This window comes from Pseudophryne corroboree, chromosome 6, assembly GCF_028390025.1.
Source record: "Pseudophryne corroboree isolate aPseCor3 chromosome 6, aPseCor3.hap2, whole genome shotgun sequence".
NCBI lineage: Eukaryota > Metazoa > Chordata > Amphibia > Anura > Myobatrachidae > Pseudophryne > Pseudophryne corroboree.
In genome coordinates this window covers 91,265,707-91,337,795 of record NC_086449.1, presented here as the reverse complement: position 1 = coordinate 91,337,795, position 72,089 = coordinate 91,265,707, and the positions used below count along the sequence as shown (strand labels likewise).

The 72,089-nt window shown below is 46.7% G+C and overlaps 1 protein-coding gene and 1 pseudogene across 2 annotated transcripts; both read left to right on the top strand.

Annotated features, from left to right (window-relative positions):
* The first annotated feature begins 40,844 nt into the window (after positions 1-40,844).
* LOC134937622 (5S ribosomal RNA) lies at positions 40,845-40,962 on the top strand (annotated as a pseudogene).
* An 11,431-nt stretch (positions 40,963-52,393) lies between these two features.
* On the top strand, positions 52,394-65,252 carry P2RY11 (purinergic receptor P2Y11). 2 transcript variants are annotated; one of them, XM_063931485.1, is made up of 2 exons: positions 52,394-52,600; positions 63,214-65,252. In XM_063931485.1, the coding sequence occupies exon 2, from the start codon at positions 63,252-63,254 to the stop codon at positions 64,197-64,199; it is 948 nt and encodes a 315-aa protein (XP_063787555.1). In that variant the 5' UTR covers positions 52,394-52,600; positions 63,214-63,251; the 3' UTR covers positions 64,200-65,252. The 2 variants fall into 2 exon arrangements, with proteins under 2 accessions (XP_063787555.1, XP_063787554.1); XM_063931484.1 differs by having other exon boundaries at positions 52,395-52,591.
* Positions 65,253-72,089: the final 6,837 nt, after the last annotated feature.

Below are 72,089 nucleotides of genomic sequence, written 5' to 3'. Positions count from 1 at the left end.
TGCGGCATATGTGTAAGGGACATTACGTGTAAAAGGGCATTAATAAAGGTTGTCATAATGTGTAAGGCGCATTATGTTTATAAGGACATTAATAATGTGTCTCATATGTGTAAAGGGCATTACTGTGTGGCATTATGTGTATAAGGTGCTCTACTATGTGGCGTTGCATTTAGAAAGGGCACTACTGTCTCGTCTAATGTGAATAAAGAGCAATAGGGTGTGGTGTAATGTGAATAAGGAGCAATTCAGTGTGATGTAATGTGAATAAGGGGCTCTACTGTGAGGAGTAACGTTTATAAGGTAAAGTGATACTACTGTGGGCTGTAATATGAATTATGGACACTATCGCATGATCAAATGTTAATAAGGTTGCAGTACTGTGTAGCGTAATTGGAATTGGGGTTACTATTGTGTGGCCATGCCCCTTACCAGCAAAAACACACCCCTTTTTGGGCTGTGCGCCAAATGTGCGAACTGTTCCTATTTAAAGTATAGGGGGTACAAACCCCAAAATAAGGACTGCTATGGATGAGGGGTTACGGTGCTGGGAAAGAGGTGCAAGGTCAGAGGCGGAACCAGCGGTGGTGCTAGGGGGCACCAGCCAAAATCTTGCCTAGGGCATCATATTGGCTAGGGCCGGCTCTGAGTATATGGATGTGTTACTGCTAGATCAGTCTTGTGCCTTGAAAAAGACTACTATTTACATGTGTCGAATACTGAGATTATTGTTAGGGCAAACAGTTGTGGGTGGAATCCACCACAGAATGAATTGATACAAGGTATAATTACAGTGTATATACAAAATGTTTTACCTGTTGCAAAAACACGCTAGAAATAGTGCTTTGACAGAGTATACATGAGAACACAGAAGAAGCCTTATTAAAGCAGCATTTGTGTGCTATGAACAGGATAGATGTATCACAAATGGTTCAGTATAGTCCCAAAATAAATCTGTGTTTTAAACAGTTAAATGGTTCTTGTAGGCAGGTGTGTAGTATCTTGTAATACCTGGGAAAGTAAAACTTACTATGGTGGCATGGAATATAGTCACAGTGCTTACACAGAGTAAATCCTCTAAACTAAATGAGCATTGGCAAATTCAGAGCGATATTAAGGTAGCCACCAGCAAATAGATTAATAACAAGTGTAGTTTCACTATATGCACAAAATGTTTTCCCTATTGCAAAAACCACACTGCTGCAATGCCTGGGATTGTTGCTGCTGGGTTGGAGGGCATGGGAAAAGGGCTTTTGGTGCGGTGACTTGCTGGGTCACCGTCCCTGTGTGTGCCGTGATGAGGGATACGCTGCGTTGTGTCCGTGATCTCCACCGATGTGATTGTGGTGGGATTGGCAGCGGAGAGTGGCCGCGTATGGACTCACCCTTCCTGTATGTTGCTGCTGTACGGAGTGCGCTGGGGGACCCACCGCCACTGCCGCCTGTGCTCCGGAGGCTGTGGCTGGGGTGGAAAGGAGTGTGTCCCGCTATGTAGGTGGCGATAGAAGCCGCATGCGGACTCCCCCTTCATGTGATGGTACTGCTCTGCACGGTGCACTGGTGGGGACCCGCCGCCTGCTGCCATCTGTGCTCCGGACTGTGCTGGGAATACGCGTTTCCCCCTAAGAAGGGCTTGCTCACTTCCTGTGATGAGTAGAGATGGCTACTGACTCTCTGTCTCAACACAGTGACTCAAATCATCAGGAAGTGTGAATGATTCGAGTCACTCACTGTTTAATGAGTGGAGACAGCTGCAGCAGCCTCTCTCAGCCAGAGGGAGGAAGCTCAGTGTGTCCTTCAGTCAGTGTCTTCTGCTGAGTGTCTTTAGCTGTGATTGGCTAGCGGCTATACTAGGTGACACCCAGTGGGAGGGGGGAGGGAGCAGTCACGACTCACCAGTCAGTGAGTGCTGTGCCTGATCCATGTCGTGAATCATGATTCATCCTGAGTCTGCCAGTGAGTTGAGACAGTTGTACACTGTGTAGACTCAGTGGATGGATCTGATTCATGCAGCATAAGCCTGCAGGAGGTGTAGCCCCTGTGGTACAGGGCTCTCTGCTCAGTGCTCACTGATCCTGCTCAGTGTGATTGTGGGTGACAAACTCCCTGGAGGCTAGATAGTGGATAATATAATAAATCCAAGCCCACCTAAAAAAAAAGCCCACCTAAAATCATCCAATTAGCAAAATATGCAAATTAAAAAAAAATGTTTTATTTGGTTTAGTTACAGACTGAATGATGTGTTTCATGGCTGTTAAGCTTTCTCTCCTCAGCCAGAAGTAATGTGCATATTTTGTAACTAGTATGCAATAAGTGCTTATTAATAATATATCAACATAACACTGAATCTATGTTAATATATTATTAACAATCAGTGCATAAGCAGCTGCCTCCCCCAGATACACTGCACAATCACTGCAGCTGAATAACTCCCTCCATGAGTCCAGCACTGATCTGCCAGCACTGGCAACTCACTGATTCATGTGCAGTCTCTGTAATATATTAAAATAAAAATGAGTCATGACTCATGTGCCGAGACACTGACTCGAGACACTTCACTGAACTGAGTCATGTGTCTCAACTCAGTTCAGTGAATCACTTTGCCCATGACTAGTGATGAGTTACCCGGGCTTGCTATTTATTCATTACATCCGGGGGCAGAGAGCTCATAAGAGATTGGTCCAACAGGGGAATGTGGTCACATGGCCTGCCCCTGGGACCTTTTGTAAACAAACTGGATTGTAAGATAAGATAGGAACAATACTGAGAGTAGAAATCTAAGATATTATTTAAAAAAAAAAAAATTAAAAATTGAATTTTTTTAGAGGCAATATTAGATAGATTATGAGATATGATATATACCTTGTAAACATGCGTGCCCAAATTGTTGTGTATATAAACAAAAGTATGAAGTTTAAGTGGACGAGACAAGGGACAGTAAGGTAGCTAGATGCCTATGAAAAGGGAAATTGGGAACTGATTGAGAAACCGGGGAGTAAAATATAGCTGTCTATGTGGGCACCCATAGTGTGGGTGATGAGTGTAAAGTGTGCCAAGGTAGTGTAAGTGTTGGTAAATGGCATATGTCAAAGTGTGCATAATGAACGTGTTATGGAAGGATTGTGATATTATATTGAGATCTGTCTGATAAAGAAAAGGATAGAATAGTATTGAAAATCTCATGTGCTCGTTTGCAAATATTGACGACAGGGGATAATAATTGAATGTGAGATTATTTATTTTAGGACAGAAAATGTGGGTAGTGAAATAGATGAATTGGGCGTGAATTGAGTGGTTGTAATTGATAGTATGTTGCTCTAACAAAAGGGGGGGGTTTATTATATAAAATGAGGGGATGAGTGTTAGATAGTGTGGGATACGGAAAAAAGTGTGAATGCAGATAGACATATAGTTGGGACCCATTTAGTTGGGTCTCTGTGGCAAAATAGAGAGGTGTCACATAGATATACACTGAGGCATATTTGAAACAGAAGGAAAGAAGAAATTCTCAGACATAGACATTGAAATTAATCGTCTTGTTGAGGCCTGTTGGTTTAAGTCCTCGCAATAGGAAGGTCCAATTGCTTTCTTTGCGGAGTACATGTTCAAGGCCAAAGATCTTCATATCATTAGTGGAGTTTTGGTGATGTAAATTAAAATGTCGGGCCACCGTAGTGAGTTTTCTCATCCTGATAATATCTGAAGGTGCGTACCGGATGTTCCCAGCATGTTCCAAAATCCTCTGTTTAAATGCCTGAGTTGTCATCCTGATGTACTTTAGTCCACATGGGTATGTCAGGCAATAGATGACACCACTGGTGTTACAATTGAAATATTGTTTAACTTTGATTTTCTGTCCATACTTGTCTTCTACTGTATTGTTTTAAGAATGTAAGTACAGGCTCTACATGAGCCACATGGATATGTACCGGTGTCTCTGTCTTGTCTTCTCGGATGTTCAATGAAAAGACTGCGCACTAAATGGTCTCTAAGATATTTGGACCTACACCAGCTCATTTGGACCCTTGGTTCTAGATGTTTGGCTAGGTCTGGGTCAGACTGAAGAATAGGATAGTGTTTGTCTATGATGTCCTTCACCTCCCGCCATTCTTTACAGAAAGTACAGACGAACCTGAGTTTAGTGTCAGTTTTTGCTGGAAGTTCTTTGTTGGGGAAGATTAAGGTGTTTCTCTCCATTTAGCTGACTACTCTGCGTGTTTGAGTGATCTTTTGCTATAACCACGTTCAATCGACTAGTCAGTTCTTTGCTTTGAGATTTGAAAGTGTGCTCTTCCATGCAGTTTTTGCGGAGGTGGAGGAATTCGCCTTTCGGTATATTTTCAACCGTATGTGGAAAATGCGAACTGGTTTGTAGTAAAATGCTATTAGTAGCAGTTTCTTTACGAAATTGCTCTGTTGCTAGCATGCCATCTCCCTCCTTATAAATGCTCAAGTCCAAGAATGATACTTGTTCCGAGCTGATAGTGTGAGTCAGTCTGATGTTGAGGTTGTTATTGTTCAATGCTCCAATGAATTCTTCCAGCAGTGATCTGCTGCCATCCCAGAGAAGAATGATGTCATCTATATAATGAAACCAACTGAGTACCTGTGTGGTATACTGTTCATGTGAATCTTGAAAAACATATTCGGCCTCCCACCACCCCAGGAAGAGGGGGGCACAAGCCGCCCCCCCCACCCCAGTATGTGGGGGCACAAGCCGCCCCCATTGCAGCCCCTCTAACCTGGAGGAATAATTGGTCCCCGAATGTGAAATAATTTCTTCTGAGAACATATTCAAGGAGCTCGAGTAGGAATTAATTGAACTGAGGGTCTTCATTCATTTTAAGAAATTATTTAGTGGCTTCAATACCTGTTGCATGGTCTATACTTGTATATAAGGCTTCCACGTCCAAAGTTACAAGTAGATAGGATTCTTCCATCCGGACTTCCTGAGATTTTCTAAGGACGTCAGCCATATCTTTCAGGTATGAAGGAAGCATCAATACAAATTCCCTCAGGTGGAGGTCTAAAAATCAACTTGGTGGTTCTAGGAGGCCCCCTATCCCTGAGACAATGGGTCTACCTGGGGGTCTGTCAAGCTTTTTATGCACCTTTGGTAATAAGTAAAAGGTTGGCACCTTGGGTTTTGTTACTGTTAGGTATTTTAATTCTTGTTTTGAGATAATGCCCTGTGCATTAGCATCCTGAATCATTCGGTTATAGGATTGGGTGAATTCCTCAGTTGGATTAGAGAATAACCTACTATAGCACGAAGGGTCATTAAGTTGCCTCATGGCTTCCCTCATGTATTCAGATGTGGGCCAAAGGACGATGTTACCCCCTTTGTCAGGGGGGTTTATTACCACGTCCTTCCATTCCTGGATTTCTTTTATTGCTCTCCTTTCTCTGGGTTTAAGTTTGGAATTAAAATCCCCAGATATCCTTAAATTCTTTCTGTGTATGGTGTCAAATTCCAATGAGACCATTTTGAGAAAGACTTGAACTTCGGGACTCAGGCCATCTGGTGGGAAGAAGGTGGATTTGATTTTGCATTGAGGTCGTTGAAATGTGTTCTGGAGTGGTCTACCATCAGATTCTGCTTGTAGTGCCTCCAATGTCTCCAGAGCTTCTTGTTCCTCCATTTGAGAGTATTGTTGCTTCTGGTTGGGGGATACTTGATGGTGTTACTGAATCCTGCTGTAAAATGGTGGCATTGGTCATGTCCTTATGATGGGAAAATAATTTTTTGAGCAATAATTTACATCCAAAAAGGCATAAGTCTTTCTCCCACATGAATCCATGGAATGTTCCAGTGGGGGAGAAGGACAGATCTTTACTCAGGACATCTTTGGGTATATTTACTAAAATTCGTATTTTTCCGAATGAGGTTAAAGTTCAAACACGAATGACATCGAAAGTGTAAAATTGCAACTTTTTGAATTTTTTACGACTAATTTACTAAGCTGTCGTATTCTGCCTGTTCGTATTTTCCGATGTCGATGTCATTCGTATTTTTTGGCAGTGTTTTACGGGAGTGAATTGTAAAACACTGCCGACATTAACACAATGAATCTCGGCCGAATCAGTGAGATCCGTGCTGGGCTTCATTGTGCACCATTCATAAAAAATAAAACATTGTTAAAAATAAAATAAAAATGCGTGGGGTCCCCCCTCCTAAACAAAACCAGCCTCGGGCTCTTTGAGCCGGTCCTGGTTGTAAAAATATGGGAATAAAAATGACAGGGGTTCCCCCATATTTAATCAACCAGCACCGGGCTCTGTGCCTGGTCCTGGTTCCAAAAATACGGGGGACAAAAAGCATTAGGGGTCCCCCGTATTTTTGAAACCAGCACCGGGCTCCACTAGCCAGGTACATAATACCACAGCCGGTGGACACTTTTATATTGGTCCCTGCGGCCCTGGCATTACATACCCAACTAGTCACCCCTGGCTGGGGTACCCTGGAGGAGTGGGAACCCCTTAAATCAAGAGGTCCCCCCCTCCAGCCACCCAAGGGCCAGGGGTGAAGCCCGAGGCTGTCCCCCCCATCCAAGGGCAGCGGATGGGGGGCTGATAGCCTTTTTGTCAAAATGTGAATATTGTTTTTAGTAGCAGTACTACAAGTCCCAGCAAGCCTCCCCCGCAAGCTGGTACTTGGAGAACCACAAGTACCAGCATGCGGAGGAAAACCGGGCCCGCTGGTACCTCTAGTACTACTACTAAAAAAATACCCCAATAAAAACAGGACACACACACCTTGAAAGTAAAAGTTTATTACAAACATCCACACCTCCAAACATACATACTTACCTATGCACAAAATGGAAAGCTGCTCAATCAGATTGTAATGTCACTCAGGTGCTAAAAGGGAGGGGTAATTCTGTGTAGGAAAAAACTATGTTTTCCCTAATGCACACCGAGTGAAAAATATTACTACATAATAGTCAGATAATACGGAGATCTTAGTTGCGTATATCTGCAGATATAGGGTTAAGCCCCCAGGCCGATCGACAAGGCTTCTCCGTCACTGGGGGTCCCTAATACTAGGTATGGGTCCGGGGTGCAGGACCCCACGATGTCGGCACAGGTCGGCCACCCCAGGTCAGCACACAGGTGAGAATTAATAGGGGTTAATAAGAAGCACAGAAGTGCTATGTAAGTGGTGTGATTAAAATAATATATACAAAGTGATAGGGGAAATCATAAGTGTTAATAAAGTGTTAGGGTGTGCCGACCTGAAGCAGCCCAGCCATACCGACACAGGGGCCACCGCACCCCACACCCACCCCATAAATAATTACAAATATGTCTGGGTTAAATTCCCAGTGTAAGGCCACATGGTAATGGCTCCTACAGCATCTGAGAGCCAGCTTACCTGGGGATACCCCTGGCTTGCCCTATGGCACTCTGGAGTCAGCAATCCCTCCTAATGCTGACCCATCCATGCCTCTCTAAATACAATGCACAAAATGGAAAGCTGCTCAATCAGATTGTAATGTCACTCAGGTGCTAAAAGGGAGGGGTAATTCTGTGTAGGAAAAAACTATGTTTTCCCTAATGCACACCGAGTGAAAAATATTACTACATAATAGTCAGATAATACGGAGATCTTAGTTGCGTATATCTGCAGATATAGGGTTAAGCCCCCAGGCCGATCGACAAGGCTTCTCCGTCACTGGGGGTCCCTAATACTAGGTATGGGTCCGGGGTGCAGGACCCCACGATGTCGGCACAGGTCGGCCACCCCAGGTCAGCACACAGGTGAGAATTAATAGGGGTTAATAAGAAGCACAGAAGTGCTATGTAAGTGGTGTGATTAAAATAATATATACAAAGTGATAGGGGAAATCATAAGTGTTAATAAAGTGTTAGGGTGTGCCGACCTGAAGCAGCCCAGCCATACCGACACAGGGGCCACCGCACCCCACACCCACCCCATAAATAATTACAAATATGTCTGGGTTAAATTCCCAGTGTAAGGCCACATGGTAATGGCTCCTACAGCATCTGAGAGCCAGCTTACCTGGGGATACCCCTGGCTTCCCCTATGGCACTCTGGAGTCAGCAATCCCTCCTAATGCTGACCCATCCATGCCTCTCTAAATACAATGCACAAAATGGAAAGCTGCTCAATCAGATTGTAATGTCACTCAGGTGCTAAAAGGGAGGGGTAATTCTGTGTAGGAAAAAACTATGTTTTCCCTAATGCACACCGAGTGAAAAATATTACTACATAATAGTCAGATAATACGGAGATCTTAGTTGCGTATATCTGCAGATATAGGGTTAAGCCCCCAGGCCGATCGACAAGGCTTCTCCGTCACTGGGGGTCCCTAATACTAGGTATGGGTCCGGGGTGCAGGACCCCACGATGTCGGCACAGGTCGGCCACCCCAGGTCAGCACACAGGTGAGAATTAATAGGGGTTTATAAGAAGCACAGAAGTGCTATGTAAGTGGTGTGATTAAAATAATATATACAAAGTGATAGGGGAAATCATAAGTGTTAATAAAGTGTTAGGGTGTGCCAACCTGAAGCAGCCCAGCCATACCGACACAGGGGCCACCGCACCCCACACCCACCCCATAAATAATTACAAATATGTCTGGGTTAAATTCCCAGTGTAAGGCCACATGGTAATGGCTCCTACAGCATCTGAGAGCCAGCTTACCTGGGGATACCCCTGGCTTCCCCTATGGCACTCTGGAGTCAGCAATCCCTCCTAATTCTGACCCATCCATGCCTCTCTAAATACAATGCACAAAATGGAAAGCTGCTCAATCAGATTGTAATGTCACTCAGGTGCTAAAATGGAGGGGTAATTCTGTGTAGGAAAAAACTATGTTTTCCCTAATGCACACCGAGTGAAAAATATTACTACATAATAGTCAGATAATACGGAGATCTTAGTTGCGTATATCTGCAGATATAGGGTTAAGCCCCCAGGCCGATCGACAAGGCTTCTCCGTCACTGGGGGTCCCTAATACTAGGTATGGGTCCGGGGTGCAGGACCCCACGATGTCGGCACAGGTCGGCCACCCCAGGTCAGCACACAGGTGAGAAATAATAGGGGTTAATAAGAAGCACAGAAGTGCTACGTAAGTGGTGTGATTAAAATAATATATACAAAGTGATAGGGGAAATCATAAGTGTTAATAAAGTGTTAGGGTGTGCCGACCTGAAGCAGCCCAGCCATACCGACACAGGGGCCACCGCACCCCACACCCACCCCATAAATAATTACAAATATGTCTGGGTTAACTTCCCAGTGTAAGGCCACATGGTAATGGCTCCTACAGCATCTGAGAGCCAGCTTACCTGGGGATACCCCTGGCTTCCCCTATGGCTTTCTGGAGTCAGCAATCCCTCCTAATGCTGACCCATCCATGCCTCTCTAAATACAATGCACAAAATGGAAAGCTGCTCAATCAGATTGTAATGTCACTCAGGTGCTAAAAGGGAGGGGTAATTCTGTGTAGGAAAAAACTATGTTTTCCCTAATGCACACCGAGTGAAAAATATTACTACATAATAGTCAGATAATACGGAGATCTTAGTTGCGTATATCTGCAGATATAGGGTTAAGCCCCCAGGCCGATCGACAAGGCTTCTCCGTCACTGGGGGTCCCTAATACTAGGTATGGGTCCGGGGTGCATGACCCCACGATGTCGGCACAGGTCGGCCACCCCAGGTCAGCACACAGGTGAGAATAGGGGTTAATAAGAAGCACAGAAGTGCTATGTAAGTGGTGTGATTAAAATAATATATACAAAGTGATAGGGGAAATCATAAGTGTTAATAAAGTGTTAGGGTGTGCCGACCTGAAGCAGCCCAGCCATACCGACACAGGGGCCACCGCACCCCACACCCACCCCATAAATAATTACAAATATGTCTGGGTTAAATTCCCAGTGTAAGGCCACATGGTAATGGCTCCTACAGCATCTGAGAGCCAGCTTACCTGGGGATACCCCTGGCTTCCCCTATGGCACTCTGGAGTCAGCAATCCCTCCTAATGCTGACCCATCCATGCCTCTCTAAATACAATGCACAAAATGGAAAGCTGCTCAATCAGATTGTAATGTCACTCAGGTGCTAAAAGGGAGGGGTAATTATGTGTAGGAAAAAACTATGTTTTCCCTAATGCACACCGAGTGAAAAATATTACTACATAATAGTCAGATAATACGGAGATCTTAGTTGCGTATATCTGCAGATATAGGGTTAAGCCCCCAGGCCGATCGACAAGGCTTCTCCGTCACTGGGGGTCCCTAATACTAGGTATGGGTCCGGGGTGCAGGACCCCACGATGTCGGCACAGGTCGGCCACCCCAGGTCAGCACACAGGTGAGAATTAATAGGGGTTAATAAGAAGCACAGAAGTGCTATGTAAGTGGTGTGATTAAAATAATATATACAAAGTGATAGGGGAAATCATAAGTGTTAATAAAGTGTTAGGGTGTGCCGACCTGAAGCAGCCCAGCCATACCGACACAGGGGCCACCGCACCCCACACCCACCCCATAAATAATTACAAATATGTCTGGGTTAAATTCCCAGTGTAAGGCCACATGGTAATGGCTCCTACAGCATCTGAGAGCCAGCTTACCTGGGGATACCCCTGGCTAGCCCTATGGCACTCTGGAGTCAGCAATCCCTCCTAATGCTGACCCATCCATGCCTCTCTAAATACAATGCACAAAATGGAAAGCTGCTCAATCAGATTGTAATGTCACTCAGGTGCTAAAAGGGAGGGGTAATTCTGTGTAGGAAAAAACTATGTTTTCCCTAATGCACACCGAGTGAAAAATATTACTACATAATAGTCAGATAATACGGAGATCTTAGTTGCGTATATCTGCAGATATAGGGTTAAGCCCCCAGGCCGATCGACAAGGCTTCTCCGTCACTGGGGGTCCCTAATACTAGGTATGGGTCCGGGGTGCAGGACCCCACGATGTCGGCACAGGTCGGCCACCCCAGGTCAGCACACAGGTGAGAATTAATAGGGGTTAATAAGAAGCACAGAAGTGCTATGTAAGTGGTGTGATTAAAATAATATATACAAAGTGATAGGGGAAATCATAAGTGTTAATAAAGTGTTAGGGTGTGCCGACCTGAAGCAGCCCAGCCATACCGACACAGGGGCCACCGCACCCCACACCCACCCCATAAATAATTACAAATATGTCTGGGTTAAATTCCCAGTGTAAGGCCACATGGTAATGGCTCCTACAGCATCTGAGAGCCAGCTTACCTGGGGATACCCCTGGCTTCCCCTATGGCACTCTGGAGTCAGCAATCCCTCCTAATGCTGACCCATCCATGCCTCTCTAAATACAATGCACAAAATGGAAAGCTGCTCAATCAGATTGTAATGTCACTCAGGTGCTAAAAGGGAGGGGTAATTCTGTGTAGGAAAAAACTATGTTTTCCCTAATGCACACCGAGTGAAAAATATTACTACATAATAGTCAGATAATACGGAGATCTTAGTTGCGTATATCTGCAGATATAGGGTTAAGCCCCCAGGCCGATCGACAAGGCTTCTCCGTCACTGGGGGTCCCTAATACTAGGTATGGGTCCGGGGTGCAGGACCCCACGATGTCGGCACAGGTCGGCCACCCCAGGTCAGCACACAGGTGAGAATTAATAGGGGTTAATAAGCACAGAAGTGCTATGTAAGTGGTGTGATTAAAATAATATATACAAAGTGATAGGGGAAATCATAAGTGTTAATAAAGTGTTAGGGTGTGCCGACCTGAAGCAGCCCAGCCATACCGACACAGGGGCCACCGCACCCCACACCCACCCCATAAATAATTACAAATATGTCTGGGTTAAATTCCCAGTGTAAGGCCACATGGTAATGGCTCCTACAGCATCTGAGAGCCAGCTTACCTGGGGATACCCCTGGCTTCCCCTATGGCACTCTGGAGTCAGCAATCCCTCCTAATGCTGACCCATCCATGCCTCTCTAAATACAATGCACAAAATGGAAAGCTGCTCAATCAGATTGTAATGTCACTCAGGTGCTAAAAGGGAGGGGTAATTCTGTGTAGGAAAAAACTATGTTTTCCCTAATGCACACCGAGTGAAAAATATTACTACATAATAGTCAGATAATACGGAGATCTTAGTTGCGTATATCTGCAGATATAGGGTTAAGCCCCCAGGCCGATCGACAAGGCTTCTCCGTCACTGGGGGTCCCTAATACTAGGTATGGGTCCGGGGTGCAGGACCCCACGATGTCGGCACAGGTCGGCCACCCCAGGTCAGCACACAGGTGAGAATTAATAGGGGTTTATAAGAAGCACAGAAGTGCTATGTAAGTGGTGTGATTAAAATAATATATACAAAGTGATAGGGGAAATCATAAGTGTTAATAAAGTGTTAGGGTGTGCCAACCTGAAGCAGCCCAGCCATACCGACACAGGGGCCACCGCACCCCACACCCACCCCATAAATAATTACAAATATGTCTGGGTTAAATTCCCAGTGTAAGGCCACATGGTAATGGCTCCTACAGCATCTGAGAGCCAGCTTACCTGGGGATACCCCTGGCTTCCCCTATGGCACTCTGGAGTCAGCAATCCCTCCTAATGCTGACCCATCCATGCCTCTCTAAATACAATGCACAAAATGGAAAGCTGCTCAATCAGATTGTAATGTCACTCAGGTGCTAAAAGGGAGGGGTAATTCTGTGTAGGAAAAAACTATGTTTTCCCTAATGCACACCGAGTGAAAAATATTACTACATAATAGTCAGATAATACGGAGATCTTAGTTGCGTATATCTGCAGATATAGGGTTAAGCCCCCAGGCCGATCGACAAGGCTTCTCCGTCACTGGGGGTCCCTAATACTAGGTATGGGTCCGGGGTGCATGACCCCACGATGTCGGCACAGGTCGGCCACCCCAGGTCAGCACACAGGTGAGAATAGGGGTTAATAAGAAGCACAGAAGTGCTATGTAAGTGGTGTGATTAAAATAATATATACAAAGTGATAGGGGAAATCATAAGTGTTAATAAAGTGTTAGGGTGTGCCGACCTGAAGCAGCCCAGCCATACCGACACAGGGGCCACCGCACCCCACACCCACCCCATAAATAATTACAAATATGTCTGGGTTAAATTCCCAGTGTAAGGCCACATGGTAATGGCTCCTACAGCATCTGAGAGCCAGCTTACCTGGGGATACCCCTGGCTTCCCCTATGGCACTCTGGAGTCAGCAATCCCTCCTAATGCTGACCCATCCATGCCTCTCTAAATACAATGCACAAAATGGAAAGCTGCTCAATCAGATTGTAATGTCACTCAGGTGCTAAAAGGGAGGGGTAATTATGTGTAGGAAAAAACTATGTTTTCCCTAATGCACACCGAGTGAAAAATATTACTACATAATAGTCAGATAATACGGAGATCTTAGTTGCGTATATCTGCAGATATAGGGTTAAGCCCCCAGGCCGATCGACAAGGCTTCTCCGTCACTGGGGGTCCCTAATACTAGGTATGGGTCCGGGGTGCAGGACCCCACGATGTCGGCACAGGTCGGCCACCCCAGGTCAGCACACAGGTGAGAATTAATAGGGGTTAATAAGAAGCACAGAAGTGCTATGTAAGTGGTGTGATTAAAATAATATATACAAAGTGATAGGGGAAATCATAAGTGTTAATAAAGTGTTAGGGTGTGCCGACCTGAAGCAGCCCAGCCATACCGACACAGGGGCCACCGCACCCCACACCCACCCCATAAATAATTACAAATATGTCTGGGTTAAATTCCCAGTGTAAGGCCACATGGTAATGGCTCCTACAGCATCTGAGAGCCAGCTTACCTGGGGATACCCCTGGCTAGCCCTATGGCACTCTGGAGTCAGCAATCCCTCCTAATGCTGACCCATCCATGCCTCTCTAAATACAATGCACAAAATGGAAAGCTGCTCAATCAGATTGTAATGTCACTCAGGTGCTAAAAGGGAGGGGTAATTCTGTGTAGGAAAAAACTATGTTTTCCCTAATGCACACCGAGTGAAAAATATTACTACATAATAGTCAGATAATACGGAGATCTTAGTTGCGTATATCTGCAGATATAGGGTTAAGCCCCCAGGCCGATCGACAAGGCTTCTCCGTCACTGGGGGTCCCTAATACTAGGTATGGGTCCGGGGTGCAGGACCCCACGATGTCGGCACAGGTCGGCCACCCCAGGTCAGCACACAGGTGAGAATTAATAGGGGTTAATAAGAAGCACAGAAGTGCTATGTAAGTGGTGTGATTAAAATAATATATACAAAGTGATAGGGGAAATCATAAGTGTTAATAAAGTGATAGGGTGTGCCGACCTGAAGCAGCCCAGCCATACCGACACAGGGGCCACCGCACCCCACACCCACCCCATAAATAATTACAAATATGTCTGGGTTAAATTCCCAGTGTAAGGCCACATGGTAATGGCTCCTACAGCATCTGAGAGCCAGCTTACCTGGGGATACCCCTGGCTAGCCCTATGGCACTCTGGAGTCAGCAATCCCTCCTAATGCTGACCCATCCATGCCTCTCTAAATACAATGCACAAAATGGAAAGCTGCTCAATCAGATTGTAATGTCACTCAGGTGCTAAAAGGGAGGGGTAATTCTGTGTAGGAAAAAACTATGTTTTCCCTAATGCACACCGAGTGAAAAATATTACTACATAATAGTCAGATAATACGGAGATCTTAGTTGCGTATATCTGCAGATATAGGGTTAAGCCCCCAGGCCGATCGACAAGGCTTCTCCGTCACTGGGGGTCCCTAATACTAGGTATGGGTCCGGGGTGCAGGACCCCACGATGTCGGCACAGGTCGGCCACCCCAGGTCAGCACACAGGTGAGAATTAATAGGGGTTAATAAGAAGCACAGAAGTGCTACGTAAGTGGTGTGATTAAAATAATATATACAAAGTGATAGGGGAAATCATAAGTGTTAATAAAGTGTTAGGGTGTGCCGACCTGAAGCAGCCCAGCCATACCGACACAGGGGCCACCGCACCCCACACCCACCCCATAAATAATTACAAATATGTCTGGGTTAACTTCCCAGTGTAAGGCCACATGGTAATGGCTCCTACAGCATCTGAGAGCCAGCTTACCTGGGGATACCCCTGGCTTCCCCTATGGCTTTCTGGAGTCAGCAATCCCTCCTAATGCTGACCCATCCATGCCTCTCTAAATACAATGCACAAAATGGAAAGCTGCTCAATCAGATTGTAATGTCACTCAGGTGCTAAAAGGGAGGGGTAATTCTGTGTAGGAAAAAACTATGTTTTCCCTAATGCACACCGAGTGAAAAATATTACTACATAATAGTCAGATAATACGGAGATCTTAGTTGCGTATATCTGCAGATATAGGGTTAAGCCCCCAGGCCGATCGACAAGGCTTCTCCGTCACTGGGGGTCCCTAATACTAGGTATGGGTCCGGGGTGCAGGACCCCACGATGTCGGCACAGGTCGGCCACCCCAGGTCAGCACACAGGTGAGAATTAATAGGGGTTAATAAGAAGCACAGAAGTGCTATGTAAGTGGTGTGATTAAAATAATATATACAAAGTGATAGGGGAAATCATAAGTGTTAATAAAGTGTTAGGGTGTGCCGACCTGAAGCAGCCCAGCCATACCGACACAGGGGCCACCGCACCCCACACCCACCCCATAAATAATTACAAATATGTCTGGGTTAAATTCCCAGTGTAAGGCCACATGGTAATGGCTCCTACAGCATCTGAGAGCCAGCTTACCTGGGGATACCCCTGGCTTGCCCTATGGCACTCTGGAGTCAGCAATCCCTCCTAATGCTGACCCATCCATGCCTCTCTAAATACAATGCACAAAATGGAAAGCTGCTCAATCAGATTGTAATGTCACTCAGGTGCTAAAAGGGAGGGGTAATTCTGTGTAGGAAAAAACTATGTTTTCCCTAATGCACACCGAGTGAAAAATATTACTACATAATAGTCAGATAATACGGAGATCTTAGTTGCGTATATCTGCAGATATAGGGTTAAGCCCCCAGGCCGATCGACAAGGCTTCTCCGTCACTGGGGGTCCCTAATACTAGGTATGGGTCCGGGGTGCAGAACCCCACGATGTCGGCACAGGTCGGCCATCCCAGGTCAGCACACAGGTGAGAATTAATAGGGGTTAATAAGAAGCACAGAAGTGCTATGTAAGTGGTGTGATTAAAATAATATATACAAAGTGATAGGGGAAATCATAAGTGTTAATAAAGTGTTAGGGTGTGCCGACCTGAAGCAGCCCAGCCATACCGACACAGGGGCCACCGCACCCCACACCCACCCCATAAATAATTACAAATATGTCTGGGTTAAATTCCCAGTGTAAGGCCACATGGTAATGGCTCCTACAGCATCTGAGAGCCAGCTTACCTGGGGATACCCCTGGCTTCCCCTATGGCACTCTGGAGTCAGCAATCCCTCCTAATGCTGACCCATCCATGCCTCTCTAAATACAATGCACAAAATGGAAAGCTGCTCAATCAGATTGTAATGTCACTCAGGTGCTAAAAGGGAGGGGTAATTCTGTGTAGGAAAAAACTATGTTTTCCCTAATGCACACCGAGTGAAAAATATTACTACATAATAGTCAGATAATACGGAGATCTTAGTTGCGTATATCTGCAGATATAGGGTTAAGCCCCCAGGCCGATCGACAAGGCTTCTCCGTCACTGGGGGTCCCTAATACTAGGTATGGGTCCGGGGTGCAGGACCCCACGATGTCGGCACAGGTCGGCCACCCCAGGTCAGCACACAGGTGAGAATTAATAGGGGTTTATAAGAAGCACAGAAGTGCTATGTAAGTGGTGTGATTAAAATAATATATACAAAGTGATAGGGGAAATCATAAGTGTTAATAAAGTGTTAGGGTGTGCCAACCTGAAGCAGCCCAGCCATACCGACACAGGGGCCACCGCACCCCACACCCACCCCATAAATAATTACAAATATGTCTGGGTTAAATTCCCAGTGTAAGGCCACATGGTAATGGCTTCTACAGCATCTGAGAGCCAGCTTACCTGGGGATACCCCTGGCTTCCCCTATGGCACTCTGGAGTCAGCAATCCCTCCTAATGCTGACCCATCCATGCCTCTCTAAATACAATGCACAAAATGGAAAGCTGCTCAATCAGATTGTAATGTCACTCAGGTGCTAAAAGGGAGGGGTAATTCTGTGTAGGAAAAAACTATGTTTTCCCTAATGCACACCGAGTGAAAAATATTACTACATAATAGTCAGATAATACGGAGATCTTAGTTGCGTATATCTGCAGATATAGGGTTAAGCCCCCAGGCCGATCGACAAGGCTTCTCCGTCACTGGGGGTCCCTAATACTAGGTATGGGTCCGGGGTGCAGGACCCCACGATGTCGGCACAGGTCGGCCACCCCAGGTCAGCACACAGGTGAGAATTAATAGGGGTTAATAAGAAGCACAGAAGTGCTACGTAAGTGGTGTGATTAAAATAATATATACAAAGTGATAGGGGAAATCATAAGTGTTAGGGTGTGCCGACCTGAAGCAGCCCAGCCATACCGACACAGGGGCCACCGCACCCCACACCCACCCCATAAATAATTACAAATATGTCTGGGTTAACTTCCCAGTGTAAGGCCACATGGTAATGGCTCCTACAGCATCTGAGAGCCAGCTTACCTGGGGATACCCCTGGCTTCCCCTATGGCTTTCTGGAGTCAGCAATCCCTCCTAATGCTGACCCATCCATGCCTCTCTAAATACAATGCACAAAATGGAAAGCTGCTCAATCAGATTGTAATGTCACTCAGGTGCTAAAAGGGAGGGGTAATTCTGTGTATGAAAAAACTATGTTTTCCCTAATGCACACCGAGTGAAAAATATTACTACATAATAGTCAGATAATACGGAGATCTTAGTTGCGTATATCTGCAGATATAGGGTTAAGCCCCCAGGCCGATCGACAAGGCTTCTCCGTCACTGGGGGTCCCTAATACTAGGTATGGGTCCGGGGTGCATGACCCCACGATGTCGGCACAGGTCGGCCACCCCAGGTCAGCACACAGGTGAGAATAGGGGTTAATAAGAAGCACAGAAGTGCTATGTAAGTGGTGTGATTAAAATAATATATACAAAGTGATAGGGGAAATCATAAGTGTTAATAAAGTGTTAGGGTGTGCCGACCTGAAGCAGCCCAGCCATACCGACACAGGGGCCACCGCACCCCACACCCACCCCATAAATAATTACAAATATGTCTGGGTTAAATTCCCAGTGTAAGGCCACATGGTAATGGCTCCTACAGCATCTGAGAGCCAGCTTACCTGGGGATACCCCTGGCTTCCCCTATGGCACTCTGGAGTCAGCAATCCCTCCTAATGCTGACCCATCCATGCCTCTCTAAATACAATGCACAAAATGGAAAGCTGCTCAATCAGATTGTAATGTCACTCAGGTGCTAAAAGGGAGGGGTAATTATGTGTAGGAAAAAACTATGTTTTCCCTAATGCACACCGAGTGAAAAATATTACTACATAATAGTCAGATAATACGGAGATCTTAGTTGCGTATATCTGCAGATATAGGGTTAAGCCCCCAGGCCGATCGACAAGGCTTCTCCGTCACTGGGGGTCCCTAATACTAGGTATGGGTCCGGGGTGCAGGACCCCACGATGTCGGCACAGGTCGGCCACCCCAGGTCAGCACACAGGTGAGAATTAATAGGGGTTTATAAGAAGCACAGAAGTGCTATGTAAGTGGTGTGATTAAAATAATATATACAAAGTGATAGGGGAAATCATAAGTGTTAATAAAGTGTTAGGGTGTGCCAACCTGAAGCAGCCCAGCCATACCGACACAGGGGCCACCGCACCCCACACCCACCCCATAAATAATTACAAATATGTCTGGGTTAAATTCCCAGTGTAAGGCCACATGGTAATGGCTCCTACAGCATCTGAGAGCCAGCTTACCTGGGGATACCCCTGGCTTCCCCTATGGCACTCTGGAGTCAGCAATCCCTCCTAATGCTGACCCATCCATGCCTCTCTAAATACAATGCACAAAATGGAAAGCTGCTCAATCAGATTGTAATGTCACTCAGGTGCTAAAAGGGAGGGGTAATTCTGTGTAGGAAAAAACTATGTTTTCCCTAATGCACACCGAGTGAAAAATATTACTACATAATAGTCAGATAATACGGAGATCTTAGTTGCGTATATCTGCAGATATAGGGTTAAGCCCCCAGGCCGATCGACAAGGCTTCTCCGTCACTGGGGGTCCCTAATACTAGGTATGGGTCCGGGGTGCAGGACCCCACGATGTCGGCACAGGTCGGCCACCCCAGGTCAGCACACAGGTGAGAATTAATAGGGGTTAATAAGAAGCACAGAAGTGCTACGTAAGTGGTGTGATTAAAATAATATATACAAAGTGATAGGGGAAATCATAAGTGTTAATAAAGTGTTAGGGTGTGCCGACCTGAAGCAGCCCAGCCATACCGACACAGGGGCCACCGCACCCCACACCCACCCCATAAATAATTACAAATATGTCTGGGTTAACTTCCCAGTGTAAGGCCACATGGTAATGGCTCCTACAGCATCTGAGAGCCAGCTTACCTGGGGATACCCCTGGCTTCCCCTATGGCACTCTGGAGTCAGCAATCCCTCCTAATGCTGACCCATCCATGCCTCTCTAAATACAATGCACAAAATGGAAAGCTGCTCAATCAGATTGTAATGTCACTCAGGTGCTAAAAGGGAGGGGTAATTCTGTGTATGAAAAAACTATGTTTTCCCTAATGCACACCGAGTGAAAAATATTACTACATAATAGTCAGATAATACGGAGATCTTAGTTGCGTATATCTGCAGATATAGGGTTAAGCCCCCAGGCCGATCGACAAGGCTTCTCCGTCACTGGGGGTCCCTAATACTAGGTATGGGTCCGGGGTGCATGACCCCACGATGTCGGCACAGGTCGGCCACCCCAGGTCAGCACACAGGTGAGAATAGGGGTTAATAAGAAGCACAGAAGTGCTATGTAAGTGGTGTGATTAAAATAATATATACAAAGTGATAGGGGAAATCATAAGTGTTAATAAAGTGTTAGGGTGTGCCGACCTGAAGCAGCCCAGCCATACTGACACAGGGGCCACCGCACCCCACACCCACCCCATAAATAATTACAAATATGTCTGGGTTAAATTCCCAGTGTAAGGCCACATGGTAATGGCTCCTACAGCATCTGAGAGCCAGCTTACCTGGGGATACCCCTTGCTTCCCCTATGGCACTCTGGAGTCAGCAATCCCTCCTAATGCTGACCCATCCATGCCTCTCTAAATACAATGCACAAAATGGAAAGCTGCTCAATCAGATTGTAATGTCACTCAGGTGCTAAAAGGGAGGGGTAATTATGTGTAGGAAAAAACTATGTTTTCCCTAATGCACACCGAGTGAAAAATATTACTACATAATAGTCAGATAATACGGAGATCTTAGTTGCGTATATCTGCAGATATAGGGTTAAGCCCCCAGGCCGATCGACAAGGCTTCTCCGTCACTGGGGGTCCCTAATACTAGGTATGGGTCCGGGGTGCAGGACCCCACGATGTCGGCACAGGTCGGCCACCCCAGGTCAGCACACAGGTGAGAATTAATAGGGGTTAATAAGAAGCACAGAAGTGCTATGTAAGTGGTGTGATTAAAATAATATATACAAAGTGATAGGGGAAATCATAAGTGTTAATAAAGTGTTAGGGTGTGCCGACCTGAAGCAGCCCAGCCATACCGACACAGGGGCCACTGCACCCCACACCCACCCCATAAATAATTACAAATATGTCTGGGTTAAATTCCCAGTGTAAGGCCACATGGTAATGGCTCCTACAGCATCTGAGAGCCAGCTTACCTGGGGATACCCCTGGCTTGCCCTATGGCACTCTGGAGTCAGCAATCCCTCCTAATGCTGACCCATCCATGCCTCTCTAAATACAATGCACAAAATGGAAAGCTGCTCAATCAGATTGTAATGTCACTCAGGTGCTAAAAGGGAGGGGTAATTCTGTGTAGGAAAAAACTATGTTTTCCCTAATGCACACCGAGTGAAAAATATTACTACATAATAGTCAGATAATACGGAGATCTTAGTTGCGTATATCTGCAGATATAGGGTTAAGCCCCCAGGCCGATCGACAAGGCTTCTCCGTCACTGGGGGTCCCTAATACTAGGTATGGGTCCGGGGTGCAGGACCCCACGATGTCGGCACAGGTCGGCCACCCCAGGTCAGCACACAGGTGAGAATTAATAGGGGTTAATAAGAAGCACAGAAGTGCTATGTAAGTGGTGTGATTAAAATAATATATACAAAGTGATAGGGGAAATCATAAGTGTTAATAAAGTGTTAGGGTGTGCCGACCTGAAGCAGCCCAGCCATACCGACACAGGGGCCACCGCACCCCACACCCACCCCATAAATAATTACAAATATGTCTGGGTTAAATTCCCAGTGTAAGGCCACATGGTAATGGCTCCTACAGCATCTGAGAGCCAGCTTACCTGGGGATACCCCTGGCTTCCCCTATGGCACTCTGGAGTCAGCAATCCCTCCTAATGCTGACCCATCCATGCCTCTCTAAATACAATGCACAAAATGGAAAGCTGCTCAATCAGATTGTAATGTCACTCAGGTGCTAAAAGGGAGGGGTAATTCTGTGTAGGAAAAAACTATGTTTTCCCTAATGCACACCGAGTGAAAAATATTACTACATAATAGTCAGATAATACGGAGATCTTAGTTGCGTATATCTGCAGATATAGGGTTAAGCCCCCAGGCCGATCGACAAGGCTTCTCCGTCACTGGGGGTCCCTAATACTAGGTATGGGTCCGGGGTGCAGGACCCCACGATGTCGGCACAGGTCGGCCACCCCAGGTCAGCACACAGGTGAGAATTAATAGGGGTTTATAAGAAGCACAGAAGTGCTATGTAAGTGGTGTGATTAAAATAATATATACAAAGTGATAGGGGAAATCATAAGTGTTAATAAAGTGTTAGGGTGTGCCAACCTGAAGCAGCCCAGCCATACCGACACAGGGGCCACCGCACCCCACACCCACCCCATAAATAATTACAAATATGTCTGGGTTAAATTCCCAGTGTAAGGCCACATGGTAATGGCTCCTACAGCATCTGAGAGCCAGCTTACCTGGGGATACCCCTGGCTTCCCCTATGGCACTCTGGAGTCAGCAATCCCTCCTAATGCTGACCCATCCATGCCTCTCTAAATACAATGCACAAAATGGAAAGCTGCTCAATCAGATTGTAATGTCACTCAGGTGCTAAAAGGGAGGGGTAATTCTGTGTAGGAAAAAACTATGTTTTCCCTAATGCACACCGAGTGAAAAATATTACTACATAATAGTCAGATAATACGGAGATCTTAGTTGCGTATATCTGCAGATATAGGGTTAAGCCCCCAGGCCGATCGACAAGGCTTCTCCGTCACTGGGGGTCCCTAATACTAGGTATGGGTCCGGGGTGCAGGACCCCACGATGTCGGCACAGGTCGGCCACCCCAGGTCAGCACACAGGTGAGAATTAATAGGGGTTAATAAGAAGCACAGAAGTGCTACGTAAGTGGTGTGATTAAAATAATATATACAAAGTGATAGGGGAAATCATAAGTGTTAATAAAGTGTTAGGGTGTGCCGACCTGAAGCAGCCCAGCCATACCGACACAGGGGCCACCGCACCCCACACCCACCCCATAAATAATTACAAATATGTCTGGGTTAACTTCCCAGTGTAAGGCCACATGGTAATGGCTCCTACAGCATCTGAGAGCCAGCTTACCTGGGGATACCCCTGGCTTCCCCTATGGCTTTCTGGAGTCAGCAATCCCTCCTAATGCTGACCCATCCATGCCTCTCTAAATACAATGCACAAAATGGAAAGCTGCTCAATCAGATTGTAATGTCACTCAGGTGCTAAAAGGGAGGGGTAATTCTGTGTATGAAAAAACTATGTTTTCCCTAATGCACACCGAGTGAAAAATATTACTACATAATAGTCAGATAATACGGAGATCTTAGTTGCGTATATCTGCAGATATAGGGTTAAGCCCCCAGGCCGATCGACAAGGCTTCTCCGTCACTGGGGGTCCCTAATACTAGGTATGGGTCCGGGGTGCATGACCCCACGATGTCGGCACAGGTCGGCCACCCCAGGTCAGCACACAGGTGAGAATAGGGGTTAATAAGAAGCACAGAAGTGCTATGTAAGTGGTGTGATTAAAATAATATATACAAAGTGATAGGGGAAATCATAAGTGTTAATAAAGTGTTAGGGTGTGCCGACCTGAAGCAGCCCAGCCATACCGACACAGGGGCCACCGCACCCCACACCCACCCCATAAATAATTACAAATATGTCTGGGTTAAATTCCCAGTGTAAGGCCACATGGTAATGGCTCCTACAGCATCTGAGAGCCAGCTTACCTGGGGATACCCCTGGCTTCCCCTATGGCACTCTGGAGTCAGCAATCCCTCCTAATGCTGACCCATCCATGCCTCTCTAAATACAATGCACAAAATGGAAAGCTGCTCAATCAGATTGTAATGTCACTCAGGTGCTAAAAGGGAGGGGTAATTATGTGTAGGAAAAAACTATGTTTTCCCTAATGCACACCGAGTGAAAAATATTACTACATAATAGTCAGATAATACGGAGATCTTAGTTGCGTATATCTGCAGATATAGGGTTAAGCCCCCAGGCCGATCGACAAGGCTTCTCCGTCACTGGGGGTCCCTAATACTAGGTATGGGTCCGGGGTGCAGGACCCCACGATGTCGGCACAGGTCGGCCACCCCAGGTCAGCACACAGGTGAGAATTAATAGGGGTTTATAAGAAGCACAGAAGTGCTATGTAAGTGGTGTGATTAAAATAATATATACAAAGTGATAGGGGAAATCATAAGTGTTAATAAAGTGTTAGGGTGTGCCAACCTGAAGCAGCCCAGCCATACCGACACAGGGGCCACCGCACCCCACACCCACCCCATAAATAATTACAAATATGTCTGGGTTAAATTCCCAGTGTAAGGCCACATGGTAATGGCTCCTACAGCATCTGAGAGCCAGCTTACCTGGGGATACCCCTGGCTTCCCCTATGGCACTCTGGAGTCAGCAATCCCTCCTAATGCTGACCCATCCATGCCTCTCTAAATACAATGCACAAAATGGAAAGCTGCTCAATCAGATTGTAATGTCACTCAGGTGCTAAAAGGGAGGGGTAATTATGTGTAGGAAAAAACTATGTTTTCCCTAATGCACACCGAGTGAAAAATATTACTACATAATAGTCAGATAATACGGAGATCTTAGTTGCGTATATCTGCAGATATAGGGTTAAGCCCCCAGGCCGATCGACAAGGCTTCTCCGTCACTGGGGGTCCCTAATACTAGGTATGGGTCCGGGGTGCAGGACCCCACGATGTCGGCACAGGTCGGCCACCCCAGGTCAGCACACAGGTGAGAATAGGGGTTAATAAGAAGCACAGAAGTGCTATGTAAGTGGTGTGATTAAAATAATATATACAAAGTGATAGGGGAAATCATAAGTGTTAATAAAGTGTTAGGGTGTGCCGACCTGAAGCAGCCCAGCCATACCGACACAGGGGCCACCGCACCCCACACCCACCCCATAAATAATTACAAATATGTCTGGGTTAAATTCCCAGTGTAAGGCCACATGGTAATGGCTCCTACAGCATCTGAGAGCCAGCTTACCTGGGGATACCCCTGGCTTCCCCTATGGCACTCTGGAGTCAGCAATCCCTCCTAATGCTGACCCATCCATGCCTCTCTAAATACAATGCACAAAATGGAAAGCTGCTCAATCAGATTGTAATGTCACTCAGGTGCTAAAAGGGAGGGGTAATTATGTGTAGGAAAAAACTATGTTTTCCCTAATGAACACCGAGTGAAAAATATTACTACATAATAGTCAGATAATACGGAGATCTTAGTTGCGTATATCTGCAGATATAGGGTTAAGCCCCCAGGCCGATCGACAAGGCTTCTCCGTCACTGGGGGTCCCTAATACTAGGTATGGGTCCGGGGTGCAGGACCCCACGATGTCGGCACAGGTCGGCCACCCCAGGTCAGCACACAGGTGAGAATTAATAGGGGTTAATAAGAAGCACAGAAGTGCTATGTAAGTGGTGTGATTAAAATAATATATACAAAGTGATAGGGGAAATCATAAGTGTTAATAAAGTGTTAGGGTGTGCCGACCTGAAGCAGCCCAGCCATACCGACACAGGGGCCACCGCACCCCACACCCACCCCATAAATAATTACAAATATGTCTGGGTTAAATTCCCAGTGTAAGGCCACATGGTAATGGCTCCTACAGCATCTGAGAGCCAGCTTACCTGGGGATACCCCTGGCTTGCCCTATGGCACTCTGGAGTCAACAATCCCTCCTAATGCTGACCCATCCATGCCTCTCTAAATACAATGCACAAAATGGAAAGCTGCTCAATCAGATTGTAATGTCACTCAGGTGCTAAAAGGGAGGGGTAATTCTGTGTAGGAAAAAACTATGTTTTCCCTAATGCACACCGAGTGAAAAATATTACTACATAATAGTCAGATAATACGGAGATCTTAGTTGCGTATATCTGCAGATATAGGGTTAAGCCCCCAGGCCGATCGACAAGGCTTCTCCGTCACTGGGGGTCCCTAATACTAGGTATGGGTCCGGGGTGCAGGACCCCACGATGTCGGCACAGGTCGGCCACCCCAGGTCAGCACACAGGTGAGAATTAATAGGGGTTAATAAGAAGCACAGAAGTGCTATGTAAGTGGTGTGATTAAAATAATATATACAAAGTGATAGGGGAAATCATAAGTGTTAATAAAGTGTTAGGGTGTGCCGACCTGAAGCAGCCCAGCCATACCGACACAGGGGCCACCGCACCCCACACCCACCCCATAAATAATTACAAATATGTCTGGGTTAAATTCCCAGTGTAAGGCCACATGGTAATGGCTCCTACAGCATCTGAGAGCCAGCTTACCTGGGGATACCCCTGGCTTCCCCTATGGCACTCTGGAGTCAGCAATCCCTCCTAATGCTGACCCATCCATGCCTCTCTAAATACAATGCACAAAATGGAAAGCTGCTCAATCAGATTGTAATGTCACTCAGGTGCTAAAAGGGAGGGGTAATTCTGTGTAGGAAAAAACTATGTTTTCCCTAATGCACACCGAGTGAAAAATATTACTACATAATAGTCAGATAATACGGAGATCTTAGTTGCGTATATCTGCAGATATAGGGTTAAGCCCCCAGGCCGATCGACAAGGCTTCTCCGTCACTGTGGGTCCCTAATACTAGGTATGGGTCCGGGGTGCAGGACCCCACGATGTCGGCACAGGTCGGCCATCCCAGGTCAGCACACAGGTGAGAATTAATAGGGGTTAATAAGAAGCACAGAAGTGCTATGTAAGTGGTGTGATTAAAATAATATATACAAAGTGATAGGGGAAATCATAAGTGTTAATAAAGTGTTAGGGTGTGCCGACCTGAAGCAGCCCAGCCATACCAACACAGGGGCCACCGCACCCCACACCCACCCCATAAATAATTACAAATATGTCTGGGTTAAATTCCCAGTGTAAGGCCACATGGTAATGGCTCCTACAGCATCTGAGAGCCAGCTTACCTGGGGATACCCCTGGCTTCCCCTATGGCACTCTGGAGTCAGCAATCCCTCCTAATGCTGACCCATCCATGCCTCTCTAAATACAATGCACAAAATGGAAAGCTGCTCAATCAGATTGTAATGTCACTCAGGTGCTAAAAGGGAGGGGTAATTCTGTGTAGGAAAAAACTATGTTTTCCCTAATGCACACCGAGTGAAAAATATTACTACATAATAGTCAGATAATACGGAGATCTTAGTTGCGTATATCTGCAGATATAGGGTTAAGCCCCCAGGCCGATCGACAAGGCTTCTCCGTCACTGGGGGTCTTTAATTCTAGGTATGGGTCCGGGGTGCAGGACCCCACGATGTCGGCACAGGTCGGCCACCCCAGGTCAGCACACAGGTGAGAATTAATAGGGGTTAATAAGAAGCACAGAAGTGCTATGTAAGTGGTGTGATTAAAATAATATATACAAAGTGATAGGGGAAATCATAAGTGTTAATAAAGTGTTAGGGTGTGCCGACCTGAAGCAGCCCAGCCATACCGACACAGGGGCCACCGCACCCCACACCCACCCCATAAATAATTACAAATATGTCTGGGTTAAATTCCCAGTGTAAGGCCACATGGTAATGGCTCCTACAGCATCTGAGAGCCAGCTTACCTGGGGATACCCCTGGCTTCCCCTATGGCACTCTGGAGTCAGCAATCCCTCCTAATGCTGACCCATCCATGCCTCTCTAAATACAATGCACAAAATGGAAAGCTGCTCAATCAGATTGTAATGTCACTCAGGTGCTAAAAGGGAGGGGTAATTCTGTGTAGGAAAAAACTATGTTTTCCCTAATGCACACCGAGTGAAAAATATTACTACATAATAGTCAGATAATACGGAGATCTTAGTTGCGTATATCTGCAGATATAGGGTTAAGCCCCCAGGCCGATCGACAAGGCTTCTCCGTCACTGGGGGTCCCTAATACTAGGTATGGGTCCGGGGTGCAGGACCCCACGATGTCGGCACAGGTCGGCCACCCCAGGTCAGCACACAGGTGAGAATTAATAGGGGTTTATAAGAAGCACAGAAGTGCTACGTAAGTGGTGTGATTAAAATAATATATACAAAGTGATAGGGGAAATCATAAGTGTTAATAAAGTGTTAGGGTGTGCCGACCTGAAGCAGCCCAGCCATACCGACACAGGGGCCACCGCACCCCACACCCACCCCATAAATAATTACAAATATGTCTGGGTTAACTTCCTAGTGTAAGGCCACATGGTAATGGCTCCTACAGCATCTGAGAGCCAGCTTACCTGGGGATACCCCTGGCTTCCCCTATGGCTTTCTGGAGTCAGCAATCCCTCCTAATGCTGACCCATCCATGCCTCTCTAAATACAATGCACAAAATGGAAAGCTGCTCAATCAGATTGTAATGTCACTCAGGTGCTAAAAGGGAGGGGTAATTCTGTGTAGGAAAAAACTATGTTTTCCCTAATGCACACCGAGTGAAAAATATTACTACATAATAGTCAGATAATACGGAGATCTTAGTTGCGTATATCTGCAGATATAGGGTTAAGCCCCCAGGCCGATCGACAAGGCTTCTCCGTCACTGGGGGTCCCTAATACTAGGTATGGGTCCGGGGTGCAGGACCCCACGATGTCGGCACAGGTCGGCCACCCCAGGTCAGCACACAGGTGAGAATTAATAGGGGTTAATAAGAAGCACAGAAGTGCTACGTAAGTGGTGTGATTAAAATAATATATACAAAGTGATAGGGGAAATCATAAGTGTTAATAAAGTGTTAGGGTGTGCCGACCTGAAGCAGCCAAGCCATACCGACACAGGGGCCACCGCACCCCACACCCACCCCATAAATAATTACAAATATGTCTGGGTTAACTTCCCAGTGTAAGGCCACATGGTAATGGCTCCTACAGCATCTGAGAGCCAGCTTACCTGGGGATACCCCTGGCTTCCCCTATGGCTTTCTGGAGTCAGCAATCCCTCCTAATGCTGACCCATCCATGCCTCTCTAAATACAATGCACAAAATGGAAAGCTGCTCAATCAGATTGTAATGTCACTCAGGTGCTAAAAGGGAGGGGTAATTCTGTGTAGGAAAAAACTATGTTTTCCCTAATGCACACCGAGTGAAAAATATTACTACATAATAGTCAGATAATACGGAGATCTTAGTTGCGTATCTCTGCAGATATAGGGTTAAGCCCCCAGGCCGATCGACAAGGCTTCTCCGTCACTGGGGGTCCCTAATACTAGGTATGGGTCCGGGGTGCAGGACCCCACGATGTCGGCACAGGTCGGCCACCCCAGGTCAGCACACAGGTGAGAATAGGGGTTAATAAGAAGCACAGAAGTGCTATGTAAGTGGTGTGATTAAAATAATATATACAAAGTGATAGGGGAAATCATAAGTGTTAATAAAGTGTTAGGGTGTGCCGACCTGAAGCAGCCCAGCCATACCGACACAGGGGCCACCGCACCCCACACCCACCCCATAAATAATTACAAATATGTCTGGGTTAAATTCCCAGTGTAAGGCCACATGGTAATGGCTCCTACAGCATCTGAGAGCCAGCTTACCTGGGGATACCCCTGGCTTCCCCTATGGCACTCTGGAGTCAGCAATCCCTCCTAATGCTGACCCATCCATGCCTCTCTAAATACAATGCACAAAATGGAAAGCTGCTCAATCAGATTGTAATGTCACTCAGGTGCTAAAAGGGAGGGGTAATTCTGTGTAGGAAAAAACTATGTTTTCCCTAATGCACACCGAGTGAAAAATATTACTACATAATAGTCAGATAATACGGAGATCTTAGTTGCGTATATCTGCAGATATAGGGTTAAGCCCCCAGGCCGATCGACAAGGCTTCTCCGTCACTGGGGGTCCCTAATACTAGGTATGGGTCCGGGGTGCAGGACCCCACGATGTCGGCACAGGTCGGCCACCCCAGGTCAGCACACAGGTGAGAATTAATAGGGGTTAATAAGAAGCACAGAAGTGCTATGTAAGTGGTGTGATTAAAATAATATATACAAAGTGATAGGGGAAATCATAAGTGTTAATAAAGTGTTAGGGTGTGCTGACCTGAAGCAGCCCAGCCATACCGACACAGGGGCCACCGCACCCCACACCCACCCCATAAATAATTACAAATATGTCTGGGTTAAATTCCCAGTGTAAGGCCACATGGTAATGGCTCCTACAGCATCTGAGAGCCAGCTTACCTGGGGATACCCCTGGCTTCCCCTATGGCACTCTGGAGTCAGCAATCCCTCCTAATGCTGACCCATCCATGCCTCTCTAAATACAATGCACAAAATGGAAAGCTGCTCAATCAGATTGTAATGTCACTCAGGTGCTAAAAGGGAGGGGTAATTCTGTGTAGGAAAAAACTATGTTTTCCCTAATGCACACCGAGTGAAAAATATTACTACATAATAGTCAGATAATACAGAGATCTTAGTTGCGTATATCTGCAGATATTGTTACGATTCCTGTACTCCAGACTGGAGAAGATCTTATGGCAGAGATCTGAGTACAGGAATGAAATACAGGTTGTGGGAGCTGGAAAGCCTAGTAACCCCTGGCACCCTAACTCCGTTGTCTCGCCCGTGTTATCAGAAATCCCCTGCGAGACTATGGTTGCTTGAGCCCATGGCAGCCGCGTTCGAAGGGCGGATTATGTCTGCCCAACCCCGATGCCCCCGCAGGTCTTAATGGGAGACAAGGGGAAGTCCGAGACAGGGTGATAACAAGGGGCCCTCTGACTAAGCAACCAAGCCAGGGGTTACAAGCTAACTTAACTAAATCAAAAGGTATGTGCGGACTAGCCGCCAGGGAAAAGGACAACCAAAGATCCACTGATCCGACACTCCTATCCGGCACCGCTGGACACCAGAGTGGATCTTGTGGAAGCGGAATCCTCCGCAAAGCTCCAGAACACAATATAAACAAAATAATAAATAATAGCGGACAAGCCGCAACACACGGCTGCGCCGCGACTCACGAACACCACCAGATGTTAAAGGTGCTCGATCAGACTCCAGGAACAGATGGTAACTTCCGAGTACAGGATCACTGAGAACAGGAACAAACGAACAGACCGGGACTGGGAACTCTCTCAGCAGCAGAATCAGACAAACAGGAAGCTATCACCGGCGTCTGTGAGGAGTCCTGGGAGTGCTTTTAACAGAGAGTCCTAATTAAACAATCCAGAGCAGCTGGCCCACTGCATGATTCCAACTGACAAAATGCAATCAGCAGCCAGGTGAGGCTGAACACATGGAACAAGCTGCAATTACACAGACTAACCAGCGGCAGCAGACAAGAGCATACTAAAACAGAGCAACAGGAAATCCTGGCATGCAAGACAACTAATAAACATGAAATACCTAACAAAAATGCAAAACAGGAATGAGCCACAGCCGTGGCTCATAACATTACCCCCCCCTTGAAGAGGGGTCAAAAGACCCCAAAATTCAGACTATCCAGAACAAGGGATACAAAAAAAAAAACCTGACACATTGGTCTAACAGACCAGAAAACAAAAAACAAGCTGTAGCAACAACTTGTAACAGTGCCCTCCCCTTGATGGTGGCCACTGGACACAAGACAAGGAGAAAAAAAAAAAATCTCTCTTTTTTTTTTTTATCAAGGCAAGAGTCAAAAATTATTTCTTTTTCTTCTTCTTCTTTTTACAAAGCTCTTTAGGTCTGACCAAGGTAATTCCCCAAACATTGTCTGAACTGATGGTACCACCCAGCAAGGCTGCGTTCAAATCAGAGACAGGTCTCTTACCCTTGGGAGCTGAACTTTCTGGTAAAGTACTATTATTAGAAGAAGAAGTCAGAAAAGCACATCCTGCAGTCAAAGCAACGGGCTGGGACTCTTGTGCCGAGTTTACAGTATTTGGTGGACTCTCAGCAGACAAGACGGGTGACTTAGAGGAACCTGAACCAATTTCTTTGAAACCGTATCTTTTAACAATTGCATCACAGAATGCTTGGGGATCCTGAAGAATGGGATCTTCAGCTTTCATTAGGCTGGTTGCCCACTCAGAAGGCTCTCCTCTAAAAGAATAAATCAGATAGAGCCCAAGGTTTTCTGAAGTGATGCCCAGAAATGGTCTAGACAACATAATAGTGTAATAGTGTTTGAAAAGCGCCATAAATTGGGCGAAGTCCCCATCAAAGGTTATGGATGTTGAAATATCAGAGTCAGGATCTGTTTCCTTTTCATCTGACTGACTGGAGTGCTTTGCTAGGACCTGGTCACTATTGACCTTACTCGAGGCTGAGACTCTCTGAACCCCACCCGGGGCTGAGACTTTCTGAACCCCACCCGGGGCAGTGACTTTCTGAACCCCACACGGGGCAGTGACTTTCTGAACCCCACCCGGGGCAGTGACTTTCTGAACCCCACCCGGGGCAGTGACTTTCTGAACCCCACCCGGGGCAGTGACTTTCTGAACCCCACCCGGGGCAGTGACTTTCTGAACCCCACCCGGGGCAGTGACTTTCTGAACCCCACCCGGGGCAGTGACTTTCTGAACCCCACCCGGGGCAGTGACTTTCTGAACCCCACCCGGGGCAGTGACTTCCTGAACCCCACCCGGGGCAGTGACTTTCTGAACCCCACCCGGGGCAGTGACTTCCTGAACCCCACCCGGGGCAGTGACTTTCTGAACCCCACCCGGGGCAGTGACTTTCTGAACCCCACCCGGGGCAGTGACTTTCTGAACCCCACCCGGGGCAGTGACTTCCTGAACCCCACCCGGGGCAGTGGCCTCCTGAACCCCACCCGGGGCAGTGGCCTCCGGGAACCCCGCTGGGGCAGTGGCCTCCGGGAACCCCGCTAGGGCAGTGGCCTCCGGGAACCCCGCTGGGGCAGTGGCCTCCGGGAACCCCGCTGGGGCAGTGGCCTCCGGGAACCCCGCTGGGGTCAGCACCTCGGATTCTTTTACTGGGACCGGGCCGTTGGCCTCCCTGACTGGGATCGGGCCACCGGCCTCCCTCTCTGAGTCGATAATTATCGAAAGTTCTTCCGTGACTATGACTTCCGGGACTTTTGCTGAAGCAATAACGTTCAGATCCTCCACTAATGCTATGCTTCTTAAGTTCTTTCCTGGGGAAGCGACTTCTAGACCCTTCTTTGGGGCTGCGTCTCTCGAGACCCCACTTGGGGATATTACTTCAAAGATCCCTTCTGGGGTTTTGCTTCTCGAGTTCCCTTCAAGAACTATGGTTTTAGATACCCTTTCTGGGGTTGCGCTCCTCAAGTCCCTACCTGGGGTAACAGCTTCTGAGACCCCTTCTGGTATGGAAACCTGAGCTACAATATTTGATTTCCCTCTATAAGCTTGGGTATCGGGTACCGCTCCAGCACTCTGGGCATCGGGTACCGCTCCAGCACTCTGGGCATCGGGTACCGCTCCAGCACTCTGGGCATCGGGTACCGCTCCAGCACTCTGGGCATCGGGTACCGCTCCAGCACTCTGGGCATCGGGTACCGCTCCAGCACTCTGGGCATCGGGTACCGCTCCAGCACTCTGGGCATCGGGTACCGCTCCAGCACTCTGGGCATCGGGTACCGCTCCAGCACTCTGGGCATCGGGTACCGCTCCAGCACTCTGGGCATCGGGTACCGCTCCAGCACTCTGGGCATCGGGTACCGCTCCAGCACCCTGGGCTACGGGTACCGCTCCAGCACCCTGGGCTACGGGCACCACTCCAGGACCCTGGGCTACGGGCACCACTCCAGGACCCTGGGCTACGGGCACCACTCCAGGACCCTGGGCTACGGGCACCACTCCAGGACCCTGGGCTACGGGCACCACTCCAGGACCCTGGGCTACGGGCACCACTCCAGGACCCTGGGCTACGGGCACCACTCCAGGACCCTGGGCTACGGGCACCACTCCAGGACCCTGGGCTACGGGCACCACTCCAGGACCTTGGGCTACGGGCACCACTCCAGGACCCTGGGCTACGGGCACCACTCCAGGAACTTGCAACTCCGCTTCCACAGGAACCTCAAGAGAGGAGAGAAACATTCTCTTTTGATTCCTGAATCTATAATGGGGCTCCCTTGCCCAAGGACCCCAATTATAGGACAGAGAGCTTTTTTGTGTGGGTTGTGTGACAAGTACCTCTGCCACAGTAGAGACAGGAGTAGGTCTTGTATCATGACTCAACTTGGACAGAGGGCAAGACTCGTCACCACACTTTGGCTTGCGCAACTCACAGGTCTGCAGATAATGGCCTAAACCCCCACAATATAGGCATAAGTTTAAGTTTCTGCGACGCAGACGCTCCTCTTCTGAGAGCCTGGGCCGCAGAAAACTTTTAAACTTTTTCTCTTCAATTAAACCAGAGGATTCTCTTGTCACCATACTGTGAACAAGAGTCTCTTTAGAGATAGATGTACTCTCAACGACTTCTGGCAAAATAAGCAAGATTTTAGTCAGAAGGTTTTGCAGTTGCTTTAGGGATTGCTGAAAAGCTTCTAGTCGCTCTGGTCTCAAAGCACTGAATACAGAGTTCAGGGCTGCGAGAGATGCCTGCAGGGCTTGCATAGTAGACATAGGAGGATTTAAAACTAGACAAGACAAGACAAGGCAAGACAAGGCTAGGCAAGGCTAGGCAAGGCAAGGCAAGGCAAGGCAAGGCAAGGCAAGACTAAATTTTGCTAAACAAATCAAGACTTTTTTTTTGTATTTTTTTTTTTTTTTTTTAAACACCGGACTGGATTCTAAACTCCGGACTGGATTCTAAACTCCGGACTGGATTCTAAACTCCGGACTGGATTCTAAACTCCGGACTGGATTCTAAACTCCGGACTGGATTCTAAACTCCGGACTGGATTCTAAACACCGGACTGGATTCTAAACACCGGACTGGAGTCTGCACACTGAATTCTATACAGGACTGGATTCTAAACACCGGATTGGATTCTGCACACTGAATTCTAGACAGGACTGGATTCTAGACTAGACACTGGACTGGGCCAAAAAAGAAAAAAAAGTTTTATTTCTTTTTTGTGGTATGGCCGGTGATAATGTTACGATTCCTGTACTCCAGACTGGAGAAGATCTTATGGCAGAGATCTGAGTACAGGAATGAAATACAGGTTGTGGGAGCTGGAAAGCCTAGTAACCCCTGGCACCCTAACTCCGTTGTCTCGCCCGTGTTATCAGAAATCCCCTGCGAGACTATGGTTGCTTGAGCCCATGGCAGCCGCGTTCGAAGGGCGGATTATGTCTGCCCAACCCCGATGCCCCCGCAGGTCTTAATGGGAGACAAGGGGAAGTCCGAGACAGGGTGATAACAAGGGGCCCTCTGACTAAGCAACCAAGCCAGGGGTTACAAGCTAACTTAACTAAATCAAAAGGTATGTGCGGACTAGCCGCCAGGGAAAAGGACAACCAAAGATCCACTGATCCGACACTCCTATCCGGCACCGCTGGACACCAGAGTGGATCTTGTGGAAGCGGAATCCTCCGCAAAGCTCCAGAACACAATATAAACAAAATAATAAATAATAGCGGACAAGCCGCAACACACGGCTGCGCCGCGACTCACGAACACCACCAGATGTTAAAGGTGCTCGATCAGACTCCAGGAACAGATGGTAACTTCCGAGTACAGGATCACTGAGAACAGGAACAAACGAACAGACCGGGACTGGGAACTCTCTCAGCAGCAGAATCAGACAAACAGGAAGCTATCACCGGCGTCTGTGAGGAGTCCTGGGAGTGCTTTTAACAGAGAGTCCTAATTAAACAATCCAGAGCAGCTGGCCCACTGCATGATTCCAACTGACAAAATGCAATCAGCAGCCAGGTGAGGCTGAACACATGGAACAAGCTGCAATTACACAGACTAACCAGCGGCAGCAGACAAGAGCATACTAAAACAGAGCAACAGGAAATCCTGGCATGCAAGACAACTAATAAACATGAAATACCTAACAAAAATGCAAAACAGGAATGAGCCACAGCCGTGGCTCATAACAGATATGGTGGGAACTTTGTGGTCAGCGGTGAGGTTACTTTCGGTCAACCGCTGACCACAAAGTTCCCACCATTGGTTACAATGGAGCGCATAGGCGCTACATTGTATCACTGCCGTGTGCTGCCTGACAGACACTACAGGAGCACACAGCCAATCAGGAGGGTGCCACGACGTGGCGCTCCCTGATTGGCTGAAGGAACCCTCTTAGACAGAGGTCAGGGGGGGTTCCTGGCAGTCGGGGAAAGGGGTCCCATGTGAAAACATGGGGCCCCTTTCAGTGCGTGGTCGGGTGTCCGTTTTTTTATTTTGCAAAGTACGTGGATTACAAAAAGAACAGAAGAGGACCGATCTACACTGGATTATGTGAGTATAATTTTTCCCACAGGTACCCCATGGATTCTACCGACCCTCGTGTGAACATAGGTAAGTATGTATGTTTGGAGGTGTGCATGTATGTAATAAACTTTTACTTTCAAGGTGTGTGTGTCCTGTTTTTATTGGGGTATTTTTTTAGTAGTAGTACTACAGGTACCAGCGGGCCTGGTTTTCCTCCGCATGCTGGTACTTGTGGTTCTCCAAGTACCAGCTTGCTGGGACTTGTAGTACTGCTACTAAAAACAATATTCACATTTTGACAAAAAGGCTATCAGCCCCCCATCTGCCGCCCTTGGATGGGGGGGACAGCCTCGGGCTTCACCCCTGGCCCTTGGGTGGCTGGAGGGGGGGACCCCTTGATTTAAGGGGTTCCCACTCCTCCAGGGTACCCCGGCCAGGGGTGACTAGTTGGGTATGTAATGCCAGGGCCGCAGGGACCAATATAAAAGTGTGCCCCGGCTGTGGCATTATGTACCTGGCTAGTGGAGACCGGTGCTGGTTTCAAAAATACGGGGGACCCCTACGCTTTTTGTCCCCCGTATTTTTGGAACCAGGACCAGGCGCAGAGCCCGGTGCTGGTTGATTAAATATGGGGGAACCCCTGTCATTTTTCCCCCCATATTTTTTCAACCAGGACTGGCTCAAAGAGCCCGAGGCTGGTTTTGTTTAGGAGGGGGGACCCCACGCATTTTTTTTCAACAAATTTAGCACTTTCCCACCCCTTACCACTGATAAACATGCACGGATCTCATGGATCCGTGCATGCCTATCAGAACACGGTAAAAAAAAGCAGGTCTGTTTTATTTTAGCACTTTTTTACGATTTGTATTTTTTCACGGCAGTGTTTGGCTATTGCCGGCAGTGTTTGTGAATTACACTTTTTAGTAAATTACCGAGTTCTACCAAATAACAGGCGTATTTGACCAATGGTGTATTCATTCGTAATTTTTCAATTTGAGTTCCAAAAAAATACGAATGCCCTCATCACTGCCGTGATTTGAGTTTAGTAAATTCCCGAGATGACACTTTGAAGAAAAAACCCCATCTCGGTCAAAATCGGGACCTTAGTAAATATACCCCCTTGTTGGTCATCGGACAGAGTTTTATCAGACAAGTTGATTATTTGGAGGCTGACCATTGTTGGGGGGATCCTTATTTCCGGTTGGATCTCATGGGATATTGTGATGTTCTTTGTGTTTCCCACCTTTCTGTGTTTCTTGCGCCCTCTCCTTTTCTTCCTCTTGTTCTGTGTCTGCCTCTGTTCCTCTGCCTCTCCCTAAAAATGAATGTTCTCCAAAGATGTCATCTTCTCTGTAACGAGAGTCATGGTGATCCCCTAGATCTTGTGGGGTGTTTTCACCTGCCGAGGACTCAATGTCCGAAGAACTGTAATCCCCTTGTGGTTTTCTTAAGGCATTGTAGTGTGATTGGTTATTCCACTTGACTATAGTACCCTCAGAGAAGTCCTTTCTATCTCTACTGAATTTTTGACGTTTTCTGTCTACAATCGTCTGTTCTTATTGTTCAAGTTCTTTTCTGTTGTGTTCAAATGCCGTCTGAAAAGACACATCTTTCTCCCATGTTTCTAGTTTTTTACAGAGTTCTCCAATGGCTCTCTCGCATTGATCGAGAATAAGATTATCATGTTTTATTAGAATCTGAATAAGCTCCTGGGAGCATTTTAATAGTGCAGTTTCCCAGTCTTTTTTCAGAGTGTCGGTAGCCAAAGGAAAAGCCAAAAAGACTTTTGGCCTTAAGCCTCTAGGGCTGATCTTTTGTTTGGCATAGTTGTTTAGTGTTGTTATATCCCATGAGATTCTGGTGCGTCTATACAGAGCATTTCTAAGTTTATGTAAGTCATCATGCCAGTTAAGGTCCGTATGACCTTCCATTGAGATGCTCCCAAAGGGGTCACCTTCAGTGTCATATATTTTGTGTTTGTTTACAAGTTCATCCTTCAAGGAGAAAGAGCTCATGATTTGTTAAGAAAGGCTGTACCTTATAGTTTAATTAGAAGGTAAGGGACGTGGGGAAACAGATGCCCCTAGGAAGTGGAATACAACTGTGCTGGAGTCCGAAACTGAGCGTGGCTCAGTCTGTGATAACGGTATTTGAAAAACGGGGGATGACTCAGCACCAGTCAGGGTTGAATACAAATGATAAAATAAAACCAGCGTTCACGAATTATATGCCTGATTTGCTAATACATTCAGATTGCTGGTGGTGCACCAAAAGTCAGTAATGGCTTGAAGATACAAAACAAAGGAAAAGAAAGAAGACTCTTGATTGGTGCACTCTTAGGAAAAAAGGACATACAGTTGTGCTCATAAGTTACATACCCTAGCAGAAATTGTGATTTTCTGGCCATTTGTCAGAGAATATGAATGATAACTCACAAACGATTCTTTCACTCATGGTTAGTGGTTGGGTGAAGCCATTTATTGTCAAACAACTGTGTTTATTTTTTTTTAAATCATAATGACAACAGAAACTACCCAAATGACCCTGATCAAAAGTTTACATACCCTGGAGATTTTGGCCTGATAACATGCAAACAAATTGACACAAACGGGTTTGAATGGCTACTAAAGGTAACCATCCTCACCTGTGATCTGTTTGCTTGTAATCAGTGTGTGTGTATAAAAGGTCAGTGAGTTTCTGGACTCCTGAAAGACCCTTGTATCTTTCATCCAGTGCTGCACTGACGTGTCTGGATTCTGAGTCATGGGGAAAGCAAAGAATTGTCAAAGGATCTGCGGGAAAAGGTAATTGAACTGTATAAAACAGGAAAGGGATATAAAAAGATATCCAAGCAATTGAGAATGCCAATCAGCAGTGTTCAAACTCTAATTAAGAAGTGGAAAATGAGGGATTCTGTGGAAACCAAATCACGGTCAGGTAGACCAACAAAAATTTCAGCCACAACTGCCAGGAAAATTGTTCGGGATGCAAAGAAAAATCCACAAATAACTTCAGCTGAAATACAGGACTCTCTGAAAAAAGTGGTGTGGTTGTTTCAAGATGCACAATAAGGAGGCATTTTGAAGAAAAATGGGCTGCATGGTCGAGTTGCCAGAAGAAAACCATTACTACGCAAATGCCAATGTTTTGAGACAAGCCTCAAAACTTCTGGAACAAAGTCATTTGGAGTGATGAGACCAAAATTGAACTTTTTGGCCACAACCATAAACGTTACATTTGGAGAGGAGTCAACAAGGCCTATGATGAAAGGTACACCATTCCTACTGTGAAACATGGAGGTGGATCGCTGGTGTTTTGGGGATGTGTGAGCTACAAAGGCAATGGAAACTTGGTCAAAATTGATGGCAAGATGAATGCAGCATGTTATCAGAAAATACTGGAGGAAAATTTGCACTCATCAGCCCGGAAGCTGCGCATGGGATGTACTGGGACGTACTGGGACGTACTTGGACGTTCCAACATGACAATGATCCAAAACACCAGGCCAAGTCGACCTGTCATTGGCTACAGCAGAATAAATTGAAGGTTCTGGAGTGGCCATCTCAGTCTCCTGACCTCAATATCATTGATCCACTCTGGGGAGATCTCAAACGTGCAGTTCATGCAAGACAGCCCAAGAAGCCAGCGGCTTAGCGTTTGCACTGCTGCTAAAAGCAGCTAGCGAGCGATCAACTCGGAATGAGGGCCCATATTCCATGCCACCATAGTAAGTTTTACTTTCCCAGGTATTACAAGATACTACACACCTGCCTACAAGAACCATTTAACTGTTTTAAACACAGATTTATTTTGGGACTATACTGAACCATTTGTGATACATCTATCCTGTTCATAGCACACAAATGCTGCTTTAATAAGGCTTCTTCTGTGTTCTCATGTATACTCTGTCAAAGCACTATTTCTAGTGTGTTTTTGCAACAGGTAAAACATTTTGTATATACACTGTAATTATACCTTGTATCAGTTCATTCTGTGGTGGCTTCCACCTACAACTGTTTGCCCTAACAATAATCTCAGTATTCGACACATGTAAATAGTAGTCTTTTTCAAGGCACAAGACTGATCTAGCAGTAACACATCCATATACTAGTGCAACACTATCATACTACAAACCAGGTGGTGATTCGAATTGGGGTGCTGTTTGACTCAGTGGGCACTGCAACAATTGCCTACCATTTATCTCACAGATTTTTGCTGATATAATTCCTTTTTGTATGATCTCGGCATTGGGTATATACCTTTAATCACCTACCTGTTATACAAATTAACACCTGCACAAGTTTGTCCCAATGGGACTTCAAGCCCCTGTGACCATACATCCAGTGTTCGCTCTAATTCTCTCATCAGGAATTTTTGGGAATATAATACCATCTGCTTATTGATAACTCACTACTTACAGGTGTACCTATCCGGTTGAGGATTCCGTTTAACTGGTACCAGCTCCAACCAGGAGGCAAAACGTGTGTGTTGCTTTCTCCTTTACCACCAACGGTGCCAATTAATAAATAATCTCCATTTCTTTTCAGGGACTCTCATTGGTGATCCAGTGTTACCTACGGCAGTTTTTCAACTGGTAGGCTCACCACACTGCCTAACGCCAACAGCAGATCCCGCTCCTATTCTTCTCCTCTCCATCTCTTCATGAACTCTCATCAATGATTCTGGAGAGGAGGCATCTAAGATTCCTGCAACCTACTATCATACCATACTGCATGTGCCCAACCTCGTCCGATCTTGGAAGCTATACAGTATAGGGCCGTGTCAGTACCAGGTGGGAGACCACCTGGGAATACTCGGTTTAGAAGGCTGGAGATATAGGGACACTCTGGTCTAACATTGACAGCAGATTCATTCTGTTACTATATCTCTCCCTCATAATCATCCTGGTGGTCTATATGAACATTCCTTACCACACATTGTTGGATAGCTAGGGATGTTACCTTATTCACTCTTACAGACAGTACACCTGTGTTAGTGTGGAACCACTGGTTGCACAAAATATCCCAATCTGTTACTATATCTTTCCCTATAATTATCCTGGTGGGTTATATGAACATTCCTTACCACACATTGTTGGATAGCTAGGTACGTTACCTTACTCATTCCTACAAACAGTACATCTGTGTTAGTGTGGAACCACTGGTTGCGCATAATATCCCAATTTAGGACTTTATATGTGGGACATTTTTCCGTCGCCGCTGCCGCCTGCTTTTTACACTGATATCCATCAGTAAATGTATTCACTAATCTATCCTCTTCTTTCTATTGAGGGACTATATTCTAATTGTACTAATAAAAGTTATATTTTATCTTCTCTCATATACACACATTGACATATGTCCTTTTTTCCTAAGAGTGCACCAACAAAGAGTCTTCTTTCTTTTCCTTTGTTTTGTATCTGTCTGTTTGTCTGTCATTACCCAGTCTTGTTTTTTACTGTTTGTTCTAGAGACTGGAAATTTTTCGGGTTTTGTGTTTTGGTTCTGGATTCGGATCCGCGGCCATGTTTTGGATTCTGATGCGTTTTCGCAAAACCTCCCTTAAAAATTTTTTGTTGGATTCGGGTGTTTTTTTTTTTTAAAAACCCCTCAAAAACAGCTTAAATCATAATTTTGATCCTATAGTATTATTAACCTCAATAACCATAATTTCCACTCATTTCCAGTCTATTCTGAACACCTCACACCTCACAATATTATTTTTAGTCCTAAAATTTGCACCGGGGTCGCTGGATGACTAAGCTAAGCGAACCAAGTGGGCGGCACAAACACCTGGCCCATCTAGGAGTGGCACTGCAGTGTCAGACAGGATGGCACTTAAAAAAATTGGCCCCAAACATCACATGATGCAAAGATAAATAAATAAAAAAATAGAGGTGCAAGATGGAATTGTCCTTGGGCCCTCCCACCCACCCTTATGTTGTATAAACAGGACATGCACACTTTAACAAACCCATCATTTCAGCGACAGGGTCTGCCACACGACTGTGGCTGAAATGACTGGTTGGTTTGGGCCCCCACCAAAAAAAGAAGCAATCAATCTCTCCTTGCTCAAACTGGCTCTACAGAGGCAGGATGTAGACCTCATCATCATCATCCTCCGATTCCTCACCCCTTTCACTGCGTACATCCCCCTCCTCACAGAGTATTAATTCGTCCCGACTGGAATCCACCATCACAGGTCCCTGTGTACTTTCTGGAGGCAATTGCTGGTAAATGTCTCCACGGAGGAATTGATTATAATTAATTTTGATGAACATCATCTTTTCCACATTTTGTGGAAGTAACTTCGTACGCCGATCGCTGACAAGGTGACCGGCTGCACTAAACACTCTTTCGGAGTACACACTGGAGGGGGGGCAACTTAGGTAAAATAAAGCCAGTTTGTGCAAGGGCCTCCAAATTGCCTCTTTTTCCTGCCAGTATACGTACGGACTGTCTGACGTGCCTAATTGAATGCTGTCACTCATATAATCCTCCACCATTCTTTCAATGGTGACAGAATCATATGCAGTGACAGTAGACGACATGTCAGTAATCGTTGGCAGGTCCTTCAGTCCAGACCAGATGTCAGTTTTCGCTCCTGACTGCCCTGCATCACCGCCAGTGGGTGGTTTTGGAAATCTGATCCTTTTCCTGGCAGCTCCAGTGGCGGTAGAAAATGAAGGAGCTGTTGGCGGGTCACATTCCGCTTGACTTGACAAGTGTCTCACCAGCAGGTCTTTGAACATCTGCAGACTTGTGTCTGCCGGAAAGAGAGATACAACGTAGGCTTTAAACCTAGAATCGCGCACAGTGGCCAAAATGTAGTGCTCTGATTTCAACAGATTGACCACCCGTGAATCCTGGTTAAGCGAATGAAGGGCTCCATCCACAAGTCCCACATGCCTAGCGGAATCCCTCCGTTTTAGCTCCTCCTTCAATCTCTCCAGCTTCTTCTGCAAAAGCCTGATGAGGGGAATGACCTGACTCAGGCTGGCAATGTCTGAACTGACTTCACGTATGGCAAGTTCAAAGGGTTGCAGAACCTTGCACAACGTTGAAATCATTCTCCACTGCGCTTGAGTCAGGTGCATTCCCCCTCTTTTGCCTATATCGTAGGCAGATGTATAGGCTTGAATAGCCTTTTGCTGCTCCTCCATCCTCTGAAGCATATAGAGGGTTGAATTCCACCTCGTTACCACCTCTTGCTTCAGCTGATGGCGGGGCAGGTTCAGGAGTGTTTGCTGGTGCTCCAGTTTTCGACACGCGGTGGCTGAATGCCGAAAGTGGTCGGCAATTCTTCGGGCCACCGACAGCATCTCTTGCACGCCCCTGTCGTTTTAAAAAAAAATTCTGCACCACCAAATTCATTGTATGTGCAAAACTTGGGACGTGCTGGAATTTGCCCACATGTAATGCCCGCACAATATTGGTGGCGTTGTCCGTTGTCACAAATCCCCAGGAGAGTCCAATTGGGGTAAGCCAATCTGCGATGATGTTCCTCAGTTTCCGTAAGAGGTTGTCAGCTGTGTACCTCTTATGGAAAGTGGTGATACAAAGCGTAGCCTGCCTAGGAACGAGTTGGCGTTTACGAGATGTTGCTACTGGTGCCGCCGCTGCTGTTGTTGCTGCAGGAGGCAATACATCTACCCAGTGGGCTGTCACAGTCATATCATCCTTAGTCTGCCCTGCTCCACTTGTCCACATGTCCGTGGTTAAGTGGACATTGGGTAGAACTGCATTTTTTAGGACACCAGTGACTCTTTTTCTGACGTCTGTGTACATTCTCGGTATCGCCTGCCTACAGAAGTGGAACCTAGATGGCATTTGGTACCGGGGACACACTACCTCAAGAAATTCTCTAAGTCCCTGTGAACTAACGGCGGATACCGGACGCACGTCTAACACCAACACAGCTGCCAAGGCCTGAGTTATCCGCTTTGCAACAGGATGACTGCTGTGATATTTCATCTTCCTCGCAAAGGACTGTTGGACAATCAATTGCTTCCTGGAAGTAGTACAAGTGGTCTTCCGACTTCCCCTCTGGGATGATGATCGACTCCCAGCAGCAACAACAGCAGCGCCAGCAGCAGTAGGCGTTACACTCAAGGATCCATCGGAGGAATCCCAGTCAGGAGAGGACTCGTCAGACTTGCCAGTGACATGGCCTGCAGGACTATTGGCGTTCCTGTCTAAGGAGGAAATTGACACTGAGGGAGTTGGTGGTGTGGTTTGCAGGAGCTTGGGTACAAGAGGAAGAAGGGATTTAGTTGTCAGTGGACTGCTTCCGCTGTCACCCTAAGTTTTTGAACATGTCAATGACTTCTGATGAATGCGCTCCAGGTGACGTATAAGGGAGGATGTTCCTAGGTGGTTAACGTCCTTACCCCTACTCATAGGCGTGCACAGCACATTTTATTAGGGGGTGCACCGGAGGGGTGTGTCTAGCACTATCTATTGACGGTCAACGCAATATAAAATATCCACCTTTGTACCATTCCTAATAAGACAGATACATTGTCAGATGTTGTGGTGTGCACCAAACAAACAGCCCTGATGGCACTCACTGCAATTACACTGCTCCTCCTCAGCCTGGTCTGGCTCCCCCTCTCTTTCCCATGCAGGCTGCAGTCACTCACTGACACTGACAGTCGCAGACTAGTACTGCTGCTGCTGGAAAAACGAGTCACGTGTCAATGCTGCTGCCGGCTGTCTGCCAGTACTGAATTTGTCTTCCTAAGAGGAACGCTGGCTGCATGCTGATCCTCATCAGTGGCTGGCGTTGGCATAGCATAGAAGGAGAGAGGTGGGCATGTGGCAGGTGGGCGTGCGAGCAGCATGACGTAATCACATCACGCTGTTTTTGTACATGGAGGTGGAGCCAGGAGTTTGAAAGCCGGTGGCAGTGGCACCCTTGATTAACCCAGGTGTCCGGTCAGTAATGCAGTCCTGACAGGGTGCAATGCAGAGGGAACAGTAATTAGCCTGCTCGGCGATCGCTGCATCAGGCATGTGAGATCGGGGTACCAGACATTAGGGGGTGCCTGTGCGCACCAGGCACCCCCCCTGCACACACCTATGCCCCTACTTATTACATCTTGACAAAGGCAACACATGGCTTGACACCAGTTGTCCACATTTCTGTTGAAATAATTCCACACCGAAGAGGTGATTTTTCTGGTATTTTGACCAGGCATGTCAATGGCCTTATACATCCCACGGACAACAGGTGTCTCCCCGGGTGCCTGACTTAAACAAACCACCTCTCCATCAGATTCCTCCTTGTCAATTTCCTCCTCAGCGCCAGCAACACCCATATCCTCATCCTGGTGTACTTCAACAGTGAGATCTTCAATTTGAATATCAGGAACTGGACTGTGGGTGCTCCTTCCAGCACTTGCAGGGGGAGTGCAAATGGTGGAAGGAGCCACCTCTTCCCGTCCAGTGTTGGGAAGGTCAGGCATCACAACCAACACAATAGGACTCTCCTTGGGGATTTGTGATTTAGAAGAACGCACAGTTCTTTGCTGTGCTTTTGCCAGCTTAACTCTTTTCATTTTTCTAGCGGGAGGATGAGTGCTTCCATCCTCATGAGAAGCTGAACCACTAGCCATGAACATAGGCCAGGGCCTCAACCGTTCCTTGCCACTCCGTGTTGTAAATGGCATATTGGCAAGTTTACGCTTCTCCTCAGACGCTTTTAACTTAGATTTTTGGGTCATTTTACTGAAATTTAGTTTTTTGGATTTTACATGCTCTCTACTATGACATTGGGCATCGGCCTTGGCAGATGACGTTGATGGCATTGAATCGTCTCTGCCGTGACTAGTGGCAGCAGCTTCAGCACTAGGTGGAAGTGGATCTTGATCTTTCCCTATTTTACCCTCCACATTTTTGTTCTCCATTTTTTAATGTGTGGAATTATATGCCAGTAATATTATTATATCAATAGCAATGGCCTACTGTACTGTACTACTATATACTGGTGGTCAGCACAATGCTGCACTGTACTACTATATACTGGTCACAACAATGCAGCACAGATGTGGATACTAGATGTGACAAAGAGCTGCAAGATACAGCAATGGCCTACTGTACTGTACTACTATATACTGGTGGTCACCACAGTGCTGCACTGTACTACTATATACTGGTCACAACAATGCAGCACAGATATGGATACTAGAAGTGACACAGAGCTGCAAGATACAGCAATGGCCTTCTGTACTGTACTACTATATACTGGTGGTCACCACAATGCTGCACTGTACTACTATATACTGGTCACAACAATGCAGCAGATATTGAGCACTGATCAGGATACTAGAAGCGACACAGAGCTGCAAGAAACAGCAATGGCCTACTGTACTACTATATACTGGTGGTCACCACAATGCTGCACTGTACTACTATATATTGGTCACAACAATGCAGCACAGATATGGATAGTAGAAGTGACACAGAGCTGCAAGATACAGCAATGGCCTACTGTACTGTACTACTATATATTGGTGGTCACCACAATGCTGCACTGTACTACTATATACTGGTCACAACAATGCAGCAGATATTGAGCACTGATCAGGATACTAGAAGTGACACAGAGCAGCAAGGAACAGCAATGGCCTACTGTACTGTACTACTATATACTGGTGTCACCACAATGCTGCACTGTTCTACTATATACTGGTCACAACAATGCAGCACATATATGGATACTAGAAGTGACACAGCTGCAAGATACAGCAATGGCCTACTGTACTGTACTGTACTGTACTACTATATACTGGTGGTCACCACAATGCAGCACTGTACTACTATATACTGGTCACACAACAATGCAGCAGATATTGGGGGTCATTCCGAGTTGTTCGCTCGGTAAATTTCTTCGCATCGCAGCGATTTTCCGCTTAGTGCGCATGCGCAATGTTCGCACTGCGACTGCGCCAAGTAAATTTGCTATGAAGTTAGGTATTTTACTCACGGCTTTTTCTTCGTTCTGGTGATCGTAATGTGATTGACAGGAAGTGGGTGTTTCTGGGCGGAAACAGGCCGTTTTATGGGTGTGTGTGAAAAAACGCTACCGTTTCTTGGAAAAACGCGGGAGTGGCTGGAGAAACGGAGGAGTGGCTGGGCGAACGCTGGGTGTGTTTGTGACGTAAAACCAGGAACGACAAGCTCTGAACTGATCGCAGATGCCGAGTAAGTCTGGAGCTACTCAGAAACTGCACAGAGATGTCTTTTCGCAATATTGCGAATCTTTCGTTCGCAATTTTAAGAAGCTAAGATTCACTCCCAGTAGGCGTAGGCTTAGCGTGTGCAAAGCTGCTAAAAACGGCTTGCGAGCGAACAACTCGGAATGACCCCCATTGAGCACTGATCAGGATACTAGAACTGAGTCTGGCACAGAGCTGCAAGATACAGCAATGGCCTACTGTACTGTACTACTATAATATACTGGTGGTCACCACAATGCAGCACACTGAGCACAGATATTGAGCTTTTCAGGCAGAGAACGTAGCCACGTCCTCTCCGCTCAATCTACAATGCACGACGCGCAATTCTTTATATGGAATACGAATCTCGCGAGAATCCGACAGCGGGATGATGACGTTCGGCCTCGTTTGGGTTAACCGAGCAAGGCGGGAACATCTGAGGCTGCCTCGGACCCATGTAAAACACGTGAAGTTCGTGGGGGTTCGGATCTTGACGTACCTAACCCGCTCATCTCTAGTTGTTCCCGGTTGTAAAGCACAACTGAATATGCTGGCTCTATAGAAGAAACTGTCAATAATTTAATAAATAATAAATATTCAAAGCAAATCTGGGATGGTAAAGACTCAGTATCTAAATTTACATTTTCCACAAAAATTTGGGAGACCCCCCAGTATCAGTTGGAGGAGACCAGTTGTTCTGAAGTGACCTTAAAACAGTTTTTCCGCTTCAATGTAAAGCAATGTGTGTGGCTCAAGTCTAACTGTGTGTATTATTCCGGCATATTTGCCCTACCATAGGTGGCAGGTGTATAAAATTATGGGGACTGATCCAGCAGGCCAATTCACCTACCAATATTGCTTTTTGTATTGTGTGATGAAACCGGAGAACCCGGAGGAAACTCCGCACAGATAAGGACATTGGTGGACATTATTATTATTATTATTATTATTATTTATAAGGTGTCACAAGTGGTTCACAACGCCGTACATACGACACACATTAGAACAATGCAGGGTATACAGAACTTAACATTACAGTAACTGAAAGCATACCTCCCAACTTTGCTGTTTTGTGGAGCGGGCCACTCGCGTGGCTTCGCCGCGCGCGCTCCCGAACAGGGGGCGTGGCCTATGAAAAAGAGGCGTGGCTTCACGTGAGGACCCGCGATCGCGAGCCATGCCCCCGTTTTCGTCACTGAGGGGGCATGCCCAGCGCTCTGTGAGCCGCTGGAATGCTCCCTCTCCCTCTGACTCCACTGAATAGACGCTGTGCGCATGCGCACAGCGTCTATTCACCGCTGCTCTGCTAAGCAGAGCAGCGATTGACAGAGCCTCCCAACTGACCCCCCCACCGCGGGACACTGTGGCCCGCGGGTGGGACAGCGGGACAGTCCCCAAAAAACGGGACTGTCCCGCGAAAATCGGGACAGTTGGGAGGTATGCTGAAAGCCTAAAACAGAGCACAGGTAACAATTAGCCGCACAGTTCTCAGTACACACTACAGCTGAGATGTCAGGAAGTAAAGGAGTAATCTGCGTACTACTGGGGGCAGGCAGCTATTACAAAAGATGAACGGTCAAGAGCAGGGCTGCTAAGAGAAATCCTGGGCCACGGTACAACAACTTCCTGGGCCCCCCACAACCCCTGGAGGGGGTGTGACCACAGCATGTGGGGGCATGGCCACACCTCTTTGGGGGGGGGGGTGTCTAGCACATGAGAAGCACCCACTCACAGGAGCATGGCATGCCTCCCTGACAAGGCAGTAGAGAGCCTTGGTCTAATCACAGAAGGCATGGACCTGGGCTCCTCCATCAGGCCTAGGCCCAGGTAATTTGTACCCTCTCCCCCCTCTTTCTCAGCGCCACTGATCAAGAGCAAGAAGAAACGCAGGCATACACATTCGCTGAGTACAAGAGAGCTGTAATTAAAGTGCAAGAGAAGAGGACTGTGAGGGAAGAGGACCCTGCTCCAAGGAGCTTACAATCTAGGCGGTACCATGACCCCAGTGAGAGCGCACGTGTGTGTGTTGCATAATATGTGTGCACTATTTAAATATCTGTAAATGAATAAAATAAATAAATACACTTTTTGCACCCTCTGTTGACTTTACCTCTCCACCATCACGGGCCATCTGGTTAGTAGTAAGCAGCTGCTGGAAGGGTGGGGATTGGACGATGTGTAAACTCTGTGTGCTGGGGGAAGGGGTTTAAAGTGGGAGAACTATGTGAGGAATTTAGAACCCCTGGTGATAAAACCTATTCTGTAGTGTGTCTCTGCTGTCCTGTCTCTGTGTGTAGTGTGTACAGTACCTATCTAACACACACTAGCCATGACACAGGCCCATATGCATGACTCACAATTGTTTCATGATGAATAGAGCCCACAGACTGAGGAAGAACTCTTTATCTCACACATTATCACGACTGTTTCATCCATCGTGATGCAGGAACACATAGAGTATCAGGCATCGCAGTGTCTGATTATGTGCAGCTGCTGATACGTGTAATAAAAACGGATAATCACAATATGTGTATTTACTATTTATATTGTTCTTATCTCCCCAGTATGTTGTCCTGTATACTTGATAAACTGCAGATAGTGCTGTATCAAGTTATTCCATGAAGCAAGGTTTTTACAAAGCAATGCAAACACTCACACGATGGGATGTGGCTTGTGAACCAGTATCAAGGGGGATTTTTACAAAGACTGGAGTGAGATAAAGTGCCAGCCAATCAGCTCCTAAGCTTTGTCTGAAAAAAGCAGATAGGAGCTGATTGGTTAGTAATTTATCTCTCTTCAAGCTTTGATAAAAAAAAACAACCCATGAATTAGGCTCTCTGTGCAGAGTCGGGAACAAGGGTAAGTTGAGAGATTTTTTTTTGCTGTCTAAACTTGTGATTTTCACTCTACGCATCTTTTCACAATCTGCATTCATTTTCTGTCTCAAGTATGACCAGCGACTTATGAAGCATATTTACTAAGCTTTGGAGAAAGATAAAGTGGATGGAGATAAAGTACCAGCCAATCAGCTCCTAGCTACCATGTTACAGGCTGTGAGATCTAAGCCATGGAGAGAGATAATCAACCAACCACATACTTCGGCAAGCAATTGAAAATAGGGGGCGTGGCCTTGCGGAAGTGCCGTGATCGCAGGTCAATCCCCCCCCCCCCCCCCTTTTCGTAGCTGAGGGGGGCATGGCAAGCGCTCTGTAAGTTGCTGGCATGCCCCTTGTCTCTCTCTCCCAGTGAACAGACGCTGTGCGCATGCTCTGTCTATTCATCGCTGCTCTGCTTAGCAGCGGGTGAGAGAGGGTCTAACAACTGCCCCCCCGCCCAACGCGGGACACTGCGACCTGCAGGTGGGACAGCGGGACAGTACAAAAAAAAACTGGACTGTCCCTCCAAAATCAGGACAGTTGGGTGGTATGCAACTAGCTACTAACTCATTTTTCAACCACAGCCTGTAATACGGCAGTTAGGAGCTGAATGGCCGGTATTTTTGCTCTCTACAAGGCTTAGGGACTATTTCAGACCTGATTGCTTGCTAGCTATATTTTGCAACGCTGCGATCAGATAGTCGCCGCCTATAGGGGAGTGTGTTTTAGCTTTGCAAGTGTGCGATCACATGTGCAGCCGAGCGGTACAAAAAAGTTTTGTGCAGTTTCTGAGTTGCCCAGGACTTACTCAGCCGCTGCGATCACTTCAGCCTGTCCGGGGCCGGAATTGACATCAGACACTCGCCCTGCAAACGCTTGGACACGCCTGCGTTTTTCCAAACACTCCCAGAAAACGGTCAGTTGCCACCCACAAACGCCTTCTTCCTGTCAATCTTCTTGTGATCGGCTGTGCGAATGGATTCTTCGTTAAATCCATCGCTCAGCAATGATCCGCTTTGTACCCGTGCGACGCACCTGCGCATTGAGGTGCATAGGCATGAGCAGTTATGACCTGATCGCAGGGCAGCGAAAAAACCTAGTGTGCGATCAGGTCTGAATGACCCCCTTAGTACATCTGCCCCAGTGTTTGAAAAATGATAGTTAGGAGCTGGTTCACTTACCCTCCAACTGTACCTTTTTGGCCGGTACAGTACCAGTTTTTTTGGTCTGTACCGGCCAAAAGGGGCCTTGTATCGGGTTCAGAGTCTCCAGTAGTCCAATAGAGTTAAATGGCAGTGCTGCTGGGCCACGCCCCTTTTCCTTTTTTGTATCGATTTCTGGCTCTGCAATGTTGGAAGGTATGGGATTAATGGGTACTTTATCAATCTCCAATGCTTAGTAGATAGGCCCCTATTCAACCAAGGCTGGAAGTGGCTGTGATTGCCAAAGTTAGTAAGATCTACTTGTTGAAGAAAATACAGTACACTGATATTTTGTAGGATTTGTTAGTGTATTGTGTTTTACAAGAGGTTCCATATACTGTAAGTGGCCATGAGAAACCTTATTTAAAATGCATGTAGCCATAGGCATCATTGTGCCTTATAGTTATGACCATTGCAAGGAAATGGCACTGATTATCCCATTTGAATGTATGTATAGCTGATTATTTTTCCCCCCAAGAATGTAATCGCTGCATAATGGGGATAACGTGCAATTAGGGAGATTGATGGACTATTCAGGGAGTCAGGGAGATTGCTGCTATTTCAGGGAGTCTCCTGCAGAATGAGGGAGGGTAGACAACTATGTCGCAGAGATGTGACTTTTTAGAAAATGTCAAATTGTGATTACCTTTCACACTGAGTGCAAATCTTCTGTAACACATGGCCACTCATCAAACATAAGCTAGGATACAGTACGAGGTGGACTTATGAAAGCCTAAATATGATTGGCTCCTGCAGGCACTTAACATCATCACACTATTACATAAGCAGTTTTGTGTATTATGAATTATGATGTTTTTGTGACTGTTATCATAAGTGAACAGACTATAAAAGTGTTTTTGTCACTCCTTATGAAAAGTATCTTTGTGTGCCCATGGTGTCCCCAGGCTCTCTGTGAGGCGGCACACCATGCAGGAGGGGCACTTGTGCTCAGCGAGGAGGATGAAGGGGGAGGACAGATGTGAACATGTGCTGGGGAGTGGACAGGAATCACACTGACAAACACAGGAGGTGGAGGAACACAGAGATCTGCTGCTTACACAAGGGAGGAAGTGTGCCCAGACAGAGAACACACAACTTGTATAACACAGAGAGGGGAGAGTGTGCAGACTGAGGACCTGGGGCAGGAGCGGCCCGCTGGACAGTAAGTGAGGTGATGGCGGAGTGGGGGAGGGGGAGACTGGGGTATACTGTACTTCAGAGTGTCATAGAGTTTTACAAATATGTCCATTTACAGTAACTATCTGCAATCAGTGTTGAAAGTAATGAAATGTGGAGATTAGAGGAGGCATTGGGTAATGTGCATTTATTTAGTGCCACTCTGACACTTATTACAAATTAGTGCAAATTGGCTCTTTATTGAATGTATTAGTGGTGTAATAATACTGGCTAACCCAATGATAAAGCACAAAGATGCATTTATAGAGTTATATCATGTTGCTGGTGCTGGGTATTATAGCAACACCTATTTATTATACTAAGCAGGAATAATCCTTCATTAAACACATAACCCTAGTATGACGTGTCAGCTGCACGTTATGTACTACGAGCACTTCTCTTCATGTAAGCAGAGACCGAGACTTGCATGCAGCATAGACAACAAGTGTCCAAATACACAGAGCACGAATGGCACCACTTACAGATCTGGGGAAGTGCTACTGTGCATTTGCCCGTGTCCACAGAGTTAGGCTGGGGCCACACATAGCGGAGGGGGGTTCTGTGTGCACACGGATCCTGTTCTGCGGGATGCCGCAGAACAGGATCCGGTCAGTGACACACGGGATTTCATAGAACACAAGACCTGATCGCTGCTGTGCGTTTTCGCACAGCAGGCGATCAGGTCTGAAGTGCTCACTACGGTCCGCAGCAACGGGATTGTTCGAAAAATCCCATCGCACCGGCGAAGGCAAGGAGATTGACAGGAAGAGAGCATTTGTGGGTGGCAACTGACCGTTTTTGAAGAATGTCCGGAAAAATGCAGGAGGGACCAGGCGTTTGGAGGGAGGGTTTATGTGTCAGCTCCGGCCCAGATCATCACACTGGAAGAGTAAGTTCTAGGCTGCGCAGAGACTGCACAAAATTAGTTTGTGCAGTTCTCCTGCACATACGATCACACACTTGCACAGCGATTTCCCCCTCCCCCTGTAGACGGCGACTACCTGATCGCAGGGATGCAAAAAACACACCCTAGCCATCAGGTTTGAATTAGGCCCACAGAGCAGCACTGTGTGAACACATACATTGAAATGTATGTGTTCACACTGAAATCCCATCATCTTGCCGTCTGGCCCAACCGCAGCATGCTGCGGTTGGATCCGGCGGCGGTGGGACTGCCACACATGTGTGGGCGCGTGCATAGGCTCCCATGTGCAGTCTGCTTGCAGCCAAGCGGGTCCTGCTTAACGGGATTCGCTTGGCACATATGTGTGGCCCCAGCCTTAGGGCTCAGTTTAGTTAGGTGCCACTGTGTTGCGCCTGTAAGTGTGGCTGTATTCCACATTTATGGTACTGACAGACTAGTGGATTTTTGTATTATATATAGTCATTACTCTATCCTAGAGGTGGCCGGGACCTACCTTTTGGTAGGTCTCAGACACCTCTAGAAATCACCAACAGCAAGGGGTAAATTTACTAAGGTCAGAGTTTTTTTAGAACTGGTGATGTTACCAATAGCAACCAATCAGATTCTATTATCTTCTAAAAGCAGCTAGATAAATGTTAAGTAGAAGTTAATTGGTAACTGTGCATGCGCACAGTGTCTATTCTCCGTGACAGGAGCCTCCCAAATGCCCTCCCCTCCCCCCGTGGGACACTGCGGCCCACGGGTGGTACAGCGGGACTGTCCCTCGAAAATTGGTACAGTTGGGAGGTATGAGTTGGGTCTCAAAAATCCAAAAGCTAAATATAGTATTAATAGCACTATACTGGAAACTACTGAGGAGGAAAGGGATCTAGGAGTCACTATTTCATGGGACTTAAAGGCAGGTAAGCAATGTAACAAAGCAATGAGGAAGGCAAGTCAGATGTTTGGCTGCATTGGGAGAGGAATCAGCAGCAGAAAGAAAGAAGTAATAATGCCACTGTATAGGTCATTGGTACGGCCTCATCTAGAATACCGTGTTCAATTCCGGAGGCCATAGCTTCAGTAGGATATTAATATTGGAGACTGTACAAAGAAGGGCAACTAAAATGGTGCATGGCCTATATCACAAAACATACCCAGAAAGACTAAGAAATCTTAATACGTTTAGTTTGGAGCAGAGAAGGGAAAAGGGGACATGATAGAAACTGTCACATATATCAAGGGTTTTAACAAAGTCCAGGAGGGAAACATTCTTCAAATGAAGAGAAATATTAGAACATGAGGACATACACCGAGACTCGAGGGGAGGGAGGTTCAGGGGAAATTTGAGGAACAACGACTTCACAGAAAGAGTAGTGGACAAGTGGAATAGTCTCCCATCAGAGGTGGTAGAGGCTAAGACAGCAGAGCAATTTAAACATGCATGGGATAGACATAAGGATATCCTTACAAAGAAATAAGGATCAAATAAGGTTTGAGGTATTAATATGGTAAAAAGGGGGCAAACTAGATGGGCCAAGTGGTTCTTATCTGCCGTCACATTCTATGTTTCTATGAATAGCATAGCCATGATGGGGTACATTTCGTCTACAACAATGTTTAGGTAGGTGATAAAGTAATGTCCACATAAATAGCAGGACCCAAGGATTCCCAGAAGAACATTGCTCAGAGCATCACAATGCCTCTGCCAGCTTCTTCCCATAGTGCGTGAAAGCTTACAGTCTAAAGGGGAGGGGCAGACATCCTGACAGGGGTGACACAGAGGGGAAGGAGTGTGGAGCAGTGGGTTAGGATGTGAGCTGGAAGGAAGAAGCGGGTCTTGAGAGCCCGTTTGAAATTTTGTAGAGAGGTGGAGAGTGTGATAGGGAAATGGAGAGTTCCAGATGCAAGGAGATGCAAGGGCAAAGTGATAGTAGTAAGAAGTAATCAGTTGGGAGGAGAGTTGGTGAATAAGCCAAAGTGAAATAAAGGGCGAGAGTGTGAAGGGAGATTAGGTAAGTGATGTAAATGGGAGAGGAATGGGTGAGGGCTTTGACAGAGAGGGCAGCTGCATTGAGGACAGAGTGTAGCAGAGTGTTCAGCGCTCACCTTCCCCCCCTTTTTTAAACCAATAATATATGCAATCTGCTATTCTGTTAACATAAATATTCACAATCAATAAAATTCAAAATAGTTTATTAAGAATATATAAAAAAATATAAAGTTTTAAAATATGAATAAGAATGAGTTAATATTAGGTTTGGCTCTAAATAAAACCAATTGAGAATAAAAGGGACTTGTAGCTGTATAAATGAATCTATGAGAAAGTATATATATATATATATATATATATATGTATGTGTGTAAGTACTTTAAACAAGCCTAATACCAGTATACAAAAACAGACATATAGCACAAATACGAACACAAATATGGGCTGCAAGAATTCCACCTGTGGGTACACTATCAGCGTTTTACCCCGTTAGGTGCATATGCTTGTGGAGTCTCTGTGGGATTAAATGATCCAATCTGAGGCTTGCGCCTGGTGTTACCTGTGTACATCTTTGCTGTGACGTGACTTAGTACATCCTGACGAAGCCTAACACCAAGGCGAAACGCGTCGATTGCGGAGAAATCGACTCCTGCACGGAGTCCGGAACTAGAGGGACACGGAGCAGCGGTTGTCTGCCGGCAGACCACGGGAACCTCACCACACCACCAACGGAAAAAGGTACCACAGGACTAATTCCCTGCAAGGAATTTAACCACCCACTAGGAGCTTTATTCAAACACCTAAGTGTACAAAGTCACATCACAGCAAAGACTGTACACAGGTAACACCAGGCGCAAGCCTCAGATTGGATCATTTAAACCCACAGAGACTCCACAAGCATATGCACCTAACGGGGTAAAACGCTGATAGTGTACCCACAGGTGGAATTCTTGCAGCCCATATTTGTGTTCGTATTTGTGCTATATGTCTGTTTTTGTATACCGGTATTAGGCTTGTTTAAAATACTTACACATATATATATATATATATATATATATATATATATATATATATACTTTCTCATAGATTCCTCTATACAGCTACAGGTCCCTTTTATTCTCAATTGGTTTTATTTATGGCCAAACCTGATATTAACTCATTCTTATTCATATTTTAAAACTTTATATTTTTTTATATATTCTGAATAAACTATTTTGAATTTTATTGATTGTGAATATTTATGTTAACAGAATAGCAGATTGCATATATTATTGGTTTAAAAAAGGGGGGGAAGGTGAGCGCTGAACACTCTTTTCCTACACCCTATAAGACTTAAGTGGGTGCCTATAGTACACTCACCAATTGTTCTACAGCTGCCACCCAAACCCTACAGCCATATTTAGGAGTGGCGCAGTACCTCACAACCTTTTTTCTCAGATTGTAGCAGAGACCTGTGGGAGTCAGGGAGGCCAGATAAGAAGAGGTTACAGTAGTCCAGTCTGGAATTATGAGTGAGTGAATGAGGGTCTAACTGTAGTTGCCTCCAGGATGAGAAAGGGTCTAATCCCGGAGATCTGTTTGATGGCAGGACTAACACCAATCCACCCCAAGCTGAACACAAGCAAGCAAGAGTCATGTGGTCATGTAACACTACAGAGTTGTTATTATTATTATTATTATTATTATCCTTTATTTATATGGCGCCACAAGGGTTCCACAGCGCCCAATTACAGAGTACATAAACAAATAATCAAACAGGAAAACAGCAACTTACAGTTGATGACAATATAGGACAAGTACAGGGTAAGTAAACATAGTTATATCAGCAGATGACACTGGAATAAGTATCAGGTGGCAGAAGACTGCTGGATGTGGTGCAGTTGAAGATTATTAGAGTAAGAAAAGGATAAGCACATGAGGGAAGAGGGTTACCCCATTTTAAGAGTTGGTGCTGTATACACTTGCTGTGAGAACTACTTACTACTAGTGTCAAAATAAGTCCTATCCTTCTCTCTAACCATCATCTGTAAAACCATATACAGCCAGATGGATATCCATGTCCTGCCCAATAGCCTCTGTGGCCACATTCACAAGAGAATATCTAGTGATAGTAGCCTAGATATTGTTGTGACCTGTTAAATCTACTACTATTATTATTATTATTATTATCCTTTATTTATATGGCGCCACAAGGGTTCCGCAGCGCCCAATTACAGAGTACATAAATAATCAAACAGGAAAACAGCAACTTACAGTTGATGACAGTATAGGACAAGTACAGGGAAACATGCGGCATGAGAAGCCATATGGCTGTTCTTAAGATGAAACCAATGGCAGCTGCAATCTCTCATTACCTAAACTGCTAAATCTATGCCATTACCTGCCGAAAGTGTCCTAAGGTAGAATCCTTTGCTAAGGGTGGTCTAATATGTTGATTAGGATTCCCTCGTTCGGCCGACTCTGCCCCCGTTCACGCCGCACCGCCCCCGCAACGCTCCGTCTCCTCCCTGGAAACGGAGCGTTGCCTGTGATCCAACCTGAATTAGCCCCATCATTATTAAACTTACCACTACCACTATGACATCACCTTTAAACTTCTGACTACTGCTATGACATCATCATTATATTTATAACTCATACTACTACATCATCATTCAACCTATAACTACTGCTATGACATAATCCAGAGGTTCTCAAATGCGGTCCTCAAGGCAGCGCAATGGTCCAGGTTCTAAGTTTATCCCTGCTTGGCCACAGGTGACTTAAGTAGCACCTCACTCAATTTGATTTAAAGATCTGTGCTAAGTCATGGATATACCGAAATCCTGGACCATTGGGGTGCCTTAAGGTCCGCGTTTGAGAACCTCTGACACAATCATTACTCTTATAATTACTACCATTATCTCTACACATAATGTATGCCAGATGTAAGCACTAAACTCATAACTCCTACTGTGACAGCATCACTAAACTTACAACTGGTACTATGACATCAACATCAAGCTCATAACTACTAGAATGATATCAGCATTAAACGTTTAACTACTACCAGGACATCCGCATTAAACTCAATGTAGACTTACTGCAATGACATCATCACTAAGGGGGACATGTACTAAGCAGTGATAAAAGTGGAGAAGTGAGCCAGTGGAGAAGTTGCCCATGGCAACCAATCAGCTGCTTTCTATATGTTTATAGTATGCAAATTATAAATGTTACGTCAATGCTGATTGGTTGCCATGGGCAACTTCTCCACTGGCTCACTTCTCCACTTTTAACACTGCTTAGTACATGTCCCCCTAAATGTACTATAATATCACTAACTTACAATTGGTTCTATGACGTCACCGCTGAACGTATAACGTAAACCAACTGTGCTATGACATCACCGTATTTAACACACACAACGCCTAATATTGCAGACATATGGTCAGGGCAGAGACCAGTGTAGGTTAATTTTAATAGCCAATAGTTACATGGCTCAATAGGAAGAAGCACAGGAAGGGAACATTATAGGGAGAGATGATTGGGCTGGTTTTTCCTGTGCTGGCTGATCCCTCACCCCTGTGTGTGTGAGTGTGAGTGTGCGTATGTGTGCGGGGGGGAGTGTTTGCCATGGGAAATCCTGTGGTTGCATATGTAGCTTTTGGACACAATACAACGTGTCAGTCATGTGACACTGTCCATTGTGCATCTGAGTAACCCGATTTCAGGAAGTGTACTCTAGGCTGGCAGTGCCCAAATACAGCATTAACTAGCAGGCATTTCTATATACTGGAGGCCATTTACAAAGGGGTGAAAATACAGCTACAGACCTATCTGCAGGGCCGAAACTAGGGGGGGGGCTAGGGGGGCAGGCGACCTGGGCGCCGGATTGGAGGGGGCGCCGAGACCCCCTAACACCCTCTCCCTATGCGCCAGTGCCGTTTCTGGCGGCGGGCGAGCCGTGCAACCGCACGGGGCGCCCGCCGCGGCACTTCTTTGTACTTTGAAACCCCCTTCTCCCTCCTCCCGAGTGCCCAGCTCGGGGGGGGACGGGGTTTCGCGGAATGACGCGATTGCGTCGTGACATCACGATGCAAACGCGTCATTCCACGAAACCCCGCCCCCCGAGCTGGGCACTCGGGAGGAGGGAGAAGGGGGAGCCGCGCAGACGAGGAGGGAGAGGCGGCTGAAGAGCGGCGAGAACCGCTTCAAATGTAAGTCAGCCCCTCTCCCTCCCTCTCTCTCTCTCTCTCTCTCCCTCCCTCTCCCTCTCCCCACCACCTGCCGGAATGTGTAAAATGGGGACCTGTCTGCCGCAATGTGTAAGATGGGGACACTTTTTCCTGCCGCAATGTGTAAAATGGGGACACTTTTTCCTGCCGCAATGTGTAAAATGGGGACACTTTTTCCTGCCGCAATGTGTAAAATGGGGACACTTTTTCCTGCCGCAATGTGTAAAATGGGGACACTTGCCTGTCGTACTGTGTAAAATGGGGACACGTGCCTGCCGCAATGTGTAAAATGGGGACACTTTTTCCTGCCGCAATGTGTAAAATGGGGACACCTGTCTGCCGCAATGTGTAAAATGGGGTCACCTGTCTGCCGCAATGTGTAAAATGGGGACACTTGCCTGTCGTACTGTGTAAAATGGGGACACGTGTCTGCCGCAATGTGTAAAATGGGGTCACCTGTCTGCCGCAATGTGTAAAATGGGGACACTTGCCAGCGTACTGTGTAAAATGGGGACACGTGCCTGCCGCAATGTGTAAAATGGGGACACTTTTTCCTGTCGCAATGTGTAAAATGGGGACACCTGTCTGCCGCAATGTGTAAAATGGGGTCACCTGTCTGCCGCAATGTGTAAAATGGGGACACTTGCCTGTCGTACTGTGCAAAATGGGGACACTTTTTCCTGGATATGAAATTTATGTTAGAAAAGGCAATTTTTCAGGTAAAAAAGTTCTGAAAGAGATATATATATATATATATATATATATATATATATATATATATATATATAATATTTTTATTCATTTATTCATTTTAAAATGTTTATTTTTTTATTTATTTATTGTAAAAAATAATCTTTTTTTTGGGGGGGGTGGGGGGGGGGTGTCAAATGACTACCTTGCCCCGGGTGACACAAATCCTAGTTTCGGCCCTGCTATCTGTGTGCCACAATATACACAAATGTGACTAGACTGCAGAGCACACTGCTCATATTGGTGTAGGATCAGACACAGGAAGAGGGGAACAGATGGGCAGAGCCTGGCAGGAGATGGGCAGGGGGAAGGAGTTCTCATAGGAGTACGGAGCAGGTTCTCTGGTGCAGAGCGTTCTGTGGAGCTGTGCAGAAACAAGATTTTATTTTGCAGAATGAGACCACTGTAATGGAATAAAGAGGTGGAGGGAGAACATTTTCCTGGGGGGCAGCACAGCCATTTACACTCCACAAAAGGACCACTTTTTCATTGAGCATTGTCCAATACCTATAATGAGATGAAACAATAATAAATAAACAATTAGGGGTATATTTACTAAAGTGCGGGTGGTAAATTTACCATCTTAGGTGTCCCAGTATTATGAACAGGCGCCCCTAAGCCTCAGGAATAACCAGCAAACGAAGAGTAAAAAATGGACACACCCCTACAATTGACAAATTAATTTTAACTGACGCCCCACAACCGCAGTTTATAAAATATAATCCTAAATATGATTTTCTTCTTTCTTGATCCATCATAGGCGGTAATTCAGACTGCATCGCTGCAGCGGTCGCAGTCTGAATTACTTTGTGGAGTGCGCACGTGCAGTGGCCGCACTGCGTGTGTGCACCCTGGAAGCCCAGTGAGATGCTATCAGCATCTCACTGGTGTGATCGCCTCTGCATGATTGACAGGCAGAGGCGGTCGCCGGGCGGGAGGGGGCGTGCCAACGGCGATAGAACGCCGATAGCGGGGCGCAGTCCGGACAACGGAGGCGTGTCCAGACCGTTGGAGGGTGGGCCACGGCGGCTGCGTGATGTCACCCGCAACCACTGCAATCCAGGACACTGCGAGTAGCTCCCTGCCAGCGCGCAGGAGCCGTGCAATGCTTTTGTACCTGTGCGGGGGGGGGGGGGGGGGCAGCAGATCCAGACATGCGGGGTGGACTAGCCCTGAGCTGGGCGTTACCCCGCATGACTGTGACTAAAGTGTAACGTTTGCCTTGGACTCTACCTTTGACAAAACTGTGCTTGTCCCTGCTTCCCTCCCCTTTAATGACTTGGAGAAGTTGTAAATGTTCACTTACCCCTTCTGACATTGGGGGTCATTCCGAGTTGATCGCTCGTTGCCGATTTTTGCAACGGAGTGATTAAGGCTAAAATGCGCATGTGCATGGTACACGCTGCATGCGCTAAGTATTTTAACACAAAACTTAGTAGATTTACTCACATCCGAACAAAGAATTTTCATCGTTGAAGTGATCGGAGTGTGATTGACAGGAAGTGGGTGTTTCTGGGCGGAAACTGGATGTTTTCTGAGAGTGTGCGGATAAACGCAGGCGTGTCAGGGAAAAACACGGGAGTGTCTGGAGAAACAGGGGAGTGGCTGTCCGAACGCAGGGTGTGTTTGTGACGTCAAACCAGGAACGAAACGGCCTGAGCTGATCGCAGTGTAGGAGTAAGTCTGGAGCTACTCAGAAACTGCTAAAAAATTTCTATTCGCAATTCTGCTAATCTTTCGTTCGCTATTCTGCTAAGCTAAGATACACTCCCAGAGGGCGGCGGCCTAGCGTGTGCAATGCTGCTAAAATCTGCTAGCGAGCGAACAACTCGGAATGACCCCCATTATTTGGTCACGTGTTACTCTGTTTTTCAGTTTAACAGTCTCACTAATATGATCTGCTAGAGATCTCCACTGATGTACACAAACCTTGGGTTGAGAAACTCTGATATCACTGTGTAATAAACAGAAACAAATATAAATGTCTCAATGGCCCTCATTCTGAGTTGTTCGCTCGCTAGCTACTTTTAGCAGAAATGTAAACACAAAGCCGCCACCCTCTGGGAGTGTATCTTAGCATAGCAGAATTGCTAACGAAAGATTAGCAATTGCTAACGAAAGATTAGCAACTCTGCTATAAGTATTTCCTTGCAGTTTCTGAGTAGCTCCAGACCTACTCCTACACTGCGATCCCCTCAGTCCGTTTAGTTCCTGGTTTGACGTCACAAACACGCCTAGCGTCCGACCAGCCACTCCTCAGTTTCTCTAGCCACTCCCGCGTTTTTACCTGGCACGCCTGCGTTTTTTAGCACACTCCCTGAAAACGGCCAGTTTCCGCCCAGAAACACCCACTTCCTGTCAATCAGCAGAGCGATTGAAAAGCTTTGTTCGCCCGTGAGTAAAATAGCATAGTTTTGTGTAAATTTGCTTAGCGTGTGCTCCCTTCTGTGCATACGCATGCGCAGAACTGCCGGATTTTAGCCTATTAGCAATTCTGCTAAAATTAGCAGCGAGCGAACAACTCGGAATGAGGGCCATTGTTTGCACTTTGTGGAGTACGTACTCATATATATAATGAGCTGTCACTGGCATTACACAGAGGCTGACAGGACATAAAACGTAGCTTTATGTATATGTATTATGAAACAGATACCCACTTTACATATTTGTAATGCCACTATAGACTGTAACTATGTATGTATATATTGCTGTATACAGGACTAATGCTGTATCTCTGAATGCAGGACTCCTCACAACCCCCAATCCAGAGAAACATTACTACATGGCAGGCATCAAGTGCAATGCCACCTCCTTCTCGCATGTCCAAATTAACTACCTGGCTCCGGTGTACGGGGTGGAATTCTTTGTGGCTGTGCTGGGAAACGGGCTGGCCATCTGGTTACTGGGTCATGGAGGATCCAGGAACCCTCACGCCGGCATCATCTTCTCTCTGAACTTGGCAGTGAGTGACCTGGCGTACGCACTGTCGCTGCCACTCCTAGTGGCCTACTATGTCATGAAGAAGAACTGGATCTTTGGCCTTGCCCTGTGTAAAGTGGAACGCTTCCTTTTCAACTGCAACCTCTATGGAAGCATCTTCTTTATTACTTGCATCAGTGCCAACCGCTGCCTGGGCATTGTGTACCCGTTATATGCCAGAGGAAGGGTGGAGAGTAAGCATGCTAAGCTGGCTAGTGTGGCGGTGTGGGTGATGGTAGCCATCATTTCATCCCCTGTATTTGCATTTTCAACATTAAACAAGGAACATAATACCACAGAGTGTATAGGAACGGCTATAGACAGCAAGCTGGGGGCATACTTACCATACAGCCTGTTCCTTGCTGGCTTTGGATGTGGCCTCCCATTTGTTATCACCCTTCTGTCATACATTGGCATTGCACGGGCAGTATGGAAAAGCCATGGACTAGCGCCAAGGGAGAAGAGGAAGGTTGTTACTATGGTGTGCGTGGTAGTGGCACTCTACTGCATCTCCTTCCTGCCCTATCACATTCTGAGGAACGTCAACCTCTTTAGCAGACTGAAGTCAAAACCAGACTGCAAGTGGTCTTCCTTCATACATTCTGCTTTCCAGGTAACAAGGGCCTTGGTTGCTTTGAACCCTTGTGTCCATCCACTGCTATACACATCAGTGATGGACAACGTCAGGGCAAGACTTGGCTGTGGTCAGGTCCAGGCCGAAGACAAATCACAGGAGAACGTCCGACTGTAAGCTAAGTGGTGACAGAAATGTACTGTGAGAGCCACAGAATCAATCTAAAACCTTGGGACGAGAAACGTGGGTGGAAGAAACTGAATTCCATGAAAGGAATCAATGGACTGTTCTGCATCCACAGAGCTACACAAACGACGTAGAACCAGCGTTTTAGTAATGGAGTAGATCATGTATCGAATGACACCCAATGGACTCCGACCTTCTTGAATGTTTTTCTCAGCCGTTCTATCAAAGCTACACAGAGGGGCAAAGGGCAAAACCATTATCAATATTTTAATGCTGGCCGCAAATTCTGCTCCGACATCAGCAAACATAATATTGGGGTCATTCCGAGTTGATCGTATCGGTGCTAAATATAGCAAAGCTACGATCATCTTCCCTGACATGCGGGGGGACGTCCAGCACAGGGCTAGTCCTCCCCGCATGTCAGTCTGGCCCCCCTCCGCACAAATACAAAAGCATTGCACAGCGGAGATGCCTTTGTATTTGAGGAGTAACACCTGGCCAGCGCAGCTCCTACGACTGGCCGGGAGTTAATTGTCGCTTCCACTGGCCACAGTGGCTGCGTGAGACGTTACGCAGCTGACGTGCCCCCCCCCCCCCCCCAACGGTCCAGCCATGCCTGCATTGGCCGGACCGCTCCCCCTAAACAGCTTAACGCCGCCGTTCAACCCCCTCCCGCCCAGCGACCGCCTCTGTCTCAAAGGCGATCGCTAGGCAACGAAAGCTGCCATGCGCAGTTCCAACCCAGTTGCTGCTCTGCGACAAACTGCAGCGAGCGATCGGGTCGGAATGACCCCCATTGTTTCATGCGTGTGACCCTAACACAACTGACATGCCCGAAAATGTACGGTCATCTGCCAAGCTCAATAACTAGCCAGCATGTGATGAACTAGCCAGTCTGAGTGCAGATGAGCCAGATCTGCCAAATATTGTCATCATTTGTGGCCTAACGGAAAACGGATCCTATTGTTTGGCAATAACCAGCATGTTTGGGCAATGTAACTGTACGGTGCAAATAAATAATTGTTTTTCAAACTCTACATAAAAGAGTAATTTATTATTCTCACGTGAAAACTGGGTAAGTTGTACTCAATAAAATCCTGTTTTTTATTTGTATCAGCCTAAGCATAATCATCTTAAGACGGCCAATAAAAGAGCACAGTCATTTTGTCAACAATACAGATGGAGCCTCGCTTATCTAGCCCTCTCTGCTGCGCCTAGGTGCACCATGGTTTATTAGCATAAGCCTTTCATCTACTGTTCTCAGCTGCAATACAATACAGAGAGAACAATACAGCAGGGGATTAAGTCCGACTCCATCTGTATGTCACTGTCCTCATGCTGGTCGTCGACAAAATGCATCTTTTTGTTTATAATGTTACCTTTAATAGTGAGAAAATGTAAAACAAAAAATCCAAACCAAAGCTCCTACATAGCGAGTACTAGATTGGTGGATGAAGCTTTAGTTTTCAAGTTGTACATTACTAAAGGGCCTTTTAACCATTGACTAGAACTGTTCTTGAATAAAAACAGCACAACATAGAGCCTAGGCCAGTGGTTGCCAACCTGGCTGCGTGCCCTGGCACCTGCAGGGGTGCTCTGGGTTGGTGCTCCAGGACCAATTAAAATTATTTACGGTCAATAAAACTAGTGATTATATTCCTTCAAATCATAAAATATATGGCCAAACAGAAGGGAATCCTGTCCCTCACACATAATTGAACCTAAGGATGACATATAAACACAATTTATTTCATTTAATATTGTTTTATGAATCTCTCAATAACAAACTTTTGGAATAGGAGTGCTGTGAAAAAATTCTGATACTCTAAATCGCCCTGATTCTAAAAAGTCTGGCAACCACTGGCCTAGCCTATAAAGTGTTTTCACCACCTACTGTATACAGAATAATTATAACACAGCACTCATACGCGCACGTAGGGGGGGTTTCCGAGTATCTGGAAACCCCCACTGCCCACCGATATATTGGCTCAGCAGACCGATAACAGGAACTGAGGCAGGCTGTGCCTGCCCGTAACGCAGTAGCTGCAGCTTCCTGGATGGTTTGATGTAGGGGAAGCTCCACTCAGGCAGCTGCTGCAGTTCCAGTGCAGCTTTGAGACCAGGAGCGGTTCTTGGTGCGGGCTGGCAGTGCCTGCGCCCAGGGCGCTGCAGCCTGGAGGCGCGGCCGCAGTCACCCCGCAGGCGTCCGCCGCCTACCCGCACCCTGCTCCCCGGCTGCAGCAGATGCCGTGGGCTGTCTGGGCGTCCGCTGCAGCCGGTGCACCTGTCAGACGCTAGAGGTCATTATTGACCTCTAGTGTCTGTGTGGCGCTGCTATGGGAGAGACGTCATGAGAGAGGAGCCGCGGGTGGCCAGATGGAGCCGCAGCAGCAGCGGTCGGGAAGCAGGACCGGGGCAGTGGTAAGCATTGGGGGGGGTTTTTGTGTGTGTGTTTGTAAGCGTCTACTAAGGGGCACAGCAACAGGGGCACAACTACTGGGGGCACAGTGACAGGGGGCACAACTATTGGGGGCACAGCGACAGGAGGCACAACTACTGGGGCAAATATACTGGGGGCATAGCTATAGGGGGTACAACTACTGGGGCAAAGTTACAGGGGGCAAATCTACTGGGGGCATAGCTACTGGGGGCAAATCAACTGGGGGCACAACTACTTGGGGCAAATCTACTGGGGGCACAGCTACTGGGGGCATAACTGTGGCCACACGCCCCTCCCCTATGAAGCCACGCCCCTATTTTTGTAGCGCGCCTTTAGCGCACACTTTTGCGGGGTGGGGTGCGCCAGTGGAAACTTTCGCACTGGGCGCCACAAGGTGTAGAACTGGCCTTGTTTGAGACAGAGCTGTCCGCCGTCCAGGGTGTGGCAGTGACTTTCTCCACTGTCTCTTCTGCAGCACGTGTATGTCTCTTATGCGGGGAGATGCTGTCAGGAGGAGGAGGTGGTGGCAGTCGGGTGACCACTGTTTTCAAATCTACGCCATACCGATAACGGCAACAGGTGCATGGGGGGAAAAGGGGAACATATATTAGTGCTAGCAACAGTAGCAGCCATCTCCATTCTGCTCCCTTTGACCGTCTGGGAGCAGCAGCAGTTGCTAGGATGTTAGTGTAACATTTCCCTGCACAGGGCTCCGTGCAGGGCTCATAGGCATACCATACCTCCCAACATGACCCTCTTCAGGAGGGACAGAATGCTCTGCTCCTGGACTTCCCTCTTACTGCTTATTGCTGGCACCTGTGCTGAAACACCTTTCTTATGCTAGCCATGCATCAGACCAACTTTCCTCCAACTCTCAAAACCTCCAACCGTCCAACTTGTCTGTCCAACTAAAACAGTGCTCCACACATCTAACCAACTTTTCATCAGATCAGCCAACCTGCCAACTTTTCAGCACACCAGCCAACTTCTCTCCAACTTGTGATGTCACAGAAGTAGGCGGACAATGTCTGACTACTTCTGCATGTTTTGAAATAATAAATATGTATATTATTTTAATAAAACTGGTGTTCATATTAATTAGGCTTTTACTTGGCCTATGCCATAATTGTTGCATTTTAGGTATGGCAGGTACATTTCAAATGATGAAGCATATTTCCCACGTTTTAGTTAAATCTGTGTAGTTATGTGTGAATGGTTTCACAGTAGAACACTTTACTGTAGATCCACTGGAGTATTTATATTGGGTGCAGTGTGTGCGGTGCACACGGGCCCCCGGAATCTAGTGGGGCCCACACAGTACACCCATTATTTTCAATACTTACCCTCTGGAGATCCACAGCACCGCAGCAGCGGTGCAGAAATCTCTGGGAAAATGGTGCGGTGAACATTTTTCCAGTGTTTTGTGCATGCGCAGTAGGAAAATCACTGGGAAAATGTCTGCAGCAACATTTTCTCTGAGATCTGCGCATGCGTTCTAGACTCTAGGACAGGCCAGCTAGAGAGAAGGGGTCCCAGACCTCCTCCTCGGGTGGTCTTCAGTATGCCGACTGTCGGGATACCGGCGCACAGTATACCGGCGCCGGAATCCCGACAGCCGGCATACCAACACTTTTTCTCCCTCGTGGGGGTCCACGACCCCCCTGGAGGGAGAATAAAATAGCATAGCACGCCACCGTGCCCGCAGCGTGGCGAGCGCAGCGAGCCCGCAAGGGGCTCATTTGCGCTCGCCACGCTGTCGGTATGCCAGTGGTCAGGCTCCCGGCGTCGGTATGCTGGTCGCCGGGAGCCCGGCCGCCGGCATACTATACTACACCCTCCTCCTCTCTAGAGGCGCCCCTGTGTAGTTCTGTATATGTGTGGATTGTTTCACAAAAGAACACTGTAAATAAATACTGTTTCACTTTCTGTGAAAACAAAACTGTATCAAGTGATATATCCAAATGGGATAATCCAGATGGCAAGGTATTGCTACTGGTTCAGGCATAAACATATTACAGGTTATCCCATATCCAAATATTCCAAAATACGGAATTTTTTGAGTGAGAGTGAGATAGTGAAACCTTTGTTTTCTGATGGCTCAATGTACACAAATTTTATTTCTCTATCGTCCTAAGTGGATGCTGGGGTTCCTGAAAGGACCATGGGGAATAGCGGCTCCGCAGGAGACAGGGCACAAAAAAGTAAAGCTTTTACCAGATCAGGTGGTGTGCACTGGCTCCTCCCCCTATGACCCTCCTCCAGACTCCAGTTAGATTTTGTGCCCGAACGAGAAGGGTGCAATCTAGGTGGCTCTCCTAAAGAGCTGCTTAGAGAAAGTTTAGCTTAGGTTTTTTACTTTACAGTGAGTCCTGCTGGCAACAGGATCACTGCAACGAGGGACTTAGGGGAGAAGTAGTGAACTCACCTGCGTGCAGAGTGGATTTGCTGCTTGGCTACTGGACACTAGCTCCAGAGGGACGATCACAGGTACAGCCTGGATGGTCACCGGAGCCGCGCCGCCGGCCCCCTTGCAGACGCTGAAGAGAGAAGAGGTCCAAAATCGGCGGCTGAAGACTCCTGAGTCTTCATAAAGGTAGCGCACAGCACTGCAGCTGTGCGCCATTTTCCTCTCAGCACACTTCACACAACAGTCACTGAGGGTGCAGAGCGCTGGGGGGGGCGCTCTGAGAGGCAAATAAAAACCTTATTAGAGGCAAAAAATACCTCACATATAGCCCACAGAGGCTATATGGAGATATTTAACCCCTGCCTAACTTCAAAAATAGCGGGAGACGAGCCCGCCGAAAAAGGGGCGGGGCCTATCTCCTCAGCACACAGCGCCATTTTCTCTCACAGAAAAGCTGGAGAGAAGGCTCCCAGGCTCTCCCCTGCACTGCACTACAGAAACAGGGTTAAAACAGAGAGGGGGGGCACTGATTTTGGCGATATTGTATATATATAAAAGATGCTATAAGGGAGAAACACTTATATAAGGTTGTCCCTATATAATTATAGCGTTTTTGGTGTGTGCTGGCAGACTCTCCCTCTGTCTCCCCAAAGGGCTAGTGGGTCCTGTCCTCTGTCAGAGCATTCCCGGTGTGTGTGCTGTGTGTCGGTACGTGTGTGTCGACATGTATGAGGACGATGTTGGTGAGGAGGCGGAGAAATTGCCTGTAATGGTGATGTCACTCTCTAGGGAGTCGACACCGGAATGGATGGCTTATTTAGAGAATTACGTGAGAATGTCAACACGCTGCAAGGTCGGTTGACGACATGAGACGGCCGACAATCTATTAGGACCGGTCCAGGCGTCTCAGAAACACCGTCAGGGGTTTTTTAAAAAACGCCCATTTACCTCAGTCGGTCGACACAGACACAGACACGGACACTGAATACAGTGTCGACGGTGAATAAACAAACGTATTTCTCATTAGGGCCACACGTTAAGGGCAATGAAGGAGGTGTTACGTGTTTCTGATACTACAAGTACCACAAGAAAGGGTATTATGTGGGAGTGAAAAAACTACCTGTAGTTTTTCCTGAATCAGATAAAATAAAATGAAGTGTGTGAGGATGCGTAGGGTTACCCCGATAGCAAATATTGGCGTTATACCCTTTCCCGCCAGAAATTAGGGTACGTTGGGAAACACCCCTTAGGGTGATAAGGCGCTCACACGCTTATCAAGTGGCGTTACCGTCTCCAGATACGGCCGCCCTCAAGGAGCCAGCTGATAGGAAGCTGGAAAAATATCCTAAAAAGTATATACACACATACGGTGGTTATACTGCGACCAGCGATCGCCATCAGCCTGGAGATGCAGTGCTGGGTTGGCTTGGTCGGATTCCCTGACTGAAAATATTTTATTCATGTAGAGCATTTAATAGGATGCATTCTATATATATGTATGTGAGATGCACAGAGGGATATTTGCTCTCTGGCATCAAGATAAGTGCGTTGTCCATATCTCCCAGAAGATGTCAGGGACACGACAGTGGTCAGGTGATACAGATCCCATACGGCAGATGGAAGTATTGCTGTATAAAGGGAAGGAGTTATTTGGGGGTCGGTCCATCGGACCTGGGGACCACAGCAACAGCTGGGAAATCCAACCTTTTTTACCCCAAGTTACATCTCAGCTAAAAAAGACACCGTCTTTTCAGCCTCAATCTTTCCTTTCCCATGAGGGCATGCAGGCAAAAGGCCAGTCATATCTGCCCAGACATAGAGGTAAGGGAAGTAGACTGCAGCAGGCAGCCCTTTCCCAGGAAAAGAAGCCCTCCACCGCGTCTGCCAAGTCCTCAGCATGACGCTGGGGCCGTGCAAGCGGACTCAAGGTGGGGGGGTAGTCTCAAGAGTCTCAGGGCGCAGTGGGATCACTCGCAAGTTGACCCCTAGATCGTACGAGTATTATCCCAGGGGTAAAGATTGGAGAGTCGAGACATCTTCTCCTCGCAGGTTCCTGAAGTCTGCTTTACCAACGGCTCCCTCCGACAGGGAGGCAGCATTGGAAACAATTCACAAGCTGTATATCCAGCAGGTGATAATCAAAGTACCCCTCCTACGACAAGGAAAAGGGTATTATTTTTCCACACTATATGGTGGTACTGAAGCCAGACGGCTTGGTGACACATAGTCTAAATCTAAAATGTTTTGAACACTTACATAAAAGGTTCAAATCGAGATAAAGTCACTCAGAGCAGTGATAGCGAACCGGAAAAAAGGGGACTATATGGTGTCCCTGGACATCAAGGATTACCTCCATGTCCAAATTTTGTCCTTCTCATCAAGGGTACCTCTGGTTCGTGGTACAGAACTGTCAATATCAGTTTCAGACGATGCCGTTTGAATTATCCACGGCACCCCGGGCCTTTTTACCAAGGTAATGGCCGAAAAGATGTTTCTTCAAAGAAAAAAGGCATCTAAATTATCCCTTACTTGCACGACCTAAAAAGGGCAAGTTCCAGAGAACAGTTGGAGGTCGGAAGAGCACTATCTAAAGTAGTTCTTCGACGGCACGACTGGATTCTAAATATTCCAAGAATCGCAGCTGTTTTCCGACGATACGTCTGCTGTTCCTAGGGATGATTCTGGACACGGTTCAGAAAAAGGTTTTTCTTCCCGAGGAAAAAGCCAAGGAGTTATCCGACCTGTCAGGAACCTCCTAAAACCAGGAAAGGTGTCTGTACATCAATGCACAAGAGTCCTGGGAAAAATGGTGGCTTTTTACGAAGCAATTCCATTCGACAGATTCCATGCAAGAATTTTCCAAAGGGATCTGTTGGACAAATGGTCAGGGTCGCATCCTCAGATGCACCTGCGAATAACCCTGTCGCCAAGGACAAGGGTATATCTTCTGTGGTGGTTGCAAAAGGCTCATCTATTGGAGGGCCGCAGATTCGGCATACAGGATTTGATCCTGGTGACCACGGACGCCAGCCTG

Coding starts and splice junctions, on each gene's coding strand:
- P2RY11 (XM_063931485.1), top strand. CDS start 63,252: ATGGCAGGCATCAAGTGCAATGCCACCTCCTTCTCGCATGTCCAAATT.